Raw genomic sequence first — 63812 nt, forward strand, 5'->3', positions numbered from 1 at the left:
GAGAGAGAAAACCTGCACAGTTACTGCTTTGCTGTTTGAATTTGTGTATCGCTGGACATTGGAGTGCATCTGGGAAAATTAACAAATAATGAAATTCACAACTGATCTTGGAGGAACTGTTGGGCAAAGTTCACAGCACAGAATCAGATAAGTTAATCGTTGTTTTAAGTGTAGCCTAGACAGAATCTGCAGTAGTCAGTAGAATAGGTTCTTTCTTGATTATATGTTTTTGGAGATATATCTCTTGATTAAACTTAAAATATAAGCCATAGCTATTAATTTAACCTGGGGCACTGTTTGTAGAGGAATAAGACGGTGTTATTTTCTGGGTTTGGAGATTGTGAAGGAGCAAAAATGGCCTTTGCAGTGATATGTACTTCTTGTCAGATGTGGGAGTTTAAAGAAAATTTGAGGGTTACTGCGGATTATATCTCCCATTAATGCTGCTGGCTGCGAATCTTATCAGATCGAATGGATCAGTTGGAGAGACAGTTAGAAGCGATGAGGAATTTGCAACAGCAACAGTATGTGATGGATGGCAGTTATAGGAAGGGGGGAAAGTCTCAGATACAGTCACATAGATGGGTTAACTCTAGGAAAGGTAAGAGAGGTAGGCAGCTAGTGCAGGACTCTTTTGTGGATATACCCATTTCAAACAGGTATGCTGTTTTGGAAAATGTAGGGGGTTATGGTTCTCAGGGGAACGTAGCACAAATAGCCAAGTTTCTGGTATTGAGACTGGCTCTAATGCAATGAGGGGTACATCGGCTTCCAAGAGATCACTTGTGTTAGGGGATTCTGTAGTCAGAGGTACAGACAGACGTTTCTGTGGCCAGCAGAGAAAAAGCAGAATGGTGTGTTGTTTCCCTGGTGCCAGGATCAAGGATGTCTCAGAGAGGGTGCAGAATGTTCTTACGGGGGAAGAGGGGCCAGCAGGAGGTCATTGTCCACATTGAAACCAACGACATTGGAAGGGAAAAGGTTGAGACTCTGAAGGGAGATTGCAGAGAGTTAGGCAGAAATTTAAAAAGGAGGTCCTTAAGGGTAGAAATATCTGGATTACTCCCAGTGCTACAAGCTAGTGAGGGTAGGAATAGGAGGATAGAGCAGATGAATGCATGGCTGAGGAGCTGGTGTATGGGAGAAGGATTCACATTTTTGGATCATTGGAATCTCTTCTGGGGTAGAAATGACCTGTACAAGAAGGACGGATTGCACCTAAATTGGAAGGGGACTAATATACTGGCAGGGAGATTTGCTAGAACTGCTTGGGAGGATTTAAACTAGTAAGGTGGGGGGGTGGGACCCAGGGAGATAGTGAGGAAAGAGATCAATCTGAGACTGGTACAGTTGAGAACACAAGCGAGTCAAACAGTCAGGGCAGGCAGGGACGAGGAAGGACTAATAAATTAAACTGCATTTATTTCAATGCAAGGGGCCTAACAGGGAAGGCAGATGAACTCAGGGCATGGTTAGGAACATGGGACTGGGATATCATAGCAATTACAGAAACATGGCTCAGGGATGGCAGGACTGGCAGCTTAATGTTCCAGGATACAAATGCTACAGGAAGGATAGAAAGGGAGGCAAGAGAGGAGGGGGAGTGGCATTTTTGGTAAGCTGTGCTGAGGGAGGATATTCCTGGAAATGCATCCAGGGAAGTTATTTGGTTGGAATTGAGAAATAAGAAAGGGATGATCACCTTATTGGGTTTGTACTATAGACACCCCCTAATAGTCAGAGGGAAATTGAGAAACAAACATGTAAGGAGATCTCAGCTATTTGTAAGAATAATAGGGTGGTTATGGTAGGAGATTTTAACTTTCCAAACATAGACTGGGACTGCCATAGTGTTAAAGGTTTAGATGGAGAGGGATTTGTTAAGTGTGTACAAGACAATTTTCTGATTCAGTATGTGAATGTACCGACTAGAGAAGGTGCAAAACCTGACCTACTCTTGGGAAATAAGACAGGGCAGGTGACTGAGATGTGAATGGGGGAGCACTTTGGGGCCAGCGATCATAATTCTATTAGATTTGAAATAATGATGGAAAAGGATATACCAGATCTAAAAGTTAAAGTTCTAAAGCCAATTTTGATGGTATAAGGCAAGAACTTGCTAAAGCTCATTGGGGGCAAATGTTCACAGGTAAAGGGACGGCTGGAAAATGGGAAGCCTTCAGAAATGAGATAATGAGAATCCAGAGAAAGTATATTCCTGTCAGGGTGAAAGGGAAGGCTGGTAGGTATAGGGAATGCTGGATGACTAAAGAAATTGAGAGTTTGGTTAAGAAAAAGAAGGAAGCATATGTCAGGTACAGACAGGATAGATCGAGTGAATCCTTAGAAGAGTATAAAGAAAGTAGGAGTATACTTAAGAGGGAAATCAGGAGGGCAAAAAGGGGACATGAGATAGCTTTGGCAAATAGAATTAAGGAGAATCCAAAGAGTTTTTACAAATACATTAAGGACAAAAGGGTAACTAGGGAGAGAATAAGGCCCCTCAAAGATCAGCAAGGCAGACTTTGTGTGGAGCCGCAAAAAATGGGGGAGATACTAAATGAGTATTTTGCATCAGTATTTACTGTGGAAAAGGATGTGGAAGATATAAACTGTAGGGAAATACATGGTGACATCTTGCAAAATGTCCATATTTTTGAGGAGGAAGTGCTGGATGTCTTGAAACGGTTAAAGGTGGATAAATCCCCAGGACCTGATCAGGTGTACCCGAGAACTCTGTGGGAAGCTAGGGAAGTGATTGCTGAGCCCTTTGCTGAGATATTTGCATCATCGATAGTCACAAGTGAGGTGCTGGAAGATTGGAGGTTGGCAAATGTGGTGCCACTGTTTAAGGAGGGTGGTAAGGACAATCCAGGGAACTATAGGCCAGTGAGCTTGACCTCAGTGGTGGGCAAGTTGTTGGAGGGAATCCTGAGGGACAGGATATACATGTATTTGGAAAAGCAAGGACTGATTAGGGATAGTCAACATGGTTTTGTGCATAGGAAAGCATGTCTCACAAACTTGATTGAGTTTTTTGAAGAAGTAACAAAGAGGATTGATGAGGGCAGAGTGGTAGATGTGATCTATATGGACTTCAGTAAGGTGTTCGACAAGGTTTCCCATGGGAGACTGGTTAGCAAGGTTAGATCTCACGGAATACAGGGAGAACTAGCCATTTGGATACAGAACTGGCTCAAAGGTAGAAGACAGAGGGTGGTGGTGGAGGGTTGTTTTTCAGACTGGAGGCCTGTGACCAGTGGAGTGCCACAAGGATCAATGCTGGGTCTTCTACTTTTTGTCATTTTCATAAATGATTTTGATGTGAGCATAAAAGGTACAGTTAGTAAGTTTGCAGATGACACCAAAATTAGAGGTGTAGTGGACAGCGAAGAGGGTTACCTCAGATTACAACAGGATCTGTACCAGATGGGACAATGGGCTGAGAAGTGACAGATGGAGTTTAACTCAGATAAATGCGAGGTGCTGCATTTTGGGAAAGCAGATCTTCGCAGGACTTATACACTTAATGGTAAGGTCCAAGGGATTGTTGCTGAACAAAGAGACCTTGGAGTGCAGGTTCATAGCTCCTTGAAAGTGGAGTCGCAGATAGATACGATAGTGAAGAAGGCGTTTGGTATGCTTTCCTTTATTGGTCAGAGTATTGAGTACAGGAGTTGGGAGGTCATGTGGCGGCTATACAGGACATTGGCTAGGCCACTGTTGGAATATTACGTGCAATTCTGGTCTCCTTCCTATCGGAAAGACGTTGTGAAACTCGAAAGATTTCAGAAAAGATTTACAAGGCTGTTGCCAAGGTTGGAGGATTTGAGCTATAGGGAGAGGCTGAACAGGCTGGGGCTATTTTCCCTGGAGTGTCAAAGGCTGAGGGGTGACCTTATAGAGGTTAACAAAATTATGAGAGGCATGGATAGGGTAAATAGACAAAGTCTTTTCCCTGGAGTGGTGGAGTCCAGAACTAGAGGGCATAGTTTTAGGATGAGAGGGGAAAGATATAAAAGGGACTTAAAGGGCAACTTTTTAATGCAGAGGGTGGTACGTGTATGGAATGAGCTGCCAGAGGATGTGGTGGAGGCTGGTACAATTGCAACATTTAAGAGGCATTTAGATGGGTATATGAATCGGAAGGGTTTGGAGGGATATGGGCCGGGTGCTGGCAGGTGGGACTAGATTGGGTTGGGATATCTGGTCGGCATGGATGAGTTGGCCCGAAGGATCTGTTTCCATGCTGTACATCTCTATAACATACTCGGACAACTTTCCACATTGTTGGATAGATGCCAAGGTTGTAACTGTACTGGAAAAGCTTGGCTCGGGGAGTGGCAAATTCGAGAGCACAGATCCTCGGTACAATTTCCAGGAAGATGTCAGGGCTGAATACTGGTATCTGTCATCCTGGGGACCAGTGGTAGAGGCCTAGATGAATCATCTACTTGGCATTTCTGGCTCAAGGTTGTTGAGAACGTTTCAACTTTATCTTCTGCACTGATGTGCTGGGCTTCCCCATCAATGAGGATGAGTACATTTGTGAAGCCTCCTCCAGTGAGCTGTTTAATTCTCCCCCACAACTGTTCACAACTCAGTGTAGTCAGACTATAGAGCTTGGATCTGACCCATTGATTGTGGGATCACTTTGCTCTATTACTTGCTGCTTAGGTTGTTTGGTTACAAGTAGTCCTGTTTTGCAGTTTCACCAGGTTAAACCTTACTGTAAGGTATGCCTGGTGCTGTTCCTGGCATGCCCTACAGCACTCTCCATTTCTCTAAGTGACCTTTCAAGTGTTAATTCCATGGTCTGGTGCTTCAGTATAAAAGTGTTTACAGGAAGTGCTGGCCAAGAAATTTCAGACATGCAGTCCCTAACTTTCTGTTCATTTAAATTAATGAAGCAATTAAATCACACCATTTCCTGAAAATTCCAATGTACCCTAGGTTCACTCAGCTTCAAAATTAGCCATTACAAGTATTCACAGGGCTTTGAAAGCCAGCCTGCCCACTCAGCTATCAAAAGTCAATTAGCAGCCATAGGGACAGAAGGTAGTGAGGTCAGAACTTCAGAACAGAAGGTGGTATTAACTCACTAAAAACCATTGTGCCAAAAATGATGTTAGTTTGTGTTCATGTATGATTCAATGGTGCTTTTCCTACCTTTGCTCCATTAATTCGCTGCTATCCAATGTTGTATCAGTTTCCTGAATTACTAACATTCTTACAGGTTTATGGACCTATTCATTCATGAATGTTGGCTGTTTCATTAATTCACTGGTGCCTGTTTCCCTAATCAATTATTAATTTGCCAGTTTTGTCCCCTGATTCATTAATTCACGGAATTTACTTTATTATCAAGTTATTCATTTTATTCATTAATTCATTTTCTCCTGTACTTGTAATCCAGGAAGGTGCTGATTCACATATTCCCAAGAACCCACAGCTGTATTAATTCAGTAATGCACTATTACCTAATTTATTAATTTTTGGGTTGCCTATGTTCAATAACATACGGATTTGTAGGTCACTGTTGCTCTAACAATAAGAGATGGTATAGTGATGGTAATGTCAGGCTCAAATCCCATCTTGAAGAAAATGGGTCCTGCAGATGCCGGAGATCAGAGTCGAGTAAGTGATGCTGGAAAAGCGCAGCAGGTCAGGCAGCATCTGAGGAGCAGGAGATTCGACGTTTCGGGTATAAGTTCTTCATCAGGAAATTGATTCTCCTGCTCCTCAAATACTGCTGACATGATGTGCTTTTCCAGCATCACACTCTCAACTCAAATCCCATCTTGGTTGAATTTAAATTCAGTTAATAAATCTGGAATGTTAAATGATTTGGAGGTGCCGGTGTTGAACTGGGGTGAACAAAGTTAAAAATCACACAACACCAGGTTATAGTCCAACAGGTTTACTTGGAAGCACTAGCTTTCGGAGCACTGTTCCTTCATCAGGTGGTTGTGGAGTATAAGATCATAAGACACAGAATTTATAGCAAAGTTTTACAGTGTGATGTAGCTGAAATGATATATTGAAAAAGACCGGGATTGTTTGTAAGTCTCTCATCTTTTAGAATGAACATGCTGGTTTCAGTTCTTCCATATATAAACCCCAGAACTTTTTTTAAAGTTACATTCACAAGTGAACTTTAACAGTAGGTCCCATGTCAGCTCAGATAATGCATTGAACTTGTGAGGTGCCCTGTGTGAGGCTGTCTGTGCCCCAATGTTCAGATTGATTCTAATCTAGAAAATGAATTTACAGACTCTTACATGGATTTATGTAGTTTTTGAACAAAATAAAATGTAATTCTGCAAATAAACTCACACACACCCACACATGCACCCTCTCACAGAGTTATACCCCTTTACACTCACACACATACACATACTTTCTTGCAGACACTCATACCCCCCCCCCTTCACACACACACCCACATGCATACACACACATATAAGTTTGTGGGATGAATATGTACTTGTAGAATTACATTTTATTTTGTTCTTAAAAGTGCATGAATCTATGTAAGATTCTGTAAATCCCTTGATTAGAAATAGAATCAGCCTGAACATTGGGCCACTGACATACTCACAACAGGGCACCTTACACCTACAATGCATTTTCTGGGCCACATGGCACCCATTGTTAAAGTTCACTTGCGAATTTTGCTTTTAAAAAAAGTTTTGGGATTTACATATGAAAGAACGGAAACCAACATGGTCATTCTAACTGATGAGAGATTTAACAAACAATCCAAGTCTTTTTCAACATATAATTTCAGTTGCATCACACTGTAAACCTTTGCTATAAATTCTGTGTTTTATAATCTTATATTCCACAACCACCTAATGAAGGAGCAGTGCTCCGAAAGCTAGTGCTTCCAAATAAACCTACTGGACTATAGCCTGGTGTTGTGTGATTTTTAACTTTGGATTATTAAAGTTAGTCTCAGTAATGGTGACCATAATAAAATAAGCAGTCAGGTTCATCAATATCTTTTAGAGGAAGGGCATCTGCTGTCCTTAGCTGTTCTGGCCTACAGGTGACTCAACAGGAAGGATGTGGGGGGTTTAGAGAGGGTGCAGAAGAAGTTTACCAGAATGTTGCTTGGATTAGAGAGTATGAGCTATAAGGAGAGACTAGAAGAGCCTAGGCTGTTTTCTTGGAGTGGTGGAGGCTGAGGGAAGACTTGATAAAATTATGAGATACATAGATAGAGTTGACAGTCACAATCTTTTTTGCAGAGTTGTAATGTTGTTTTCTCCAGTTTCCTCATTTCCCCTCCCCCCACCTTGTCTCAGTCAAATCCCTCGAACTCAGCACCGCCTTCCTACCCTGCAATCTTCTTCCCGACCTCTCCGCCCGCACCCCACTCCGGCCTATCACCCTCACCTTGACCTCCCTCCACCTATCGCATTTCCAACGCCCCTCCCCCAAGTCCCTCCTCCCTACCTTTTATCTTAGCCTGCTGGACACACTTTCCTCATTCCTGAAGAAGGGCTTATGCCCGAAACGTCGATTCTCCTGTTCCTTGGATGCTGCCTGACCTGCTGCGCTTTTCCAGCAACACATTTTCAGCTCTGATCTCCAGCATCTGCAGTCCTCACTTTCTCCCTGCAGAGTTGTAATGTCTAGTCAGAGGGGGCGTGCATTTAAGATGGGGGAATGTTCAAATAAGATGTGAGGAGCAAGTGTTTTACACAAACAGTGGAATCTGGAACACGCTGGGCAGGGTGGTGGGGCAGATACGATAAGAATGTTTGGTCTTTTGGTCATGAATATGCAAGGAATTAAGGGATACTGACCAAGGATAGGCAGAAGGGATTAGTTTAATTTGGCATCACGTTCAGCATAACATCATGGCCCAAAGGATTTGTTCCTGTGCTGTACTGTTCAATGTTCTGTAACTCCCAGCAATGTGGGTGACTCCTACCTGGTCCCTGAAATGGCTAACCAAGCCTCCTCGATTACCAAAACAAACTGGAAACGATAAATTACAAACATGTTTTTGATTGTAAACAAACACAAGACAATCTTGCTGCCTTTTGGAGGAACAACACTCTATCTTCCACCTGGGCACCCTAAAGCCCTGAGGACTCAACATTGAGTGCTTCAATTTCAAACAACCTCTCACTCCATCCCCCAACTCCCTTCCCAGCCCCTCTCCCTCCCTTCCACTGCTCCCTGCCACCAATCGGATTCATCCCTCCCATTGACCAACCAGGCCATACCCTCTACTTGATTCCACCTATCCCCACTTCACCACCCTACCCCCCAGTCTCCTCCTTTATCTGAAGCTCTCCCCAGACCCACCACCAGTCCTGAAAGAAGGGTTACACCCGAAACATCGACTTCTGCACTTCTTGATGCTGTGTTCTTCCAGCCTCCTGCCTGTCCACTCAGCTCCAGGGCAGTTAGGGATGGGCAATAATTGCTGGCCTTGACAATTATGGCCACATTCTTTGAGAGAAATAAAAATAAAATGACTAGTGCCTTATTTGCTGTGCTACAAAGTTCAATAATTATTTTCCTTCTTGTCAGTGAGATTATTATGTGTCATTTTTGCTTTTGGCAGCAAGATTGTCTTGTGTTTGTTTACAATCAAGAACATGTTTGTAATGTATCGTTTCCAGTTTGTTCCATTGCAATGTATTTTCTATGGAGCAGAATTTCCTTCCACTGTTTGAATGAACAAGTAAAGTTCCATAAAAAATTAATTTTCTTGAGAATAATGTACTATTATTAATCAATCATTGAAATAGACTCACTAAATGCCCATAAATTACAGTCTCCAGATTAATTGTGTGGTGCTGGATAATCTTTGCATCAGTGTTCACTAAGGAATGGGAGATGATGAATACTGAGATTAGAGATAGAAGTTTGTTTACTCTGGATCACATTGACATAAGGAGGGAAGATGTGTTGGGTAGGCTAAAGGATATTAAGGTGGACAAATCCCCAGGACAGGATGGGATCTATCCCAGGTTGCTGAGGGAGCTGAGTGAAGAAATAGCTAGGACCCTGACAGATACCTTTGTAGCATCCTTAAACACAGGTGAGATGCCGGAGGACTGGAGTGTTGCTCATGTTGTCCCACTGTACAAGAAGGATAGTAGGGATATTCCGAGTAACTACAGACCAGTGAACCTGACATTTGTGGTGGGAAAGTTCTGGAGAAGGTACTGAGGGATAAAATCTACTTATATTTGGAAAAGAATGGGCTTATCAGTGATAGGCAACATGGCTTTGTGCAGGGCAGATCGTGCCTTACCAACTTAATAGAGTTCTTTGAGGAAGTGACCAAGTTGATAGATGAAGGAAGGGTTGTAGATGTCATATACATGGATTTTAGTAAGGCGTTTGATAAGGTTCCCCATGCAGAAAGTGAAGTCACATGGTGTGCAGGGCATTCTAGCTAAGTGGGTAAAGAACTGGTTGAGCCACAGGAGACAGAGAGTAGTAGTTGAAGGGAGTTTCTTTAAATAGAGAAAGATGACCAGTGGTGTTCCACAGGACTCAGTGCTGGGGCCACTTTTGTTTGTAATATACATAAATGATCTGGAAGAGGGCATTATTGGGCTGATGAGTAAATTTGCAGATGAGAGGTGAGAGGTGAAAAGTTTAAGGAGGATACATACAGCAAGTACTTTACACAGAGGGTGGTAGGTGCCCGGAACGTGTTGCCAGCAGAGGTAGTGGAGGCAGGCACGGTGGATTCACTTAGGTTGCGTCTGGACAGATGCATGAGTAGGTGGGGAGCAGAGGGATACAGATGCTTAGGAATTGGGCGATAGGTTTAGGCAGTGGATTTGGATCGGCTCAGGCTTTGAGGGCCAAAGGGCCTGCTCCTGGGCTGTAAATTTTCTTTGTTCTTTGCTCTTTGTTTTAATCCTAAAATTGAGATGCCAGAGGCAGACTTTGTGTCATTCATTTAGCTTGATTTTTTTTTATTATAAAAAACCATGTGTGATCAGCAGCAAATGTACAAGCTACTGCCAGAGATGTTTCCACAGGAAAAAATTACAAAATAATTTGTACATTTCATTTCCATGGTAAAGAATACAAAGAATATTTACAAACATTATTTACATTACTTATATAACAACTTCAGGTCAATGTCATGCTTAAAGTCCTTTTGTAGATAAAATGTTTCTTGGTTCATGAACAGAATAAAAGAAATGAAGGAATTTGAGAACCCCAAAGCTGAATTAGTTTTGGCACTTCTCCCCCTCCCAGTTACAATGTCCTCCTCTCCAGTCCTCAGCCACAAACACATTGTGAGGAATTCTGAGAGGAATTGGTCTAAGATGCCAGGACCTCATTAAATCAGTTCTTGCAATGAGCAAACCCTGTAGAGATTTTGGGGAAAGAATGGTTGCTGAATCTGGCCTGATAAGAGGGAAGAACATGCTTTCTTTCTGGTCGAAGTTACTATACAGTAAACATGTTATCTCCCTTCCACTCATACTGAAGGTGAGCTGAAACTGATTACAACACTCCCATTACCAGCCAGAATGAGATTAACACAATCAGCACAGCCCAGAAAGTGAAGTGGGGGGAACAATTCCAATCAATTTAAGACCCCCTGCTGGTTACATCACACTTACTCCTGAACAGGATGTTCTACACCACAGTTGTGATAACATCAGTGAACAATTAAAAGTACAATCAGTCAGTCAGTTTATTGGCAGCTGATTAGCACTAAATGACACAGATATGATGTAAGAATCATGTTATCAGCTCAAACATAAATTCTTTATATAAAACACAAATAAATAATGGTTTCAATCCCCTTTCAGTGCTCCATAAATTTGTAGCAACAAAAATTCAAAACTCAATATTCATTGGAGTTGTACACCATTATAAGGAGAAAGTGAGGTCTGCAGATGCTGGAGATCAAAGTTGAAACTTTATTGCTGGAACAGCACAGCAGGTCAGGCAGCATCCAGGGAACAGGAGATTCGACGTTTCGGGCACAGGTCCTTCTTCAGGAAACCATTATAAACCTATTGTTTTGTATTCACTCATGGGATGTGGGCATCTCTGGCTAGGCCATCATTCATTGCCCATCTTCAATTGCCCAGAGGGCAGGTAAGAGTCAACCACATTGCTGTGGGTCTGGAGTAACATGGAGGCCAGACCAGGTCAGAATGATAGATTATCTTCCCTAAAGAACATCAGCGAATCCAGTTGGGTTTTTCTGACAATCAATAATGGTTTCATGTCCATCATTAGACCCTTAATTCTGGATTCTTTATGGAATTCAAATTCCACCATCTGTTGTGGCAGGATTTGAACCCAGGTCCCCAGAACATTAGCTGGGTTTCTGGATTAATAATCATTAAATGATTAAATAATTAAAATAGTGCAAAATTATAGCCAATCCAGGCAGCTCTCACATTCATTTCTATCCATACATTCAACATCATACCCTCTGAGTATATAGATTAGATTAGAATCCCTACAGTGTGGAAACAGGCCCTTCGGCCCACCAAGTCCACACCGACCCTCCGAAGAGCAACCCACCCAGCCCCATTCTCCTACATTCACCCCTGACTAATGCACCTAACACTACAGGCAATTTAGCAATGACCAATTCATCTAACCTGCACATCTTTGGACTTTGGGAGGAAACCGGAGCACCCAGAGGAAACCCGCACAGTCACAGGGAGAATGTGCAAACTCCACACAGACAGTCGCCCAAGGCTGGAATTGAACGCGGGTCCCTGGCGCTGTGATGCGGCAGTGCTAACCACTGAGCCACCATGTCGCCCCGTGTAATTAATATAGAGTAAATCTGGGCACATTCCCTTTTCTCTTCAATAGGAGGCTGGTGTTACCAGACTCTGCTGGACTATAGTCAAAGCTGGGGTAGCTGGGACTCTGCTAGTGAATGGGATACCAGTTTCCAGATCAGAGTAGAGAATAATAAATAGTTTCAGAAGCATGCCTACAGACTGTCCCTGCAGTTTACCAAAAAGAAACTGCACAAACATTGACCAAGTTAGCATGTTCTAATATTGCCTTCTCTGTCTGATAATGCCCTTTGAAATGCCATGGATTGTTAGTTAGCTATGTTAAAGGTGGACATAAAGTGCATGGAACTTGTCTCCAATCACCTTTACACATCCAATGGAGCCAATTTCATTCTGAGTCCATCAATATGTACTTTGCCAGGAGCAGGGTCTTGGTGGGTCAGAGTACCAAAGTCCAACTTAAGGTGAGTACGTTTACTGGAGCTGGGACTGAGCATCCTACTCTCTCTCTATGTCACATCCCAGGATACCCCTCAGTCACCCCTATCAGTTCATACATTCTGATACCTGCCTCACTGCTGGGCAAAACAGCTCCTCCAAAACCAGATTGAAAAAATAAAAGGTTGAGGAAGACAGATGTCTGTAAAATGGTGAGATAAATCAGTCAGAATTGAGATTCAGTAGAAAGTCAGACTTTGTCACCCCCGATGGATAAAGGAAGTGGGGGGCCCGACTGTTGAGTTTTGGAGAGCTCTCCAGTTTTGAGGAACATTCTGGTTGAGTGACCAGTCTCCAGTTTTGGGGAAGCCGCTCAATCCTGCTGATAGACAATCTTGATGGAGGTGTCCTGCTCACTGAGGGAGGCCAGTGTGTCCTTGCAGTCTCCGAGCCTGGCCCCTCGGTACAGACACGCGTTCACTCCTATTAACCAGGCAATGATCCTCTCGGTGGTGAACTCCTCTTCATCCGCACTGCTGCAGCTATCACAATCTTCCTCACTCAGCTCCTCACTCTTCGCCTTGTTACCGCCTGCCGGCTGCAGCTTCTCCGGGCACCGGGCGGCCACTCGGCCCGTTCCGCTCGGTGCTAGCCCATCGCCCTGGCTGTTGCGCCGGATTTTGCGGCCGTTCTCGGGCAGCAGCGGCAGGTTCTCCTTCCCGGGACCGGGCCCGGGGCCGGGGCAGGGCAGCGAGTGTCTCCGTCTCCCCGGGGCCAGAGCCGGGGCTGGGGCCGGGAGCCGGTTCGGGGCGATCGGCGGAAGCTGGGCGCAACTGGCCTGCGGCAGGCGGCGGTTTTCCGGCGCTGCTACACTCCTCCTCCGCCGGTCCAGGGCTGGGGCTGCAGCGGGAGCCGGAGCCGGAGCCGGGCTCTGCACCCAGTTCTCCGGCCCCGGTCCCGGTCCCGGTCCCGGGCGGCTCCAGTTCCCCCAGGCCAGCTTCCTCGGGGGGCTCCACGGTGCCATGGCTCAGGGCAACGGTGCTCACTGCCCGCCTCTCCCTGTCTCCCTCTCCCTGTCTGTCTGTCTGTCTGTCTGTCTCTCCCTGTCTGTCCCTCTCCCTGTCTGTCCCTCTCCCTGTCTGTCCCTCTCCCTGTCTCCCTCTCCCTGTCTGTCTGTCTGTCTCTCCCTGTCTGTCCCTCTCCCTGTCTCTCCCTCTCCCTGTCTGTCTGTCTGTCTCTCCCTGTCTGTCTCTCCCTGTCTCTCCCTCTCCCTGTCTGTCCCTCTCTCTGTCTGTCCCTGTCTCTCCCTCTCCCTGTCTGTCTCTCTCCCTGTCTCCCTCTCCCTGTCTGTCCCTCTCCCTGTCTGTCCCTCTCCCTGTCTCCCTCTCCCTGTCTCTCCCTGTCTGTCTCTCTCCCTGTCTCCCTCTCCCTGTCTGTCCCTCTCCCTGTCTCTCTCTCTCCCTGTCTCCCTCTCCCTGTCTGTCCCTCTCCCTGTCTCTCCCTCTCCCTGTCTCTCCCTCTCCCTGTCTCTCCCTCTCCCTGTCTCTCCCTCTCCCTGTCTCCCTCTCCCTGTCTGTCCCTGTCTCTCCCTCTCCCTGTCTCACTCTCACCGACCTTCGCTCTCTGTGTCTCTTTCTCCCTGTCCCTGTCTCTCTCACTGTATGTCTCTGTCTCTCTCTCTGCCTTTCCCTCTCACTGTCTCAGTCTCCTCTCTCTCTCTCTGTCTTTCTTTCCCCTCTCTCTATCCCACTGACTTTCTCTCTCTGTGCAATGTTGATGCCAGCCCTCAGTCCCCATTCTATTCAGCTCAGCTCTCAGCCAACCAGTGCCCTGTCCCTGCCCACAACACTCTCCCTCCCTCGCTGCTGCTTCCAATTTAGCCCAGCCCAGCCTCCACACTGGGAGCTTTGTAACACCCCTCTCTTGGGAAATAATAATCAAACAGCTCGTTGGATGCTGCCTGAATTGCTGTGCTCTTCCAGCACCACTGATCCAGAATCCGCTCCCTGCCAATACCCATTCAACCACACCCACCCCCACTCACAATGCTCTGGCAAACCCACAGGGAATGCAAACAGGGCATGTGGGAACAAACAGCCCTGAAACAACAAAGTGTGGAGGTGCCAATGTTGGACTGGGGTGGACAAAGTCAAACACCACACGATCTCTCCCTGAGCGAGGGCTCCGAAAGCTTGAGATTTGAAATAAACCCCCTGTTGAGACTGTAACCCAGTGTCGTGTGATTGTTGTTTTTATTTGACCTACAGGACATTGTCCCCAGAAATACCTCTGCAAAAGGAGAGAAACACAGCAGAAATCACATGCTTTTAGATTAGATTAGATTCCCTACAGTGTGGAAACATGCCCTTTGGCCCAACAAGTCCACACCGAGCAACCCACCCAGACCCATTCTCCTACATGTACCCCTTCACCTAACACTGCGGGCAATTTAGCATGGCCAATTCACCTAACCTGCGCATTTTGTTTTGGACTGTGTGAGGAAACTGGAGCACACGGAGGAAACCCACACAGACACAGGGAGAATGTGCAAACTCCACACAGACAGTTGTCTGAGGCAGGAATTGAACCCAGGTCTCTGGCGCTGTGAGACAGCAGTGTTAACCACTGTGCCACTCCAAATCAACAAAATCCACTTGTAAATCAACAAAAATGAAAAAAACAACATGCTACAGAAGTTTAAGGTGGGGACTGAGTGGTTTAAAGGGAAACTGATGACTTCTTTCACCCAGAAGATGTTGAAGTGTGCGCTGGCTGAGAAGGTGATGAAGGCAGGTTCTCACTCAACAGTTAAGAAGCATCTGGCTGAGCACTTAAAATGCCAGGGCGTATTAAATGGGATTAATGTAGTTTGGTGTTCGTTGGTCAGCGTAGATATGGTGGGCCGAAGGGCCTGTTTCTATGCTGTATGACTCTAAGAGGAATCTTATTACAGCAGGAAAAGAATCTGATGGCCCTATTAGCCTTAACTCATCTGCCCCTCCCCTGAAATGCTGTTTTAAAACTCTGTCTAGAATCTTCTTTAAATTTTTGACTGAAGTTTCATCCATTTTGCTGATGCCTTGTTAAAGGCATTGACCATGATTTGCTGTGGCAATTTCCTTTCCAGGTAGTTTGCAGTGCCAGGTATTGACATTTGCATCTGCACTCATCCACAAACTCCATCAACAAACACATCGACCTGGACCCAATATACCAACCACGACAGCGGACAGCTGAAACTGACAACCGGAAGCGGCAGGGACAGGCCACTATAAATGCCGGAGGAAACACCACAAAAGCGCTTCACAGGAGGCTCCCAAGCACTGAGGATGTCACCTAGACAGGGGACGAAACGTTTGCAACAAAAACTTCCAGCTCGGCGAACAGAACCACAGCAGAAAATAACAATGGTCTGCTGAGTTTGGAAACTTGCTTTTGAATGTGAAAAAGGCTGAGTCCAAACAAACCAACAATGCAGAAAGAATGTTACAAAACTTCATGTTTAGTATTTCTTGAAGGATGTAAGTTTTGAAGGACTGTGGAAAGATGGATTTATTTCAAGTTTTGTGCAAATGCCTGGAATGATTTCTTTGAGTAGAGTTCAGAGTGAAATGCATTTGATTTTCTGAAGGAGTGATTGAAGCAACAACTCAGTACAATGTTTCTTGAGCAAGCTGGATCTGTCAAAGCTCCAGAGAAAACCATACTTGATCAGTAACTTGACCACATGTGCCAGACTTCAGGGCGGCACAGTGGCACAGTGGTTAGCACTGCTGCCTCACAGCGTCAGAGACCCAGGTTCAATTCCTGCCTCAGGCGACTGACTGTTTGGAGTTTGCACATTCTCCCCATGTCTGTGTGGATTTTCTCTAGGTGCTCCAGTTTCCTCCCACAGTCCAAAAAAAATGTGCTGGTTAGGTGAATTGGCCAAGCTAAATTGCCCGTGGTGTTAGGTGAAGGGGTAAATGTAGGGGAATGGGTCAGTGTGGACTTGTTGGGCTGAAGGGCTTGTTTCCACACTGTAAGTAATCTAATCAATAGACTTTGAAACATCCTACCTGCTCTTCAGAATAACCAGCTGACCAAAGTATTTATTTTTCCAGAAAGCCAATTGCTTCAGAAAAATCCCATAACCTCCCTATTTGTCTCACGTGAGTATGTGTGGATATGTTGGTTATTTATAGAGATACAATTAGAACATTTAAAAGGCATCTGGATGGGTATATGAAGAGGAAGGGTTTGAAGGATATGGGCCAAATGCTGGCAAGTAGGACTAGATTAATTTAGGATATGTGGTTGGCATGGATGAGTTGGATCGAAGGGTCTGTTTCCATGCTGTACAGTTCTATGACTCTAAGTGGGGGTTTTGTTTGATTTGAATTCATTACATTTAATAGAAATCTGACTTTCTTTTTAAAGTAAAATAAAGAACTGCAATGCTGGAGATCTGAAACAAAAACAGAAATTGCTAGAGAAACTCAATTCGGGTGAAGAGTCACTGAATATGAAGCATTAATTCTGTTCTTTTCCCTGTCTCTCTTTCCAGAGATGCTGCCAGACCTGCTGAGTTTCTCTAGCAATCTCTGGGGTTTTTTTCATTTTAAAAGTAAGGGGTGATTATAAGTGTAAAATGTCTATGTTGGGTGAAGTTTAGTGGATAGAATTTGAAGATAGCTTTTGAATATTGCATCAGACTTTCCTTGAATTGGAAGATGTAACAGTCAATTATTTCACAGGTAAATATTTGACTAAAGATAAAGTGAGACAAGAATGAGATGCTTCATACAATTATCCAACATTTAGAATTGGAAAAAGGGAAACTGAAATTGCGGTATCATAGTTGGAATTAGCTAATATACAGCTAGAAATGAAAAAGAAAACTTAATTTGGAGACAAAAAGGAAAATTAAAAGTCTTGAGTTAGACACTAACAGAAAGTGAGGAGAGAGAAAGATAAAGGGACATAGACTTAAGAATACTTGAAGTGGAAAGAAAGGAGATAAAAAGGACAATGGAAACTAAGGGAAAAAAAAGAAAATGAATTTTAAAAAGCCTGAATTTCAAAAACATGGGGAACATAGACGTTATGAGTTGGCCAAAGTAAAGAAAGACGATAGTGGTAATCTCTCAGAGAATTATTTTGATTCTGATGAAGGAATAAGTTTAACTTAGAATCTTCATGTAGTGTCTACATTTACTCTGGAGGTTAAAAGGACATAGAACATTACAGCACAGTACAGACCCTTCGGCCCTCGATGTTGCGCCGACCTGTGAAACCAATCTGAAGCTCACCTAACCTACACTATTCCATTATCATCCATATGTTTGTCCAATGACCATTCAAGTGCTCTTAAAGTTGGCAAGCCTACGACTGTTGCAGGCAGGGCATCCCAAGCCCTTACTACTCTCTGAGTAAAGAACCTACCTCTGACATCTGTCCTATATCTAACTCCCCTCAATTTAAAGCTATGTCCTCACATGCTAGCCATCACCATCCAAGGAAGAAGGCTCTCACTATCTGCCCTATGTAAGTCTGTGATCATTTTATATGTCTGTATTAAGTCACCTCTCAACCTTTTTCCTTCTAATGAAAACAGCCTCAAGTCCATCAGCCTTTCATCATAAGACCTTCCCTCCATACCAGGCAACATCCTGGTAAATCTCCTCTGCACCCTTTCCAAAGAATCCACATCCTTCCTATAATGTGATGACCAGAACTGTACGCAATACTAAAAATTCTGCCGCACCAGAGTTTTGTACACCTGCAATATGACCTCATGGCTCCGAAACTCAATCCCTCCACCAACAAAAGCAAACACACTGTATACCTTCTTAATAATCCTATCAACCTGGGTGACAACTTTCAGGGTTCTATATCCACCGAAATCTCTCTGTTCATCCATACTACCAAGAATCTTACCATTAGCTCAGTACTCTGTATTCCTGTTACTCCTTCCAAAGTGAATCACCTCACACTTTTCGGATTAAACTCCATTTGCCACCTCTCAGGCCAACTCTGCAGATTATTTATGTCCCTCTGTAACCTGCAACATCCTTCGGCACTATCCACAACTCCACCAACCTTAGTGTCATCTGTAAACTTACTAACCCATTCTTCTATGCCCTCATCCAGGTCATTTATAAAAATGACAAACAGCAGTGGCCTCAAAACAGATCCTTGTGGTACACCACTAACAACTGAACTCCAGGATGAATATATCCCATCAACCATCATCCTCTATCTTCTTTCAGCTAGCCAATTTCTGATCCAAACCACTAAATCACCCTCAATCCCATGCCTCTGTATTTTCTGCAATAGCCTACCATGGGGAACCTTATCAAACACTTTACTGAAATCCATATACACAACATCAACCACCTGTTTAGTCACCTTTTCAAAGAACTCAGTAAGGTTTGTGAAGCACGACCTACCCTTCACAAAACCATGTTGACTATCCCTAATCAAATCATTCCTTTTTAGATGATTATAAATCCTATCTCTTATAACTTTTTCCAGCACTTTATCCACAACCGAAGTAAGGCCCACTGGTCTAGAATTACCAGGATTGTCCCTACTCCCCTATTTGAATAAGGGGACAACATTTGCAACCTCCAGTCTTCTGGCACTATTCTTGTAGACAATGACGATATAAAGATCAAAGCCAAAAGGTCTGCAATCTCCTTCCCAGAGAATACTAGCATAAATTTCATCCAGCCCGGGGGAATTATCTATTTTCACACTCTCCAGAATTGCCAACACTACCTCCTTGTGAACCACAAACCCATCTAGTCTAATAGCCAATATCTCAATATTTCCTTGGCAATATTTTTCCAGTGTGAATACTGATGGAAATTAATCATTTAGCACCTCTCTTATTTCCTTGGACTCCATGCACAACTTCCCACTACTGTCTTTGATTGGCTCTAATCTTACTCTAGTCATTATGTTATTCCTGATATACCTAGAGAAAGCCTTAGGGTTTTCCTTGATCCTATCCACCAATGACTTATCATATCCCCTCCTGGCTCTTCTTAGCTCTCTCTTTAGATTCCTCCTGGCTAATTTGTAATTCTCAAGCGCCCTAACGGAGCCTTCATGTCTCACCCCCACATAAGCCTCCTCCTTCTTTTCTTGACAAGAGATTTAACTTCTTTAGTAAACCAGGGTTCCCTTGCTCAACAACTTCCTCCCTGTCTGACAGGTACATACTTATTAAGGACCCACAGTAGCAGTTCCTTGAATCAGCTCCACATTTCAATTGTGCCCATCCCTTGCAGTTTCCTTCCCCATCCTATGCATCCTAAATCTTGCCCAATCACATCATAATTGCCTTTCCCCCAGCTATATTTCTTGCCATGCGGTATATGCCTATTCATCTCCATCGCGAAAGTAAACATAACCAAATTGTGGTCACTATCACCAAAGTGCTCATCTACCTCCAAATCTAACACCTGGCCGGGTTCATTTCCCAGTACCAAACTCAATGTGGCCTCCCCCCTTGTTGGCCTGTCGACATACTGTATCAGGAAACCATCCTGCACACATTGGACAAAAATGGACCCATCTAGGGTACTCGAACTACAGTGTTTCCAGTCAATATTTGGAAAGTTAAAGCCCCCATAACAACCACCCTGTTACTTTTGCTCCTATCCAGAATCATCTTTGTAAGCCTTTTCTCTAATCACTGGAATTTTTGAGGCCTATAGAAAACTCCCAACTGAGTGACCTCTCCTTTCCTGTTTCTAACCTCAGTCCACACTACTTCAGTAGATGTATCGTCATCAAATGTCCTTTCTGCCACCGTAATATTGTCCTTGACGAACAATGCCGCACCTTGCCCTCTTACTACCTTCCCTGTTCTTACTGAGACATCTAAACCCTGGATCCTGCAACAACCATTCCTGTCCCTGCTCTACCCATGACTCCGAAATGGCCACAATATCAAACTCCCAGGCACCAACCCATGCTGCAAATTTGCCTACCTTATTCAGAATGCTCCTGGCATTGAAGTAGATACATTTCAAAACACCTGCCTGCCTGCCAGTACACTCCTGCGACCTTGAAACTTTATTTATGACCTCACTACTCTCAACCTCCTGTACACTGGAGCTACAATTTAGTTCCCATGGTAGTTTAACCTCTATGAAAAGGTAGCTCGACAGATGAAGTGACCAAAAAACATTTGGACCTTAATGTTGCAGAGTGTTTGTCAGAAGAAAAGGCTGCAGACTACAAACCTGTCAAAGAGGCAATACTGGCTGCTATGAGCTAGCGCCTGATTAGATTAGATTAGATTACTTACAGTGTGGAAACAGGCCCTTCGGCCCAACAAGTCCACACCGACCCGCCGAAGCGCAACCCACCCATACCCCTACATTTACCCCTTTACCTAACACTACGGGCAATTTAGCATGGCCAATTCACCTGACCCGCACATCTTTGGACTGTGGGAGGAAACCGGAGCACCCGGAGGAAACCCACGCAGACACGGGGAGAATGTGCAAACTCCACACAGTCAGTCGCCTGAGGCGGGAATTGAACCCGGGTCTCTGGCGCTGTGAGGCAGCAGTGCAAACCACTGTGCCACCGTGCCGCCCACAATTGCAACATTTGATCAGCCTGTAGCTGATTAACTGAAATTTGGGACTACAAGAAACCAAACATATCAGACATTTATAGACTTTGCTACAGAAGAAAAAGTGCTGTGGGTTTGGTGGTCTAGACCACTAATGCTACAAAACATTTTGGAGAATATAGGGGAAATTATGATCATGAAAGTATTCAGAAACAGCATTCTTGCAAATTTAAAAACTTATTTATCTGTGTGTCAAGTATTCAAGATCAGAGAAGTAGCAGTTATAGCGTCATAGAGTCATAGACATGTACAGCATGGAAACAGACCCTTCGGTTCAACTCGTCCATGCCGACCAGATATCCCAACCCAATCTAATCCCACCTGCCAGCACCCGGCCCATATCCCTCCAAACCCTTCCTATTCATATACCCATCCAAATGCCTCTTAAATGTTGCAATTGTACCAGCCTCCACCACATCCTCTGGCAGCTCATTCCATAACCGTACCACCCTCTGTGTGAAAAAGTTGCCCCGTAGGTCTCTTTTATATCTTTCCCCTCTCACCCTAAATGTATGCCCTCTAGTTCTGGACTCCCTAACCCTAGGGAAAAGACTTTACCTATTTATCCTATCCATGCCTCTCATAATTTTGTAAACCTGTATAAGGTCACCCCTCAGCCTCCGATGCTCCAGGGAAAACAGCCGCAGCCTGTTCAGCCTCTCCCTATAGCTCAAATCCTCCAACCCTGACAACATCCTTATAAATCTTTTCTGAACCCTTTCAGGTTTCACAACATCTCTCCGATAGGAAGGAGACCAGAATTGCACGCAATATTCCAACAGTGGCCTAACCAATATCCTGTACAGCCGCAACATGACCTTCCAACTCCTGTACTCAATACTCTGACCAATAAAGGAAAGCATACCAAATGCCTTCTTCACTATCCTATCTACCTGCGACTCCACTTTCAGGGAGCTATGAACCTGCACTCCAAGGTTTGGCAGATATATACGATACTTCACACAAACTGTTACACATTGAGAGATGGTCATATGGAAATCCCCAAGGAAATTGGAGGGATAGAAAATCTGCAGATTAGATTCCCTACAATATGGAAACAGGCCATCTGGCTCAATAAGTCCACATCAACCCTGTGAAGAGTAACCCACCCAGACTCCTTCCCCTGCCCTATAGTTACCCCTGACTAATTAACTTGACACGATGGGCAATTTAGCATGGCCAATCCACCAAAACTGCACATCTTTGGACTGTGGGAGGAAACCAGAGCAGTTGGAGGAAACCCATGCAGACACGGGGAGAATGTGCAAACTCCACATAGATAGTCGTCCAAGGTGGGAAACGAACCTGTGTTCATGATGCTGTGACGCAGCTAACCACTGAGCCACTGTGCTCAGGAGATGTTATGTTTTTTATATATATGTGTATTTACATATATAATTTATATTAATATTATTTTTGAGTTTGCATGTTGAACTAGTGGCATGTGTGCTTTGGTCTATGTCAGTGAGGAGGTTTAATGATTAGCTTACAAGCCTTTCTGAAGCCATGGTTATTTTCAGCTAGTATGAGACAGAGAGCCCTCCTTTAGTGATAATGGGAGCTTTAATGGACAGCCGTAAACATTGAAAAGCACTAGTTCCACCATCTCAGTTCTAAAGGGTTGTCACTTCACTCTGAGGCTGTGCCCTGGGTCCTAGTCTCTTCTACTAGTGGACACATCTTCTCCACATCCACTCGATCCAGGTCTCTCAGTATTCTGTAAGTTTCAACCAGATTCCCCCTCATCATTCTTAACTACATTGAGTATGGACCCAAAGTCCTCAACCACTCCTCATATGACAAGCCCTTCATCCCTGCCATAATCCTTGTGATGATTTGGAGATGCCGGTGTTGGACTGGGGTGTACAAAGTTAAAAATCACACAACACCAGGTTATAGTCCAACAGGTTTAATTGGAAGATTTTCAATCACCTGATGAAGGAGTGTCGCTCCGAAAGCTAGTGTGCTTCCAATTAAACCTTTTGGACTATAACCTGGTGTTGTGTGATTTTTAACATAATTCTTGTGAATCTCCTTTGGACTCCTCCAACACCAGCACATCCTTCCTTAGATACAGGACCCAAAACTGCTCCCAATATTCCAAATGCAATCTGACCACAGCTTCATACAGCCTTAGCAGTACATCTCTGCTCTTGTATGCTAACCCTTTTGAAATTAATGATAATATTGTGTTTGCCTTCCTCCCAGCCAACTGTACTTGCGCGATAACCTTATGAGAATCTTGAACTAAGACTCCCAAATCTCTTTGTTCTTCAGATTTCCGAAGCCTTTCCCCATTTTGAAAATAGTCGATACCTCTATTCTTCCAGTAAAGTGCATAATCTCACATTTTCCCACATTGTATTCCAACTGCCACTTCTTTGCTCACTCTCCAATCTGCTGACTGATAAAAACTATTCATGCTGTACCTCTTTGTCTCACAGTGGTTAGCACAGCTGCTTCACACGCCCGGGATCCAGGTTCAGTTCTGCCCTTGGGTGTCTGTCTGTGTAGAGTTTGCATATTCTCCCCTTGTCTGTGTGGGTTTCCTCCGGGTGCTCCAGTTTCCTCCCACAGTCCAAAGATATGCAGGTTAGGTGGATCAGCCATGCTACATTGTCCATAATGTCCAGGGATGTGCAGGCTGGGTGGATTAGCCCGGGGAAATGCAGGGTTACAGGGATAGGATAAGAGGGTGGATCTGGGTGGGATGCTCCTCGGAAGGTAGGTATGAACTCAATGGACCAAATAGCTCTGCTTCCACACTGTAGGGATTCTATGATGATTCTAATGACATATTCAACTCAGCTACTGCTTATCCTCTATCTCAGTGATCCAGAGCTCCCAGTCAACAAGAAAATAGGAATTCAGTAACAAATCCCTGTAACAAATGCTCTCCGTGGAATGGTAGGTTATGAGCTACCTTGGCAAAAGTGGGCCTTGCTGAACAGGTTCAGGATAATTCAGGGCTTCTGTGCCCTGGCATCTCAGTACTGTACATTACTGAGGAGATCCCCTATAGACTGGAACTGCCGAGAGGTGTGAGGGAGGAGTGAAGGACTGCTGGGAAGGTGAGTAAAAAACAAAATTTTTTGAACAGAGCGGCAAGGAGAGAGGGCGGAGAGAAATGAGGGCTCCCGGGAAGATTTAACTGGGTGAGTGATCTCAGGTTTGCTACCGATGCCACGAGATAGTGAGGTGAGGAACAGTCAGTGAATGCAGCTTAACACGTGGCTGCGAGGCTGGTGTAGGAGGGAGGGCTTCAGATACTGAGACCATTGGGATACCTTCTGGGGAAGGTGGGACCTGTACGTGAAAGGACGGGTTGCACCTGAACTGGAGGGGCACAAATGTCCTGGGTGGGAGATTCGCTTGTGTGATTCGGAAGGGTTTAAACTAGTTTGGCAAGGGGGTGGGAACCAGAGCTACACATCTGAGAGGGGATCAGTTACAGATGGGGCAGTGACAGGATGCAATGAATCTATTAGGAATGTTTCTCATGCAATTAAACCAAGGATTAAAGTGTGTCAGCTTTAATGCAAGGAGTGTCAGAAATAAGAGTGATGAACTTAGAGCATGGATCAGTACTTGGGACTATGATGTTGTGGCCATAACGGAGACGTGGGTTTCACAGGGGCAGGAATGGTTGCTAGATGTTCCAGGGTTTAGAACATTTAAAAAGAACTGGGAGGGGGGGGAAAGGGAGGAGGTGTAACATTGCTAATTAGAGAGTGCATCACAGCTACAGAAACGAAGGTTGTTGAGGAAGGTTTGTCTACTGAGTTAGTATGGGAGCAAGCCACCGCATTGGGGTTTTCTACAGACCCCTTATAGCAGTAGAGAGATTGTCGGGCTGATAAGCCAGCAGATTTTGGAAAAATGCAAATGTGGCAGGGTTGTTGTTATGGGTGACTTAAAGTTTTCCAATATTGACTGGAATCTCCTTAGTGCAGATGGTTTGGATGGAGCTGTTTTTGTCAGGTGTGTTCAGGAGGGATTCCTTATTCAGTATGTAGACAGGCCGACGAGGGGAGAGGCCATTTTGGATGTGGTGCTCAGCAATGAGCCAGGACAGGTGTCAGATCTCGTGGTGGGAGAACACTTTGGTGACAGTGATCACAACTGCCTCACATTTACCATAGCCTTGGAGAGGAAAAGGAGCAGTTACCGAGGGAAGATATTTAATTGGGGCAAAGGAAATTATGACACCATCAGACAAGAGTTGGGGAGCAATTGTTCCACAAAAAGGGCAGAGCAGACATGTGGAGACTGTTTAAGGAGCAGTTGTTGCGAGTGATGCACAAATTTGTTCCTCTGAGACAGGTAAGAAGGGGTAAAACTAAGGAACCTTGGATGACGAGAACAGAGGAGCTTCTCGTCAAAAGGAAGAAGGCAGCTTACGGAAGGTGGAGGAAGCAAGGATCTAGCGCAGCTTTAGAGGATTACAGGCTTGCTAGAAAGGAGCTCAGAAATGGACTGAGGAGAGACAGGAGGGGGCATGGAAAAGGCTTGGCAAGAAGGATTAGGGAGAACCCAAAGGCATTTTACTCATACGTGAGGAATAAGAGAATGATCAGGGAGAAGGTAGGGCCGATCAGGGATAGCAGGGGGAACTTGTGCCTGGAGTCTGAGCAGATAGGGGAAGCCCTAAATGAGTTTTTTTGCTTCAGTTTTCACCAACTAAAGGGACCTTGTTGTGAATAAGAACTTTGAGGAGCTGGGATATGGGCTTGAACAGATCAAGGTTGTTGAAGTTGATCTGCTGTAAATTTTGATGAACATTAAGATTGATTGGTCCCCAGGGCCAGACCAGAGTTATCCTAGGTTGGTCCGGGAAGTGAGAAAGGAGGGTGCTAAGCCGCTGATGAAGATCTTTGCTTCCTCACTCTCCACAGGAGTCGTACTGGAGGATTGGAAAGAAGCAAATGTTGTTCCTCTTTTCAAGAAAGGTAATAGGGAAATCCCTGGCAATTACAGACCAGTCAGTCTTACATCTGTGATCAGCAAGGTTTTGGAAAGAATTCTGAGGGATAGGATTTATGACTATTTGAAAAAGCATAGCGTGATTAAATACAGTTAGCATGGCTTTGTGAGGGGCAGGTCATGCCTAACTAAACTTATTGAGTTCTTTGGGGAGGTGACGTGACAGATTGACGAAGGTTGAGCAGTAGATGTAGTGTATATGGACTTCAGCAAGGCATTTGATAAGGTTCTCCATGGTAGGCACATTCATAAAGTCAGGAGATATGGGATACAGGGAGTTTTGGCTATCTGGATTCAGAATTGGCTGGCTGACCGAAGGCAGAGAGTGGTTGTAGATGGAAAGTATTTTGCCTAGAGGTCAGTGTTGAGTGGTGTCCCACAGGGCTCTGTTCTTGGGCCTCTGCTTTTTGTAGTTTTTATAAATGACTTGGATGAGGAGGTTGAGGGGTAGGTTAGTAAGTTTGCAGATGACACAAAGGTTGGATACATTGATAGTATTGAAGGCCACTGCAGGCTGCAGCGCGACATAGACAGGATGCAGAGCTGGGCTGAGAAATGGCAGATGGAGTTCAACCTGGATAAATGTGAAGTGATGCATTTTGGAAGGTCAAACTTGAATGCTGAATATAGGATTAAAGACAGGATTCTTGGCAGTGTGGAGGAACAGCGGGATCTTGGTGTTCAAGTACATAGATCCCTCAAAGTTGCCACCCAAGTGGATAAGGTTGTTAAGAAAGAATATGGTGTTTTGGCTTTCATTAACAGGGGAATCAAGTTTAAGAGCTGTGAAGTTTAGCTACAGCTCTGCAAGTTTCTGGTGAGACCACACTCGGAATATTGAGTCCAGTCTGGTCGCCCTACTATCAGAAAGGTACAGAGGCTTTGGAGAGGATGCAAAGAAGGTTTACCAGGATGCTGCCTGGACTGGAGGGCTTGCCTTATGAAGAAAGGTTGACTAAACTTGGACTTTTCTCTCTGGAGAGAAGGAGGAAGAGAGGAGACCTAATCGAGGTGTACAAGGTAATGAGGGGCATGGATAGAGTCAATAGCCAGAGACTTTTCCCCAGGGCAGGATTGACTGGCACGAGGGGTCATAGTTTTAAGATATTAGGAGAAAGGTATAAAGGAGACGTCAGAGGTAGGTTCTTTAAGCAGAGAGTTTGTGGGCGGCACGGTGGCACAGTGGTTAGCACTGCTGCCTCGCAGCGCCAGAGACCCGGGTTCAATTCCCGCCTCAGGCGACTGACTGTGTGGAGTTTGCACATTCTCCCCGTGTCTGTGTGGGTTTCCTCCGGGTGCTCCGGTTTCCTCCCACAGTCCAAAGATGTGCAGGTCAGGTGAATTGGCCATGTTAAATTGTCCGTAGTGTTAGGTAAGGGGTAAATGTAGGGGTATGGGTGGGTTGCGCTTCGGCGGGTCAGTGTGGACTTGTTGGGCCGAAGGGCCTGTTTCCACACTGTAAAGTAATCTAATCTAATCTAAATCTAAAGTAATCTAATCTAAAGTAAAGTAATCTAAAGAGTTGTAAGTGCATGGAATGTGTTGCCAGTGGTGGTGGTGGAAGCAGAGTCATTAGGGACATTTAAGCACCTGCTGGATATGTACATGGACAGCAGTGAAATGAGGGGTACGTAAGTTAGGTTATTTAATTTTACATTAGGATTAATCCTTGGCACAACATCGCGGGCCTAAGGGCCTGTTCTGTGCTGTACTTTTCTATGTTCTATGTTCTATGTTCTGTGGTAGAATCATTAGCATAAACTCAGCAAATTGGGAATCGATCACTTCCTTTCTCCAAACAAAATGAACAGAGTTCAGAGTTCAACACATGTGGCCCTATCTCTAACTAATCTGTGTTGAATGAAGCGATCAGGTAGCCAAGACAACTGGTACATGAGATTTTCCTCACGTACAGGTGAACAGAAACCAGGAATCTGTTCAATGTGACAGAGAAGAGGGCACACTGAAGAAGACGATGAGAACTGGATTTGTGTGCTGAGCTGTTCAAGCTTGACCCAGGAAGTAAAGCCTGTTTCCATCTGTTAATTACTGCCTGAGGTCATTCATTACTGTATTTAAGAAACATTCCTGGTCTGGTAGTGAGTCCCATCTTCAAAATTATTTGACAGATTCAGCCATAAGTAAAGGCAGGCATTCCTGACAAGCTAAATCCCTGACAATGTGTAGAAATATTTCCCAAGTTCAGTCCTGAAACATTTGGTTCCAGCATCTAAACTGTGCTCCCTGGTGGCAGAATCTGCAAATCACAGTCTGGGCAGAATGGAAGGCGAACATTTGTCCTCCAGCACTATCTCTATCCAAAATACCCTGTTCAAGTGTTGCAAGAATATCATATCCCTTCAAACTGTTTGTGAGTAACCTTAGGGTCACATCACTCTGGGGTCTGAGTCGGTAGTTTTTCCTGTTTTGGCATCCCTACTCTGGGAAAAAGACTCGCGTTCATGTCTTGTTTATCACATTCACCTAGCAGGAGAAAATGAGGACTGCAGATGCTGGAGAGTCAGAGTCGAAAAGTGTGGCGCTGGAAAAGCACAGCAGTTCAGGCATCATCTGAGGAGCAGGAGAGTCGGTGTTTCGGGCCGGAGCCCTTCATTACTATTCCTGATGAAAGGCTTTTTCCCAAAACGTCGGCTCTCCTGCTCCTCGGTTACTGTCTGACCTGCTGTGCTTTTCCAGCGCCACACCTCTCGACACATTTACCATACAGCCAATGATGTAGTTTTGAGGAGTGGTCACTGTTATCAAGTAGGAAGCAGGGCAGCTGACTTTGTACACTGCAAACTCGCACAACTAGCCATGTCATAATGGCTCGGTAATCTGCTTTTCGGTTGGTGACTGATTGATCTGGTAGCCAGGGAATGCTCCCTTGCAGCTTTTTGTCATTGTAGTGCCATGAGATCTTTTACATCTGCCAGATCAGGGGAGCCTTGGTTTAATGTCTCACTGGAGAGATGTCAGCTCTGACAGTGCAGTATAGTTCTGGAGTGGCTGCCTGTACTTTCCATGATGTAGTCCTGGAGTGGGGCTTGAACCAAGGAACTCGAGATTGTGAAAGCCATGGCTGATACAGAAGCAGAGTGAAATTTACTATCAAACATTGGAACTAGCCAAAGCTGCTGAAAGACCTTGAATTGAAAGAATATTTTTCTGTGATCACATGGGAACTCAGGGCACAATGTGTGTAATCTGATTGCACGGTTCTTCCCTGTTGTATAAATATTGGGAATCAATCACCTCGATGATTGGTTCTACATTGAGCACAGAGTAAGTTAACAATGAGGGGAGGCGATGGTCAATGGTATTATTGCTAAGCTTTTAAACCAGAGACCCAGGTAATGTTCTGGGACCTGGGTTTAAATCCTGCCATGGCAGAGGGTGGAATTTGGATACAACAATAATCTGGAAGTAAGAGTCTGATGATGATCATCATGAATCCACTCCCATTTGTCAGGAAAAACTCATTGGTTCACTAATGTCCTTTTGGGAAAGAAATCTGTCATCTTACCTGGTCTGACCTACTTGTGACTCCAGACCCACAGCAATGCTGTTTGGGCAATTAGAGATGGAAAATAAATGCTGGCTTAGCCAGTGACACCCTCATTCTGTGCATGAATATAACAAAAATGATCCTGCTGCCATAGGGAATTGACTTTGTCAGTGTGCAATTAGATCAGCTAGGATTTTCCTCAAATATTCTGTAAATAAATCAAAATACAGGAAGTCCCTGGGTTACGAACGCCTGATTTACGAATGTCCCATACTTGCAAACTGACTTCTCAATTTTAGAACATAGAACATAGAACAATACAGCACAGAACAGGCCCTTCGGCCCACGATGTTGTGCCGGACATTTGTCCTAGCTTAAGCACCCATCCATGTACCTATCCAATTGCCACTTAAAGGTCACCAAAGATTCTGACTCTACCACTCTCACAGGCAGCGCATTCCATGCCCCCACCACTCTCTGGGTAAAGAACCCACTCCTGACATCTCCCCTATACCTTCCACCCTTCACCTTAAATTTATGTCCCCTTGTAACACTCTGTTGTACCCGGGGAAAAAGTTTCTGACTGTCTACTCTATCTATTCCTCTGATCATCTTATAAACCTCTATCAAGTCACCCCTCATCCTTCGCCGTTCCAATGAGAAAAGGCCTAGCACTCTCAACCTATCCTCGTACGACCTATTCTCCATTCCAGGCAATATCCTGGTAAATCTCCTCTGCACCCTCTCCAAAGCTTCCATATCTTTCCTAAAATGAGGTGACCAGAACTGCACACAATACTCCAAATGTGGCCTAACTAAAGTCCTGTACAGTTGCAACATCACTTCACGACTCTTGAATTCAATCCCTCTGCTAATGAACGCTAATACACCATAGGCCTTCTTACAAGCTCTATCCACCTGAGTGGCAACTTTCAAAGACCTATGAACATAGACCCCAAGATCCCTCTGTTCCTCCACCTCACTAAGAACCCTACCGTTAACTCTGTATTCCGCATTCTTATTTGTCTTTCCAAAATGGACAACCTCACACTTGGCAGGGTTGAACTCCATCTGCCACTCCTCAGCCCAGCTCTGCATCATATCCAAGTTCCTTTGCAGCTGACAAGAGCCGTTCTCACTATCCACAACTCCACCAATCTTCGTATCATCTGCAAATTTACTGATCCACCCTTCGACTCCCTCATCCAAGTCATTAATAAAAATTACGAACAGCAGAGGACCCAGAACTGATCCCTGCGGAACTCCACTTGTAACTGGGCTCCAGGCTGAATATTTACCATCTACCACCACTCTCTGACTTCGACCGGTTAGCCAGTTTTCTATCCAATTGGCCAAATTTCCCTCTATCCCATGCCTCCTGACTTTCCGCATAAGCCTACCATGGGGAACCTTATCAAATGCCTTACTAAAATCCATGTATACTACATCCACTGCTCTACCCTCATCCACATGCTTGGTCACCTCCTCAAAGAATTCAATCAGACTTGTAAGGCAAGACCTACCCTTCACAAATCCATGCTGGCTGTCCCTAATCAAGCAGTGCCTTTCCAGATACTCATAAATCCTATCCCTCAGTACCCTTTCCATTAAAAATTATTTTTAAAAATCTGAGTTAACTACAATGTTTCGTCCTAATGAACAGACGGACTAATTAACCTGTATGTATTCCGACTTATGCACAAATTTGGCTTACGCACAGTGGGAAAATGCAACTTGTTCATAACCTGGGGACTTTTTGTAATGTTGAAGATTCTTTCTGAAATAAAATAATTATTTTTTCATACACTAAATAAATTGTGGAAATACTCCAAAAATTAGTCCTGGTAGCTGCTGGTCTGGAATGGACATTATTGAACGTTGTAGGACAAATTCCACAAAATAAATTTTACTAATTAAGATATAATGTTTGTTTAGAAGGTTGGGGTGATTTGTGCTATGAATCAGATATGAACACATCCAATAGATTTTCTGATAATTATGCAAAACAGATCAGAAAATTAGTGAAGATGTGACGTCCAGTCAGCACCTGTTTTAGTTCTCCCGTTATTGCCAGTTACATTAATTACATCAATATTAACCTCTTTATTGTTAAATTTAAATATTCATCCAACTTCCTCAGTTGGTCAGAAAATCTTGTGCTGGGTGTTGTGACATAATGAGTTATTTGGTGCCCCCACGTTTTACTGTAACAGGTCAGCATGCTTCATCGGTAGCCAACACCCAATTGCTCAGCATTCTTACCTCCACAGTCACAGGCTGTGGTTCACTTCTCCGGCAGTGACTCTGTAAACAGGACCGAAATCAGGAGACACACTGATATGGAGTCGTGCGACTTTCTGCAGTGACCTCTGCTGTAAGTAATGATTGGCATTGCCAATAGGTTTATCAATGCTGTCAGATGTTCCTCCTCTGCCTCCTGCCTGACAAACTGCTGTCCAAAATAGGCAGCAGGAGAACCAGTCTTACCCTACTCCATTCTGCTCCACCTGTATTTTGGGCATCAAAAAGGCTAATGGTGTGTTCCATATTCCATTACTTCCTCACATTAGGCTCCTGGCTCCAAGTGTATCCATTGACACAGAATCGGTCCATGGACATTTGTTACACAGATAATCTTTGCAAGGGCTGAAATATACACTGAATGTACTAATGGCGTTGAGTCCACTTATCCCAAAATATGGTAATTTACCTTTAATGGCTGTATCCCTTTAAACATATCAAACAGCTCTTCTAAGGAGTTGTAAAAGCACCCAAGGTGAAACTCAGCAAGTTTTGGGATCCTGTTCATACTCTGCAGCATCTGATTCTGTCCGATCAGGTGAGGTCAACTTGCTATCACTGTCACACTGCTCAACAAACACTTGCTGGATGTCCAATTGGAAAATACCCCACTCTGATTCCCATATTGGGAAGATTCTCGTATTTAAATTGTAGTGTTGAATGTAGCCACACAGGTGACAGAATATCCCAAGCACCCCACCTCAGTTTTGACTCTTTCCTGGACCAGCTTAATTCCCAGCTTTGGCCACCACCTCCTTCCCTCCACGTTGAGAATGAATTTAACACCTGGTCCATATTATCATCTGAACAAACCACATAATTAGCACAACAAAGTATTTTGATCAACACCAGTACTCCCCAAGGAAATGAATCAACATTGTCACACTCCCCACTACAGCCCACTCTGAGTAGGAGAATTGGCCCTGAAACATTGACCATCTCCCTTCACTGAGGATTGTAAAGGAGGATTATTAGGAATTGCTAACACTGCATGATAGTGACGTTTTAATCAATACTTCAACAAAGGGTCAAAAATATACAGGCAAATGAATAATCTGGAATGAACAAGTGGAGAATTGTTTACTGCCAAGACTTACAACCTCAGCTTTATTCACAAAAACACAACACCTGAGACCTTCCAGTCTGTCAAAGGGCCATTTTAAATTGGTGAGATATGTGCTGTGAGAGTCTCATTAAAACTCATTGCACTTGGTGTGAGTAGTTATTCTATCTGGGTATGACACAAATATATCTGATGTATAACTTCCTTCTGATCCCAAAAGCATTTTGGAGAATTTGGCACAACATATTTTGGGAGCACGAAGTTGGAACCTGACTCTGGTTGAGATTCCTTACAGCTTGCAGATTCCGGAGAAAATCAGGTCTCAAATCTTAGATCCATCACTATATGTGTACCCATGTGTGTACTCAATGTGAATCTGGAGATATTGCATCTATGTTCGCCGACTCACTCACGCCGACATGACAGAGACAAGTGTAGATTGGACGATCATAAGAACTTGGAGGATATTACAGACTGACATGAACGAATTTTGTAGGAGAGTGTCATCAGGGAGTGATGGGGGATGAGTCAGGGGAAAGCTGCAGAAACATCAAAGAATTTGCTTCCCAAAACGTAAGGATATTGAGACCTGTTTGACCCCAGGATTGAAACCATGGCTTTGTCTGGTGCATGTGCCTCAATAACACATTCAAGCACTTAAAATGGAATACTGAATCAATTCATCGAAGAGCAGCATGGGTGGAGACAGGTACAGAATTGACAGTTCAGGTGAGGGAGTGTTAGCCAGTTCTGATGAAGGGTCATCAGTCCAAAATATTAACCCTGCGTTTCATTCCACAGATGCTGCCAGATCTCCTGAGCACTTCCAGCATTTTCTGCTTTCATTTTAAATTTCCAGCATCCCCAGTTCTGAAGAAGGATCACTGATACAGTAATCTTGTGTTTCTCACCACAGATGCTGCCAGACCTACTGCATTTCTTCAGCAATTTCTGTTTCTGTCTGCAGTATTTGTTTTGATAAAAAGGCATGATACGTTGGACAAAAAGGAGATTCATTTGAATGTTTTGAAAAAAGAAAGATAATTGGAATTAGTCTGTGTGCTGTGGGTTTGATATGGCTGTGATGTAATATGGCATTGTCAATGAACTGTTGATAGCATAGCCTACCGTGCACTTGTCTTCCTCAATACACCCCTATGGGAACAACTTGTTCCTTTTGGGAAAAAAACAAATTACATCAGAATTTAATTTCATGTCCAACATTCAATAATAGCATACTCCAGTAATTTATGTACTAGATGATTTTCAGATTGATTCTCTCATTATACAGTGTTCAAACAGGGAGCTACTTTGGGGATCACACCTGAAGGAGCATCAAACCATGTCTCAGATGGAATAGAAGAAATTATTTAGGTTTCTATTTGCACTTGTGGACATAGTAGCCTGTCACATAACCAATGATGAAGATGATCCAAAACACAGCAATTCCTCCAAGTACTTTCATCACAATGCCTAGTTTTCCGGTGCATAATTTATCATAAATCCTGAAATGAGAAACAAACAAACAAACATATGCTGAATATTTAATCAGGTCAGTGTTACAAGTAACAGCTAGACTGTTGAAGTAATGGTTATCTGCACACAAGGACACAGTAACACAATCTTGCTTCATGATAACTCCTAATTGGCTAGCAGTTCTGGGAGCTCTTATAAAAAAACTTCCTTTCATTCAGCTTGTGTATTTCGACACAGACATATATACCAAGCCTCAGTATCAGAACATCACGGGGAAGATTATTAATTGCCAAATCCATCCATTCTCATTGCTTGTCTGCAAGTTCCCTTCATCACACTCCAAAATCACAGAGGTAACTCAATCAGGACCTAATGTTACGTTGGCAAATACATTTATAAACAGCTGTCATGTTAAAGCAGAATGCTGGATTTCAGCAACTGTGAATTGAGTACAAACATATCAACATGCCAATAAGCAGCAATAGGAGGACATTTGGCTCTTTCAGTCTACTCCCCCATTCAATAAGATGGTACTGATCTGACTTGAACTTCACCTCTACATTCCTGCATACCACTGCTGGTGAATTGAAGTTCATTAGAACTCAGTATTGTTTTAGATTTCTTGCAGATGCAGGTTTTTTGATTTGATCCAAAGTGCTAATAAATTTTTCAGTATTATGTTATAATTTTGATTCATTGGAATAATCAAAATTTAGCTCATGGCTAATAGTTATCTAAAGATCCTTTAATCCTTTCTTTTATTTATTTTAACTTTGAGATTTATTACTTTCCTATGTCCAAACTGCCCTTACTTTTGAACTTTAAATACTAAATTGCTTTGGAAGAGTTTTTTTTGGTTTTAACTCAGCCAATGAAAAAATGAATCGGGAAGATATTGATAATCTGCATTCTCAGCAAAAAGTGTAATACCTTCCCTCTCCCAGCCTCGGCAGCCCTTTCTGGTGAAGAATCCCACAGTTTCATTTTCTCTGGGAGAAAACATTCTTCTTCAGCTCTGTCTTAAATATATCAGCCATGATTGAATGGTGGAGCAGATATGATGTACTGAATAGGTAAAAACAATGACTGCAGATGCTGGAAACCAGATTCTGGATCAGTGGTGCTGGAAGAGCACAGCAGTTCAGGCAGCATCCGCCGAGCAGCAAAATCGACGTTTCGGGCAAAAGCAGCTTTTATTCCTGATGAAGGGCTTTTGCACGAAACGTCGATTTTGCTGCTCGTCGGATGCTGCCTGAATTGCTGTGCTCTTCCAGCACCACTGATCCAGAATGATGTGCTGAATAGTCTAATTCTGCTCCGATATCTTATGATCCGTGGTCTTAATATTTTAATGAACCAATAAATTAAAAAAGACAATGGAACAGGTGCCTCCTTTTTCTGAAATACCTTCTGGCCCTGGACTCAACCCTGAAACAACTACTCCACATCTACTCTGTCGAGTTCTCTAAGAATCTTGTGCATTTCTTGTGAAGATGGTTTCCATTCAGAGGCTGAGCTGACAGAATCCATCATTCAGACCCACAATGGGCTGAAGGCATGGGAAGGACAGGAGGTTGCTGCATCATTAAGACAACAGCCAGAGTTTCAGAGGCCACCACTAGTTTCCTGTGTGTCAGCTGACAACGCTACAATCAATAATTCTGCTGGATTTACAAGATTTCAAGAGTAATAATATAGACCAATAGAAATTTAGAAACTATGTCCAGCATCAATGGGTTTAGAAGGAACAAGAGAGAGTGAATAAACTCACTTCCAACTTGAACCTGCCATCCCTTATTACTGACAGTGCCAGTCTGAAAGAAGATTGGAAATGGATAGGCTGGAAAGGTCCCAGTGAGGTGGCCCAGGCTGGGTCTGGGACAATGCTTGAATTGCTTTGATGCTCCTGGACTTTGAAAGGAACCCTGATCCAATTTATTACTCAATATCTTCAGCTGGATGACCCAGGGATGCCAACTGTGCTCAGCATCAAAACTCAGCAATACCTCAAGTCCAGCCAAAACCATCAAGGTTAGAGGACATTGGTTTCCACCTAATTGTTTCCTAGCAACACTTAGAGCTTCCAAGAGAGATGAAAAAACAGAAAAATGAACAGATTTTAAAAATTAAGCAAATGTAAAACATGTACACACCATTTTAAATTTATTGGTTCATTAAAATATTAAGACCATAGATCATAAGATATCGGAGCAGAATTAGACTATTCAGCACATCATGTCTGCTCCACCATTCAATCATGACTGATATGTTTCTCACTCCCATTCTCCTGTCTTCTACCTGTAAAGCTTGAGCCCCCTACCATTTAACACTGTCTTAGAGACATTCAATGACTTGGTCTCCACAGCCCTCTTTGGCAATGACTTCAACAGATTAAGCACCCTCTGCTGAAGACATTCCTCTTCATCTCAGTTCTAAAGAGTCATCCCTTCACTCTGAGGCTGTGCCCTCAGGTCCTAGTCTCTTTGACAAGTGGAAATTTTTCCTCTATGTCCACTTTATCCAAGCCTCTCAGTGTCTCATAAGTTTCAGTCGGATCCCCATCTTCCTTTGTAACTCCTTTGAATACAGATCCAAAGTCCTCAACTGCTCCTCGCATGACAAGCTTTTCATCCCCGGAATCGTTCTCATAAACTTCATGTGGGTACCTCCAACACCAGCACATCCTTCCTCAGATATGGGGCCTGAAACTGCTCACAATATTCCAAATGCAGTCTGACCAGAGCTGTGTACAACCTCAACAGTACATCTCTGCTCTTCTATTCTAGCCATGTTAAATAAATGCTAACATTGCATTTGCCTTCCTATTGGATAACTGCATTTTGGAAAGGCAAATCAGGGCAGGACTTATACACTTAATGGTAAGGTCCTGGGGTGTTTTGCCAAACAAAGAGACCTTGGAGTACAGGTTCATAGTTCCTTGAAAGTGGAATCCCAGGTAGCTAGGATATTGAAGAAGGTGTTTGGTATGCTTGCCTTTATTGATCATGCATTGGGTATAAGAGTTGGGAGGTCATGCTGCAGCTGTGCAGGACATTGTTAGGCCACTTTTGGAATATTGTGTGCAATTCTGGTCTCCCTGCTATATAAAGGATGTTGTGAAACTTAAGAGGGTTCAGAAAAGACTTACAAGGATGTTGCCAGAGTTGGAGGATTTGAGCCACAGAGAGAGACTGAACAAGCTGGGGCTGTTTTTCCTGGAGCACCGGAGGCTGAGGGGTGACCTTATTGAGGATTATAAAATCTTGAGGTGTATGGATGGGGTAAGTAGCCAATGTCTTTTCCCCGTTCTGGAGGAGTCCGGAACTAGAAGGCATTGGTTTAAATTGAGAGAGGAAAGATTTAGAAGGGACTTAAGGGGCAACTTTTTCATACAGAGGATGATGCATGTATGGAATGATCTGCCAGAAGGAGTGGTGGAGGCTGGTACTATTATGACATTTAAAAGGCATCTGGATGGGTATATGAATAGGAAGGGTCTAGATGGATATGGGCCAAATGCTGGCAAATGGGACTAGATTAATTTAGGATCTGATCAGCATGGATGAGTTGGACTGGGGATCTGTTTCGGTACTGTATACCTCTATGACTGTATGAACCTGCATGTTAACCTTAACAGAATCCTGAATTAAGTCTCCTAAGCCACTTTGTGCTTCAGATTTCCAAAGCCTTTCCCCATTTAGAAAATAGTTTATGCCTCTATTCTTCCTACCAGAATGTATAACCTCACACTTTCCTACATTGTCTTCCATCTACGACTTCTTTGCCCACTCTCTGAGCCGGTCCAAGTTCTTCTGCAGCCTCCCTATTTCCTCAACACTTACCTGCCCCTCCACATTTCCCTCCCCTCCCCTATCAGCGTTCTGAAAAGACCACTCCCTCGGTGACTCCCTCGTCAGGTCCACACTCCCCACCAACCCAACCTCCACTCCCGGCACCACCCCGTGGCTCAACACTTCAACTCCCCCTCCCACTCCACCAAGGATATGCAGGTCCTTGGACTCCTCCATCGCCAGACCATAGCAACACCACGGTTGGAGGAAGAGCGCCTCATCTTCCGCCTAGGAACCCTCCAACCACAAGGGATGAACTCAGATTTCTTCAGTTTCCTCATTTCCCCTCCCCCCACCTTGTCTCAGTCAAATCCCTCAAACTCAGCACCACCTTCCTAACCTGCAATCTTCTTCCTGACCTCTCCGCCCCCCACCCCACTCCGGCCTATCACCCTCACCTTGACCTTCTTCCACCTATCGCATTTCCAACGCCCCTCCCCCAAGTCCCTCCTCCCTACCTTTTATCTTAGCCTGCTGGACACACTTTCCTCATTCCTGAAGAAGGGCTTATGCCCGAAACGTCGATTCTCCTGTTCCTTGCTTGCTGCCTGACCTGCTGCGCTTTTCCAGCAACACATTTTCAGCTCTGATCTCCAGCATCTGCAGTCCTCACTTTCTCCTCAATTTCTTTAGTCATCCAGCATTCCCTATACCTACCAGCCTTCCCTTTTACCCTAACTGGAATATGCTTGCACAATAAGAATCAGAGAGTTATAGAATCATACAGGACAGAACTGGCCCTTTGGCTCATTAGGTTTGCACTGACCCATCCACAGTAATCCCACTTTGCTGCACTGGGTCCTAAACTCTAGTCTCTCTCAGTTTGTAGGTTTGTACCTACTGCTGAACCCCACTGGCGCTGTATTGAACAGTTACTTCCTCTCCACCCTTCTGTGCCCTCAAACATTTATACACCTCAAATAGATTCCCCTTAACCTTCTCGAAAGAAAACAACTTGAGCTTATTTAGCCTCTCTTCAAAGCTAAACTGCCCCATTCCAGGGCAATATCCTGCTGAATCTCCTCTGTACCCCCTCCAGTACAATCACATCCATTATGTCGTGTGCAAACCAGAACATGCACACAGCACTCCAGCTGTGGCCTGAGCAATGTTCTGTACAGGTCCAGCAAAACTTCCCTGCGCTTCTAATTCATGATTAAGGCAAGAGTCCCTATTGTGCCTTCTTAACCACCTTATTAACCTGTCCTGTTCCAGGGATCTGTGGATGAGCCCAAGATCCCTCTGTTTCCTGGAGCTTCCTGGTGTCCTAACGTTTATGGAGTATTCCCTTCTCTTGTTACTTCTTCCAAAGTGTATTGCCTCACACTTTTATAGTGCATCGTTTCAATTTAGTAATGTTACTGATTAAAAGAACAAACTTAGATTAGTGCTAGGGTCCTCAACTTAAACTTTCAACTGAAATTTCGGACAGATGCGGATACTTGGAGGAACGTGAATTGTATTACATGTCCATAAACTGATACCTTCTGAGCGCAATATGGGCTATGGAATAATCTTTGAAAGCAGCCATACCTTTTACAGCCTGAAGCTTCTATTGCAGAAATGCTGATGGTGACCTGGTCCTGGGCATTGTCATTCCATCGACTGTACTGCACATCTGTCTCATGAGTGATCATTGTTAAATTCAATCTCTGGTGCTAAAAATTAGCTGGATCTGTAGTAACACAAAACTCATGCCTTTAATATTCTTGTAGTTTATCTAAGTAGAGAAATTGTTTTTTTAAATGATCATTCTTTCTTGTTGGATAATAATGGCAGAAAAACACCTTTCAGCCCGCTCACCTAGAGGCTGTACTGTTATTCAGTCGGATCACGATAGCTGTATTAAAATTTTATCTGTACCATGATGCTACAAAAACCTTTAGCATTAACTTGGTTCAACTTCCCTTGAATCCTTATGATTAAAGTAATTCTCCAGCTCAAATGTAAATGCTTCTAATATAATATGCTGGATTTGTTTAATTTATGGCTGTTAAGTACAAAATCTAGGCAGATAGGGGAGGGCGTTGTATTGATGAAATTGCAATCTTTTAGCTAACTCATGGTTTTGATGTTTGCTGAGCAGGATGGAAAAGATCCATTGAGACAAAAGGAAGAATAAGGAAATTTTCCAGATGGCTGAGCTAATGCTTACCCATTAACCAACAGCATCAGAATATATTAACTGGATTTTTATTCCTTTGCAGTTTATTGGAATTTGCTGATAACAAATTCCTTCCTATGTTGGAGCAAATTACTGTAGATGCTGGAATCTATACTGAAAACAACAAATGCTGGAGATCACAGCAGGTCAGGCAGCATCTATGGAGAGAGAGCAAGCTAATGTTTTGAGTCTAGAAGACTTTGTCAGAGCTAAAGTGAAGTGTGGAGGGGGCAGCATTTATGCAATGGTGTTGTGGGGGTGTGCCGGGGAGGTGGTGAAGTGCTGGGAGAGAAAAGGATAGAGTAGATTAAGTGATCAGAATGAGAGAATGGCAGAACAATGGTCCAACTGCCAGAATAGAAAAAACAGGCAGCCCCACTGAAGTGGATTGGCTGTGGGAAAGGATAGATTTACGGGGTTAGGGTGAGGGGTGTGGGTCTGAGTGGGATGCTCTTTAGAGGGTTGATGTGGACTTGATGGGCTGAATGGCCTGCTTCCACAATGTAGAGGTTCCATGATTCCATATGAATTCAGTCTAGGGCTTCCTTTTAAGGCCACAAGACAGTTATTGCCAGTTATGAGCTGATGTGTTCCTATTAAGGCTGCAGAACATGCCTGGCAATCCATTGTCTTTGCAGTAAGAAGTTCCTGTTCTTAGGAACTGAGGAATAAAGAGCTGCGTATTTCATTTTTGGTGAAAGTGAGGACTGCAGATGCTGGAGATCAGAGTCAAGATTAGAGTGGTGCTGGAAAAGCACCGCAGGTCAGGCAGTTTCCGAGGAGTAGGAAAATCGATGTTTCAGGTAAAAGCCCTTCATCAGCCCTTTATCCCTGATGAAGGGCTCCTGCCCGAATCATCGATTCTCCTGCTCCTTGGACGCTGCCTGACTTGCTGTGCTTTTCCAGCACCACTCTAATCTTTATTATTTCATTTTTGGACCTGGGAAAGATGTCAGGGTCTTTGAGGTATTGGTGTGCTCTGCGTTTTGGTGGGATATTGGCGTGGACACCACTGTAAGGACTCTGATGGGATTGTGCTGTTCACCCAGACCATGTGAAGGACCTCTCACCACCATTTGAGAGCAGTCAGCATCCTTCAATGTGGATAACCTTGCATGCAGCTTCTCAAAACTTGCAGAGGGGAGAATTCTCCTAATTTTCACTTCAATTAGCTCATATATTGTGGTGCACTGCTGCTGAGCAAAGACAGGAGAGAAATCTTACAGACAGTTCAAGTAGATACTATCAAAAGAAAGAAAAAAAACTCTCATGGCAATTATATAGCACAGATCAGCCACATCTCAGATAATCCAAAAATGTTTCACCAATGAATGAATTATTTCTAAACTGTAGTTAAGGCAAACATGTTAGTCAGATTTCATCTGGCAGGTTAATACAAGCAGCAATAGATAACAGACCAGATACATTTTTCTTTATCAGTGCCTTTTGTGTGATATTGGCCCAGAAACAGGAAACTTCCCCTGGTTTTCCTCAAGTCTGTCATAGTCCCCTATCTGGAAATTCAACCTTGTTAGCACTGAAGCTGTTCATTGACTATACCATGTGTCACGAATGCTTGAAGGCTCCCAGTTCTCAAGTGACAAACAGGGTAGTATAATCCTGGATTGTCTTCACTCCTGGGATCTGATGTGCTTTCCTGTTTTGCTCTGCTCTCCCTCCGGACTCTCAGGTACCTGACCTCAGCTCATCAGTTCCCTGGTGCTGTGTGACCTGCACTGTCATGCGTGAAACCAAATTTGAACGTTTTCAGATTCACGAGTGAATGATTTTGAAACCTGAGTCTAGAATCTTGAAGCATTTCCATACAAGAGACCTTTTGAAACATGATTGTTTTCCAACCAAGGTAGATGACAAAGGCATTGCTGGTTAAAATATTCATTACACTTGGCAACTTTGTTTCCTCCAGTTCTTCAGAATCTTTGACTTTCTGATGATATTTAGAATACAGTTGGTGGACAATGAGCTCAGCATTCTCTCATGGAATAAAGAAATAACTTGCATTTATATAACACCTTTCGTAATCTCAAGAAGGCTCAAAACATTTTATACCATTTTATTTATTCATGGTACATGGGTGTCACTAGCTAAGCCAGCATTTATTGTTGATCCTTGATTATCAGAGTGCAGTTAAGCATCAACCACATTGCTGTTGGACTGGAGTCACATCTAGGCCAGACCAGGTAAGGACAATGCACTCCCTTCTCTAAACAACGTTAGCTAACAAGGTATTTTCAGCAATCAACAACGGTTTCATAGTTGTCATTAAACTCTTAGCGTCAGACTTTTATTGAATTTAAATGCCACCATCTCTTATGGTGGGAATTGAACCCAGTTTTCCGGGACATTACCTGGGATATATTCGGGGAAATCTAAGATGGAGGATGGGAAACAATTGTGGCTGGAAGAGCTGTTCTTTTTTTGAGATCTTTTGGGTGTTGGAGGTGATTTCCTTGAATTCCAGGAGCTGCAATTATTGTTTTATATGCTGTTGCATGTTTTGAAACTTTGAGGAAAAAAAATCAGAACAACAGAACTTTATTTTGTAAATATTTTTATTGAGTAAAAGAATTTGAATATTTTACAAAATTAGAAAATTACTACAAAAAAGCATAACAATCTTATAATATAACATCAACAATGGCGACAGTAACAGTGAACAAACTACTACTCTACTCCACAAACAATTTAGAAGAAAAAAAGAGAAAAAAACCTACGCAAACTACAATTCAATTAATAACTAAACTTAAAAAAAGAAACTAAATGAAACCAAATTAACTTAAATTAAGTTACTACACTCAGCGCAATCCCACCAAAGCTCCCCACCACTGGGAGCATCAGTTGGCGTACCCGTTTTTGTTTGGAACTCTTCCTCCCAGGGGCCCCCGGGCTGCCAGACACAGCCATCATAGTTATACAAAGGCCCTGACCAATATGGCCGACAAGTCCACGTCTATATGGTTCGAAAAGGACTACCACATCCTACAAAGCAGTTCCGTTTTCTAGTGCCCCATACTTGTAAGAAAGTCCAGGGGGATATGCTCCATAACTAATCTACTCCACCCTGAGATCCTGGGGGATCTTCTGACACCCATCTCATCAGGACGTTCTTCCTTGCACAAAGTGAAAGAATATTAAACAGTTTCTTCCCACATGCATCCAAAGAAGGGAGGTTTGGCAAACCCAAGAGTAGGGACACCGGATCTACCTTGACCTCAGTTCCCAAGACCCCTTCCAAAACACTTGCTCTAAAGCTCCAATACCTACAAAGCTTGTGGCATGACCACAAGAGTACCAACATCTGTTTTACATTTGGGCCATATTGGGGACGCTCCTGTCATAAATTTTGTAAGCTGCTTCGGTGCCAAATGAGCCCTGTGGAGTGCCTTCAGATGCATAGCCTGCATCCTATTGCAAATCGAAATCTTTCTTACGTTCTCCCAAATATCTTCCCACGCCTCTGACGAGATCTCCACCCCCAATTCCTGTGTCCAGATTCCACACAGCCACTCAACGTTCTTCAAAACATTACCTCCTGATAAATGGTAGAGGGTGCTGACTGAGAGGGTACCCATGGACCAAAGTACTCTCCTCTCCACTTCCAACTTAGTGTAGTCCTTTTCTGTATAAAGTCGCTAATCTGAAAATAACGAAAGAGGTCCATCCTAGATAGTTTATACTTCTGGCTCAACTGCTCGAATGCCGTCATGACGTCCCCATCAAATAAATCTCCCAAACAGGAGACTCCTCTAGTCTCCCAGAGCCTAAAGCTGGAATCCATCGATCCCGGACGGAATCCTAACATTCCTTCCATGGGAGTAAAAGGAGAAGTTTTTTGTAAATTGCCCTCACCTTGTCGCATTGTTCTCTATGCTTTAACCATGTTAAGGACTCTGCAATGCTCCATACCAGTCCTCATCTTGTCCATAAGCAACAAATTAATGAGGAGGCATCCTGCCTGGGAGGCCGCAATGTCCAGCCAGGTTGACCACGGGTCCTGGCAAGTCCAATCAGCCACATTGGAAATTGGGAACTTAATTGATATTTCTTAAAATCTGGATAATCCACACCCCCAATCCCCTGCGGAAGCTGCAATTTGGAGAGCTTAATAACATTCTTCATAATGACTTCATAACATTGATTTTATACCCTGAGAACAAACCAAATAGATTAATCCCTTGTATTAAATGGGACACAGATATTGTCGGGTTAGTTAGAAAGAGAAGAATGTCATTTGCATAAAAGGTGATCTTATGCCCTCCTGATCCTACCTCCAGGGCAGTAATATTGGGGTCCTTCTGGATGGGCTTTGCCAACGGCTCAATCCCCAATGTAAATAGTAACAGTGAATGGGAGCACCCTTGTCAACTGCCTCTGCCAATACTAAAATTGTCCGACCTTATACCATTCGTGAGAACCGCTGCTTTAGGGTCACTATAGAACACTGCCACCTGCCTGGCAAAGACCCCTTCAAAGCCAAACTGTTCCAGGACGTAGAAGAGGTACAGCCACTCCACCCGGTCAAATGCTTTCTCTGCATCTAGGGAGACTACCAAGCCTGGAATCGACCCTTGCTGGCACACCTGTACCATATTTAGTACTCTTCTAATATTAGAGGACCTGTGACCCCTAATAAAACCTGTCTGGTCCTTCCTTCTGGAGCTTCTCCAACCTCAACGCCAGCATTTTCAACAAAATTTTAAAGTCCATGTTTAATAATGATATGGGCCTATACGAAGTGCAATCCTCTGGGGCTTTCCCTCTCTTGAGAATAAGAGAAATATTTGCTTCTCTCAGAGAGGATGGGAGGCAGTCCTGATATGAATAATTGTACATATCCAGCATTGGCCCGGCCAGCATTTTATAAACTCCTTGTAAAACTCACTCTGAAATCCATCTGGGCCAGGCGCCTTACCGCTCTGGAGCTGCCTCACCGCCTCCTGTGTCTCTTGGACTGTCAGAGGGGCATTCAAAAGAGATGCCTGCTCTGAAGTTACACCTGGGAGGTCCAAGGTCTTAAAAAAGGGCTCCATCTTCGCCAATTTGTCCTCACAGCCCTCCGACCAGTACAACCCAGAGTAGAACTTCCTGAATACCGTTAATCTTTTAGGAATTGTGAGTGAGAGGACTAGCACTCTCTCTGATGGATGTGATAGATTGGGGGGGCATTCTTCTTTCTGGCCCAGTACACCAGATACCTACCTACCCGGCTTATCACCATACTCACCATACTATGTTTCACAAAGGAAATCTCCCTCTTTGCTGTCTAGGTGAGTGCAGAATTCAGAGCAGCCCAGAGGGCTGTAATCCCCTGCAACTTGGTTACAGATGGTCTGTCAAAGTATGCTAACTCAGCTGCTTTCAGCTGACCCTTGAGCATACGCTGCTGCTCTCCCGACAGGTTACTGGCCGTACCTCGATTAATGTCCCAAAAAATTTTAAAGTCCTGCGAAAAATACTCAGTAAACTTGCTATCTTTCAGGAGAAAGGATCAATGTGCCAATGCCTCGAGCCTGTCCCATCACCATCGGCCTTAACTTCCGTGTACACTGTTGCATGATCAGAAATGGCTATGTTCCCAACTCTGCAGGACAGCATCGAATTCAGAAAGGCCAATGGGGCAAAAAACCATGTCAATCCTAGTTTAACACTTATGTGGCTTAGAGAAAAAGGTGAAGTCAGTACCCTCAGGGTGAAGACATCTCCACACATCCACCAACCACAGCTCCCTATTCGGATCCACCAGCTGCCTGGATTGTGGGGATATACCCGCGAGACCCCATGGCATCCTGTCCACCTCGGGGTCTATAAGTCAGTTAAAGTCTGTCCCTATAATTGTATGACGTGCCTCAAGGGCCATCAACCTGGAAAGTGCATCCATTAAAAATTTGAGGGGATGTGCTGGTGGGCTGTATGCATTCAAGATCCCATACTCTTCTCCTTGTATTAAAGCTTTAAGGACCATAATTTGTCCTTAATTTGGTCTAACAGTTGTAATGGGAAATTCTTCTGGATGAGTATAGCTACTCCTCTACTTTTCGAATTAAAGGATGGGGTAAAGACCCATCTGAACCGTCCCTGCTGCAACTTTAAGTGCTCCCTATCAGTTAGATGTGTTTCTTGCAGCAAGGCTACATTGGACCTTTCTTTTCTAAGACTTGAAAGGAACTTTTTTCTCTTAATCAGTGAATGACTCCCCTTAACATTCCAGGTGCACCAGGTAAATGGTTAGCCATAGCCATCTGAAACAGTCTGTGACCCCCCGGGAGGAAGAACCCCACTCATAGCACACCAAGTGAAAGCAGTAAACAGCTCATATAAACTTGAAAATCCAACTACAAAAACTACCAAATCAAAACTTCTAATAACTACTTCTAGAATGAACCAACATATAACACAAATAAGAGGAGACTTTCCCCCTTTCCCACAAGGGGGCGCCCATACTACCCACTAACCCCTCGATGGCTCCATCTTGCTGAAGCCGTGCCCCAAACCCAGGCAAAACAAAGTAAAGTTACATGTATCTTACAACAAGAAAATTGAAAGTGGGTACTCAACCCGTCCCTTCCATCCTTTGATCCTAGGCAATCCTGGTTAAAAATAAACCCTCCCCTGCCTCCCCAAGCCACTCCCCGCCATCCCATACAAACAGAGAGAAATGAAAAAGGAATGATAGAGAAACAAAGGATAATGGGAGGGGAGAAAGAAGGGAGGAGAGAGAAAGAGAAAAAAGGGACCCCACATATTAAAAAAAACAAATCAGGGAAACCAGGCAAACTACAGAGAAAGGAGAAAGTGAGGGCTGCAGATGCTGGAGATCAGAGCTGAAAATGTGTTGCTGGAAAAGCGCAGCAGGTCAGGCAGCATCCAAGGAACAGGAGAATCGACGTTTCGGGCATAAGTCTTTCTTCAGGAAGAAGAGCTTCCTGAAGAAGGGCTTATGCCCGAAACGTCGATTCTCCTGTTCCTTGGATGCTGCCTGACTTGCTGCGCTTTTCCAGCAACACATTTTCAGCAAACTACAGAGAAAGCATACATATTATTTGAGACAGTCAGTCTATTTTAAAATTTCTAGGAAGTCCTTTGCCTTTTCTGGTGAGTCAAAATTAAACACGGACCCTCTGTGGCTGAAACGTAATATTGCCGGATAACTTACAGAATACTGAATATCTAAGTCTCTCAGCCTCCTTTTTAACCTCATCAAAGGCCTCCCTCTTGCTGATCACGGCTGCAGAAAAATCTTGGAAAAACAAAGTTCTTGATCCTTTGTATACCAGAGCCTGAAGATCCTTCCCCAGTGCTCTAGAAGCTTCCAGCACCAATTGTTTGTCTCTGTAATGCTGGAGTCGCACTAGGACGGGGCGGGGGTGCTGGTCTGATCCGGGCCTGTGCACTGCGATCCGATGGGCCCGCTCAACCCACACTCGGCCCGCCCCGAATTCCAGACTCAGAAACTGCAGGAGCCATTGCTCTACGAAGCTGATCAGCTGGCCTTCCTCTTCCCGTTCCGGCAACCTGACCAAGCGGATGTTCTTCCAATGATCTTGATTTTCGAGTCATCGACCTGCTCGACTAAGGCCGGTACCTGCTGTTCCAGGGCCTGGACTTGACCCCCAAGGATTCTGCCGCAGTTTCGGAAGCTATGGTCCGCTGTTCCACTTCCATGACGCACTGCCTGAGACAATAGATCTCTTGGTCGTGCTCCTACAGCATGGTCGATATCGGTTCCAGCCTGGTCCGGGTCTCCTCCATCGCTGAATTGATCTTCTCTTGGAGTTTCTGAGACAAAGCTCTGCCCCACAGGTCATTCCCCTGGGGCGATCGCAGAGGCTGATGCTGCAGCTGCAGGCATGTCCGTTACTGCAGGGGAGTGCCCTCTTTAGAGTCATAGAGTCATAGAGATGTACAGCATGGAAACAGATCCTCCAACCCTGGCAACATCCTTGTAAATCTTTTCTGAACCCTTTCAAGTTTCACAACATCTTTCCGATAGGAAGGAGACCAGAATTGCTTGGTGCAATCTTCGCTGTTATTTTGCCTTAGTCATTTTTCTTAATCAATTAAAGTGACATACAGCAATTCTGAGGATCCAAAACTACTGATTTTTACCACAATGGGTGAGAAAAGTAGAGTGAATGCACCACTTTGCCTGAGGTCTTAGTGCAGAGCTCAGCAGGGCAGACCTACTGCATCACTGCCATCTTGGATCTCTTTTAAAAGGAGAAAGACAGAGAAAAGGCAGCACATTGTCAGTGAAGAAGAGAGAGAAAGACACCTACGCTGCTAATTGACATAGCAGTGAATCTGCGCAGTTACTGCCTTTGCTGTTTGAATTCATGCATCTCTGGACTCTGGAGTACACCTAAGAAAAATTAAAAAAACAGCAGAATTCACAGCTGACCTTGGAGAAACCTGTGTGGGAGAGCTCACAGCACAGGAACAGATGAGTGCATAGTTTTTAACATATAACCTTGCTGTAAGTCTACAATAGTGAGTAGAGTGGGTTCTTTCTTGATTGTATGTTTTATTGAGACATGTCTCTGGATTAAATTTTAAGCACTAAGTTAGCCTGGAGCACTGTTTTTTAGAGCAAAAAGATGGTGGTATTTTCTGGGTCTGTAGATTGTGAAGGAGCAAAAATGGCCTTTAATAGAGTGATATGCTCCTCCTGTTGGATGTGGGAGATTAGGTTTTAGGGAAAATTTACATGTTACTAATGATTATGACTGCAGGAAGTGTCTTTGGTTACGAATCCTATCATATCGCATGGATCTGTTGGAGCGACAATTAGAGGCAATGAGGAATTTATAAGAGCTGGGGGTGTGATGGAGTGAAATTATAGGAAGGAAGAAAAGCCACAGATACAGTCAGGTAGATGGGTTAACTCCAGGAAAGGTAGGAGGGGTAGGCAGGTCATGCAGGAGTCTCCTGTGGTTATCCCCATTTCAGACAAGGATGCTGTTTTGGGAAATGGAGGGAGTTATGGACTCTCGGGGAATGTAGCATGAACAGCCATGTTTCTGGTATCAAGACTGACTCTAATGTAATGAGGGGTATGTCGAGTTCCAAGTGATTGATTATGTTAGGGGACCCCCTAGTCCGAGGCACAGACAGACGTTTCTGCAGCCGGCAGTGAAAATTCAGAATGGAGTGTTGCCTCCCTGATGCCAGGATCAAGGATGTCTCAGGGAGCTTGCAGAATGTTCTCAAAGAGGAGAGGGACATATTGGATCTAAAGGGATAATATAGAGAGTTAGGCAGGAAGTCCTCAAGGGTAGTAATATCTGTATTACTCCCGGTGCTACAAGCTAGTGAGGGAAGGAATAGGAAGATAGAGCAGATGAGTGCGTAGCCCAGGAGTGGTACATGGGAGAAGGCCCGAAACATTGACTCTCCTGCTTCTCGGATGATGCCTGACCTGCTGTGCTTTTCCAGGAACCACATTCTTGACTCTGATCTCCAGCATCTGCAGTCCTCACGTTCTACTGCGCAGGGGAGAAGGGTTCACATTTTTGGATCATTGGAATCTCTTCTGGGGTAGAAGTGACCGTACAAGAAGGACGGATTGCACCTAAATTGAAAGGGGACTAATATACTGGCAGGGAAATTTGCTAGAGCTGCTCAGGAGGATTTAAATTAGTAAGGTGGGGGGAATGGGACCCATGGAGATAGTGAGGAAAGATTTCAGTCTGAGGCTGGTACAGTTGAGAACAAAGGCAATTCAAACAGTCAGGGCAGGTAGGGACAAAGCAGAGAACAAGGTGGGACTGATAAATTAAACTGCATTTACTTTAATGCAAGAGGCCTAACAGGGAAGGCAGGTGAACTCAGGGCATAGTTAGGAACATGGGACTGGGATATCATAGCAATTACAAAAACATGGCTCAGGGATGGGCAGGACTGGCAGCTTAATGTTCCAGGATACAAATGCTACAGGAAGGATAGAAAGGGAGGCAAGAGAGGAGGGGAGTGGCGTTTTTGATAAGGGATAGCATTACAGCTGTGCTGAGGGAGGATGCTCCTGGAAATACATCCAGGGAAGTTATTTGAGTGGAACTGAGAAATGAGAACTGATTCTTTACTCAGAGTAGAAAGTGTATGGAATGCTTTGCCTGCAACGGTACTAGATTCACCAAGTTTAAGTGCGTTTAAGTCGTCATTGGACAGGCATATGGACGTACATGGAATAGTGTAGGTGGGATAGGCTTCAGATTAGTATGACAGGGCGGCGCAACATCGAGGGCCGAAGGGCCTGTACTGCGCTGTAATGTTCTATGTTCTATGTTCTATAACTGATCATCTTATTGAGGTTGTATTATAGACCCTCTAAAAGTCAGAGGGAAATTGAGAAACAAATTTGTAAGGAGATTTCAGTTATCTATAAGAATAATAGGGTGGTTATGGTAGGGGATTTTAACTTTCCAAACATTGACTGGGACTGCCATAAGGGTTTAGATGGAGATGAATTTGTTAAGTGTGTACAAGAAAATTTTCTGATTCAGTATGTGGATGTACCTACTAGAGAAGGTGCAAAACTTGTCCTACTCTTGGAAAATAAGGCAGGGCAGGTGACTGAGGTATCAGTGGGAGAGGACTATGGGGCCAGTGACCATAATTCTATTAGTTTTAAAATAGGGATGGAAAAGGATAGACTGGATCTAAAAGTTGAAGTTCTACATTGGAGGAAGGGTAATTTTGACGGTATTAGGCAAGAACATTTAAAAGCTGATTGGGTGTAGATGTTCGCAGGTAAAGGGATGGCTGAAAAATGGGAATCCTTCAAAAACGAGATAACGAGAGTCCAGAGACAGTGTATTCTTGTCAGGATGAAAGGAAAGGCTGATAGGTGTAGGGAATGGCAGATGACTAGAGAAATTGAGGGTTTTGTTAAGAAAAAGAAGGAAGCATATGTCAAGGAAAGACAGGAGAGATCGAGAGAATCCTTAGAAGAGTATAAAGGAGGTAGGAGTAGGGAAATCAGGAGGGCAAAAAAGGGGACATGAGATAGCTTTGGCAAATAGAATTAAGGAGAATCCAAAGGATTTTTACAAATATATTAAGGACAAAAAGGTAACTAGGGAGAGAATAAGGCCCTTCAAAGATCAGCAAGGCGGCCTTTGTGTGAAGCCACAGAAGTTGAGGGAGATACTAAATGAGTATTTTGCATCAGTATTTACTGTGGAGAAAGACATGGAAGATATAGAATGGTGACATCTTGAAAAATGTCCATATTACACAAGAGGAGGCGCTGGATATCTTGAAACACATAAAAGTGGATAAATCCCCACGACCTGATCAGGTGTATCAAAGAACTCTGTGGGAAGCTATGGAAGTGATTGCAGGGTCCCTTGCTTAGATATTTGTATCATCGATAGTCATAAGTGAGGTGCCAGAAGACTGGAGGTTGGCTAATGTAGTGGCTCTGTTTATGAAAGGTGATAAGGACAAGCAAGTGAACTATAGACAAGTGAGCCTGACCTCAGTGGTGGGCAGTTTGTGGGAGGGAATCCTGAGCGACAGGATGTACATGTATTTGGAAAGGTTAAGGACTGATTAGGGATAATCAGCATGGCTTTGTGTGTGGGAAATCATGTCTCACAAACTTGATTGAGTTTTTTGAAAAAGTAACAAAGAGGATTGTTGAGGGCAGAGAGGTAGATGTGATCTATATGGACTTAAGTAAGGTGTTCGACAAGGTTCCCCATGGGAGACTGATTAGCAAGGTTAGATCTCACGGAATACAGGGAGAACTAGCCATTTGGATACGGAACTGGCTCAAAGGTAGAAGACAGGGTGGTGGTGGAAGGTTGCTTTTCAGACTGGAGGCCTGTGACCAGTGGAGTGCCACAAGGATCGGTGCTGGGTCCACTACTTTTTGTCATTTATATAAATGATTTTGATGTGAACATTGGAGGTATAGTTAGTAAATTTGCAGATGACACCAAAATTGGAGGTGTAGTGGACACCAAAGAAGGTTACCTCAGAGTACAACAGGATCTTGATCAGATGGGCCAATGGGCTGAGGAGCGGCAGATGGAGTTTAATTCAGATAAATGCGAGGTGCTGCATTTTGGAAAAGCAAATCAGAGCAGGACTTATACACTTAATGGTAAGATCCTAGGGAGTGTTGCTGAACAGAACCTTGGAGAGCAGGTTCATAGCTCCTTGAAAGTAGAGTCATAGGTAGATAGGATAGTGAAGAAGGCATTTGGTATGCTTTCCTTTATTGATCAGCGTATTGAGTACAGGAGTTGGGTGGTCATGTTGCAGCTGTACAGGATATTGCTGAGGCCACTTTTACAATATTGAGTGCAATTCTGGTCTCCTTCCCATATGAAACTTGAAAGGGTTCAGAAAAGATTTACAAGGATGTTGCCAGGGTTGGAGGATTTGAGCTATAGGGAGAGGTTGAACAGGCTGGGGCTGTTTTCCCTGGAGCATCAGAGACTGAGGGGTGACCTTATGGAGGTTTATAAAATCACGAGGGACATGGATAGGATCAATTGATAAGGTCTTTTCCTTGGGGTCGGGGAATCCAGAACTAGAGGGCATAGGTTTAGGGTGAGAGGGGAAAGGGATCTAAGGGCAACTTTTTCATGCAGAGGGTAGTACGTGTATGGAATGATCTGCCAGAGGAAGTGGTGGGGGCTGGTACAATTGCAACATTTAAAAGGCATTTGGATGGGTATATGAATAGGAAGGGTTTGGAGGGATAAGGGCCAGGTGCTGGCAGGTGGGACTAGATTGGGTTGAGATATCTGGTCAGCATGGGCGGGTTGGACCTGAAGACTCTGTTTCCGTGCTGTATATCTCTGTGACTCTTTGACTCTAATAGTGTAGTGAAAATAGTGTATGCAATGTTGTACTGTGGGAAATGGGGAAACCATGCCATCTGTTGGTGATATTGATCTCACAATCCTTCAGCAATGTACTCATAAACCAGAACCAGTTTCCTGATATTGCGCTGTTCAATCTTAATTTCCTGATATTCCTGTTATTAATCAATTGGATGCTTACCTTTCCATTGAGCTAGTTAACTTTGTAGTCCAGTGACAAATTATGAAGTATAATCCTTGGTACCCAAACCAATATACAACTTCTATTGTGATATTAACTATCAAAATTGCTGATGCAGTCATGGTAATTTCTTTTTCTACCTAGATTAATAGCTGGATGAATGTAATCTCAGATGAATGCAAAACAATTTACGCTCCAGTTCCCTGACTGGGATGAGTAATGAAATGCCAGCAAAAAGGAATTCCTTTATCAACAGATGTTTTATTTTGGTTTTTTGCTCTTCATGCCACATTTGATGCGACATTTGGCACAAATAGAGAAATTGTCTGAAACAGGATATATCCAAGAGTGAAGTCATTATTCCTCCTTGTCAGTCTCACAGATAAGTTTGGACACATGGTGCATTAACTCATGCTGATTTTAGTAGGACCATTGATCCTATGAGTAACGACATTGAGGGGCTTGTGTGTTGGGAATTTGGTAGTGTCCCTACCTCCAGAGTATGTCTGAACATGATTTGGAGTGCTGGTGTTGGACTGGGGTGGTCAAAGTTAAAAATCACACAACACCAGGTTATAGTCCAACAGATTTAGAGTCATAGAGTCATAGAGATGCACAGCATGGAAACAGACCCTTCGGTCCAACCCTTCCATGCCGACCAGATATCCCAACCCAATCTAGTCCCACCTACCAGCACCCGGTCCATATCCCTACAAACCCTTCCTATTCATATACCCATCCAGATGCCTTTCAAATGTTGCAATTGTACCAGCTTCCACCACTTCCTCTGGCAGCTCATTTCATACACGTATCACCCTCTGCGTGATATCTTTCCCCTCTCACTCTAAACCTATGCCCTCTAGTTCTGGACTCCCTGACCCTAGGGAAAAGACTTTGCCTATTTACCCGATCCATGCCTCTCATAATTTTGTAAACCTCTATAAGGTCACTCCTCAGCCTCTGACGCTCCAGGGAAAACAGCCCTAACCTGTTCAACCTCTCCCTATAGCTCAAATCCTCTCCCTAAAGCTCAAATGAGCAGCACTTCAAAAGCTAGTGCTTCCAAATAAACCTGTTGGACTATAACCTGGTGTTGTGTGATTTTTAACTATGTCTGAACAGGTTGACTGAAATAACTATAAGTAACATTGTTAAAGATTGTGACTTAAAATGAGTTTCAATTCAAGATCGATACAGAATTGGCTGGTCGAGAAAGACAGCGAGTGGTAGTAGAAGGAAAATATTCTGTCTGGAAGTCTGTGGTGAGAGGTGTTCCACAGGGCTCTGTCCTTGGGCCTCTACTGTTTGTAATTTTTATTAATGACTTGGATGAGGGGATTGAAGGATGGGTCAGCAAGTTTGCAGACGACACAAAGGTTGGAGGTGTCTTTGACAGTATAGAGGGCTGTTGTAGGCTGCAGCGGGACATTGACAGGATGCAGAGATGGGCTGAGAGGTGGCAGATGGAGTTCAACCTGGATAAATGCGAGGTGATGCATTTTGGAAGGTCGAATTTGAAAGCTGAGTACAGGATTAAAGACAGGATTCTTGGCAGTGTGGAGGAATAGAGGGATCTTGGTGTGCAGGTACATCGATCCCTTAAAATTGCCACCCAAGTGGACAGGGTTGTTAAGAAAGCATATGGTGTTTTGGCTTTCATTAACAGGGGAATTGAGTTTAAGAGTCGTGAGATCTTGTTGCAGCTCTATAAAACTTTGGTTAAACTGCACTTGGAATACCATGGTCGCCCTATTATAGGAAAGATGTGGATGCTTTGGAGAGGGTTCAGAGGAGGTTTACCAGGATGCTGCCTGGAATGGAGGGCTTATCTTACAAAGAGAGGTTGACTGAGCTCGGATTTTTTCATTGGAAAAAAGAAGGAAGAGGGGGACCTAATTGAGGTGTACAAGATAATGAGAGGCCTAAATAGAGTTGATAGCCAGAGACTTTTCCCAGGGCAGAAATTGTTAACACAAGGGGTCATAGTTTTAAGCTATTTGGCGGAAAGTATAGGGTGGATGTCAGAGGCAGGTTCTTTACGCAGAGAGTTGTGGGAGCGTGGAATGCGGTGCCAGCAGCAGTTGTGGAAGCAAGGTCATTGGGGACATTTAAGAGACTGCTGGACATGCATATGGTCACAGAAATTTGAGGGTGCATACATGAGGATCAATGGTCGGCACAGCATCATGGGCTGAAGGGCCTGTTCTGTACTGTACTGTTCTATGTTGTATGTTCTAAGATTAGAGTGCCCTTTATCAGCCCTTCCTGATGAAGGGCTTTTGACCGAAACATCGATTCTCCTGCTCCTCGGATGCTGCCTGACCTGCCAGAACACTGCAAGCCAGGCAGTATCGGGAGGTGCAGAAGTCAACGTTTCAGGTATTAACCCCTCCTGATGCTGCCTGGCTTGCTGTGTTCTTCCAGCCCCCTGCTTGTCTACAGTGTGGTTTAACCAGACAAAATGTACAATATAAAATGTTTATGACAAATATACAGCACTCGGTAAAGATAAAATTACATTGAGTTGCTGGCACTGAAAGTGCCCAGTGTTTATTCTGCAGCTTCTTGATCCAGCAGCCCCTCCTTCCTTGTGCATCAAGTCCATGACTGTAGGGACGTTGTTACACACAGCTGCTAACTGGTCATGAGGCACTCCCACTCCCCGTGCCGGTCATGGGCTCGATATGATCACAGCTGGAAACAAAAAGTGCTGGATGATCACAGCGGGCCAGGCAGCATCCGTGGAGAGAAGGTATTTAACCTGCACATTTTTGGATTGCAGGAGGAGACCAGAGGACCTGGAGGAAACCCATTCAAACACGGGAAGAATGTGCAAACTCCACACAGTCAGTCACTTGGGGGTGGAATTGAACCTGTGCCCCGAACCACTGAGCCACCATGCCATCCTAACTCAGAACCTCTTTCAGACTCATCTCTTGCAGGGGGGAAAACACAACAGACACCTGTTTCATTGCTGATGCGAACTGGAGGTGACCCTTTGCACAAGGTACAATCCCCAGTGCCACTGTTTCCTGCCTCAATTTTCAAAGGAACTGAGGAGTGGGCCATTCAGCCCATTGAGTCTGTTGCACCATTCAATAAGATCGTGGCTAATGTGGTGTGGTCTCAGCTCCACTTTTCTGTCCACTCACTTTGGCTCTCTTTTTGCCAAAAATCTTACTTAGTCCTAAATAAGTTCAATGACCCATCCTCCACTGCTCTCTGAGGGAAAGAATTCCACATTCTAAAAGCGTCTCTAAAAAAAAGGGAAAATCCTCCTCATCTCTGTCTTAAAAGTGAGGTTTCTTATTCCTAAATAATGTCCCCTGGTGTTAGTCTCTTTCACCAGAGGAAACATGGGGTCTTAGTCTGCCCGTTATGGAGAGTGATGTATAACATGCTGTAGATACTGTATCCACTGGAAGCTATCACAATGACCTTTGAAAACTGACTGTCTCAAACCTAGGCTTTTTTCTGAATTCCCGAGACCACAGTGAAGAAATTATAAAGGGATTTGGTCACCCTGAGCCAGCTAATGGATGAATGGGATAGTGACTGATTGCTGGCTGTCAGATTCTGTACAGTGTGTATAATCTGTCTAACTCTGATGGATTGCCTTCTCTCTAGCATTGTTTGGTGACCAAGCCCATGTTATGTGTTGGTTTCTATTGCTGTCTGCCGCAAGGCGTAAGGTGTTGTTGGGTCACTGATTCTCAGGGGTTAATGATATTGGCTCAGAGTGAGAGTTACGTCATGAAACAGATTGAGAATGTGTTGTACAGATCAGGCTGTGCTGGAACATGGTGTTGCTGCAGAATAAGGCTGCAATGTTCCTTTTGTGCTGTGATTTGCTGTGTGTAACTGGACTTAGCAGATTTTTATTCCTGAACATATGCATGTATGTCTATATGTGGAAGTCCATGCATCTGTGTCTGTGTGTGAGTGCATGGGTGTCTGTTTGTCTATGTGTGTCATTATGTTTGTGTGTTGTGTGTGTGAGTGCATGAGTGTCTGTGTGTGAGTGCATGTGTGTTTTTGTGTCTATGTGTGTCATTATGTTTGTGTGTGAGTGCATGAGTGTCTGTGTGTCTATGTGTGTTATTTATGTGTGTGTGTGTATGTGTGTCCGTGTGTGTGTGTGAGAGGGTGAGTAAGAGACAGAGACTGGGAGACTCTGTTCAGGGTCAACAGCATTTTAACCAATTACTGGGTGACAAGGGGTGGGAAAAGTTATTCCAATATCAGAATTACAGGCTGAGAATAGAACAAGATCAAAAAACCGCGGATTCAGAAAATCTCAGAATCGAAACAGAAGGTGGTGAAAATCCTCAGCCAGATTAGCAGCATCTGCAGAGGGAGGACCAGAGTTAATGCTGCAAATGTGTGACCTTTCATCAGAACTCAGAACAATCCATCACCGAATGATCCACCGCAGAATTATAAACCGATATATTGGCAAGAGAAAGCAAAATACGGATAGTGTGAGAATTGCTCCATTGAATTTAGACTGAATGGGAAAATGAATTGATAATAAAGCAATGGGCTATGGGTTCCAGGTCACTTCACGGTCAGAAATGTATTTAGAATGCAGCCAAAAGGGGTTCAGGCTCAACTTGCAAATCCTTCTGACATCAGCCAATCACAGGCGATGAGAGTGGGAGAGTGTGATGGAAGTGAAAGTGCCGACCATCACTGTCCGAGCTCCATATATACAATCTACACATGAATATGTCCATTACCTGGCAACATGGTTTTCAGGGAAGAGGGGTTGGGGCTGGGGTGAGGATGAGAGACAGACTGGACAGGTGGGGAGGAGGAGTGAGAAGGGGGGAGAGGTGAGAGGTGATGGGGAGGGGTGGGAGTAGGGGAGGGGCTGGAGATGCGGATGGGCTTGGATTGGGGAAGGGAAAGGGAGTAGGGTGGGGGAGGGAGATGGGGTGGGGTAAAGGCAGGGACCGGCTGTCCTCTCTGGACCAGATTGCTGCCCTGAGCATGTGGTTTGATCCCTGTTCGGCCTGGGAGTAAATTCGGGACCCATCTCCTCTCTGTCCCATGGTGCAGGTCATGCCTCAATGGGTCAGACCTGACTTTAGGCCCAGAACCCAAGAAGAATAAAGACATGGATCTAATATTTTAGAAAGAAATCTGTCACTATTTCTTACTTATAGAGCCATTTTCACACAGCTCATTCAGTCTTTACAAACAGGATTGCATGGTGGCTCAGTGGTTAGCACTACTGCCCTCTTACACCACGGACCCAGGTTCCACTCCAGCCTCAGATGACTGTATGGAATGTGCGCATTCTCCCTGTGTCGATGTCCTCACACAGTCCAAACATGTGCAGGGCAGGTGGATTGGTAATGCTAAATTGCCCATGGTGTGCAGGTTATGTAGTTAGCCATAGGAAATGTAGGGGGGTGAGTCTGGATGGGATGCTCTTTGGAGAGTTGTTGGGCCGAATAGCCTGTTTACACACTGTAGGGATTTTATTTTCTGTGAACTCTCTCTGGAACCATCTTTCAGTCACATTCCCCCAGTTTAGCCCTGCTGATGTATTTGTCAAATGTCCATTCGATTGCCTTTGGAAACCAGCAGAGATGGTAATAGTCATTCCTGCCTTTTCTTATTTAACCTCTGCCATTCCTGAATCACCCAGTCACCATTTTGCCATTTTCAGACCTGACAGAGACAAGGAAGGGCTCATCGTCCGGCTGGAGTTTAGTGTTGGGATCAGAGTTTTGGTTGGAAAAACTGGAGCTCTGTGTTTCCACTTTCTGTGGTATTGTAATGTTCCAACAGTACGGAAGGCAACATAACTGAACAGGTCTGGCCTCTGACTGGGTAAGGAGCACTCGGGGGGGGGGAAGAAAACACCCAGGAACCTGTAGCTGCTTTTGGGAGATGGAGAGTGTGTGTGTGTGTGAGAGAGAAAGAGAGACAATGAATGTGAGAGAGTGAGTGTGTGTGAGATTGTGTGTCAGTGTGTGTGTCTGTGTGTGTGTGTGAGAGAGAGTGTGTGTGTCAGTGTGTGTGTCTGTGTGTGTGTGAAAGAGTGAGTGTGTGTCTGTATGTGTGTAACTGTGTGTGTGTGAGAGTGAGTATGTGTGTGTGAGAGAGAGAGAGAGACAATGTGTGTGAGAGTGAGTGTGTGAAAGAGAGAGTGAGTATGTGTATGTGTGAGAGAGAATGTGTCTGCGTGTGTGTTTGAGAGAGTGTGAGTGTGAGAGAGAGTGTGTATGTTTGTGTGTGTATGGGAGAGTGAGTGTGTGTCTGTGTGTGTGTATGTCTGTGTGTCTCTGTGTGTTTGTATGTGTGTGTAGGGAAAGTAGTGCTAGTGTCATATCCTATCTCTGTGGGAGGTTTTTACTTGGAGTCAATGTCTGGGAAAAGAGCTTTTTACGTAATTCATAATTCCAGCACTTTTGAACAAATGAAGTCCTTTACAATTACAGCTACCTGTGCAATGTAGGAAACACCGTGTGGTTTACAAACTCCCTATCCAAGAGAGAGTGCAATAGCCTGTACCACTGGCCCCATTGAATCCAGATCGAAATCAAAGTGTGAATTGTCCTCTGGCCTGATTTAGAGCATTCACCTGTTTTGATGTGATGTTAAGGGAGTGAGTGGCCTTTTCGATTTAACAGTGAGACAGCATTAAGCATTGAGAACTAATAAAACAGGTTTGAGGTACTTTAGGTTTATTAAGCCCCTCTTTAGTTCAGGGTCACTGTAACATGGGTGAGCAGAAAGATTAACTGCAGCACTGATGGTTTTCAAAGAAAGTTATATAACACAATAACTAACAAATCGAAATCCCATATTAAACTGGTGGACCACATGATAGAATAAACATCATAAATTGAATTTTAAATGGACTACCAAATAATTTTGCATCTTTCCTTTTAGTGATAGAAGTCTGTTTCTGCAGTGCTCTCAGTTGTGTCTAATTACTGTACTTAAGCACAAAACTTAGCCATAAGTTGAAATTTCACTAAATATTTTAAGTCAAAATAGAATGGAGAGACTAACTTACCAGGTACAGGGTTCAGTAAACACTGTTTACTGCTAAGGCAACTGGTCTCTGGATTGAAAATCGCTGCAAAGTTTGAAAGCAGTCAGATTTGCCAAAACACTGTTGCTTAACAAACTTCAAATGTCCCTGCACAACAGCTGAAAGTCAGCAAAGTACTCGGGCAATGGAGACGGAATTGTACAATGCAATCTTGGAGGAGTTTACAGATAGCAGCTCCTGGCAGTGAGCTCTGTCATGTGGGGCTGAAAGACACAACACAGCCACTTCTCAAACTTGCCAATCACCTTTCCCACTGACCGTAGTAACAAGGTCTAAAATCTGGAGAATGTAGTTCCTCCACTGCACAATGCAGCTGGAAAGAAAGTCAAACTATAGTGCAGGATTCTGGTCAGGTACTGCACTCTGAATGGCTTGTTCTTTTGCAATGCATTGCACAATTCAGTAAAACTGCTCAACTCAGTCTCTTCTGGGTCACTGATTAACTTCTAAATCATATTTACCATCCCCCACTATCCCTTCAGGGAAGAACAGAATTGGAAAGAACAGTGACCTGGCCTTGTACTGATAACCCAGTGACACGTGAGAAATTAGTAAATATAGGATAGGGATGTGTGGAGTTATCACGCCTAGAAATGAGGTGATCAGGTTCAGCCTTCCCAGAATATGGTGGGGCTGCTGTTTGACCCATTTCCCCATCCTCTGCCTCCTCAGCTGCTCCTCAGTATGTACTTTGTGGAGGATGTAGCAGACAAGCTCAAACTGAGATCCCCCTCCCCAATCTCCATGACAGCAGCTTCAGTACAACCATTGTTTCTGGCCACAATGACCTGCTGAGGGATGGTATGGCGCATGGTGCATGTACAGACATTGGGTTGGAAAGTGGGATCCTATACAAGGTATACATGGACAGCTCTTGGCACCTCTGTTAACTTTGAAAATTTGAGGGAACAGTGAGCTGGTGTAGAACCTCCTGCCAAGAGAATGGACATTCCCCAGCACAATGTGCTGTGTGTTTGGAGAAATGCATTTGTATAGCATAAGTTGTCAGAGTCATGTGACCTCTGCTTTCTGTAAGAAGGCCTGGTGGAAGAGGTCATTACACTTGAATTTGCCTAAATTGTGAGAGCTGTAGAGAAAGCCAGCTGCAAGGAAGAGTAAGTAGTAACCTTCACTATTGGGTCGGCCAGATTGTCTTAGAGTTTTCAAATCCCTGCTTCTGAAGAAAACAAAGATGTCTTGAGAAAGAATAGTCTCCCAAACTTAGTGCCAAATATGAGATGGCAGCAGAATTAAACAGAAAACCTGAACTAACAGCAGTGCTGAGGAAAGAATATCACAAGTTGTGTTGTGCCCTAGGTGTCCCTGAGAGGCAAAGACACCAGTCTGGAGAAATTCTGAAGACCACAGAGATGTATTTTGAACCCTCTGTTATTGATGAATATGTGTTTAACAACAGAGCCCCGCAAAAGGGTGATATTATTGGTGTGTGTGTAACTGAGCTGAGACATGTGGCTGTATTTTATGAATTTAATAACTGAAGGATGATATGAGCAGAGAAACGATTGTTTTAGAAATAAGAGATCCTGTTGTAAGAGCATATCCACCGAAAGAAGAGAAATGACATATGCCGAAGACTCTGAGGTTATTATTATCAGCTAGAGAGTATTCATAGAAGAAAGTTTGAGGCATTTTCACTATACTGAGAGACAGTCCAGGCTTTCACAACAGATAAAAGGAAGGAATATTTCCAGAAGGACCAGCAGAAAGCTGATGACATTGTAGAGAGGATACACGTCCAGCGTAGGAAAAGCAGTGCTCAAACTGCAAAGTGCAGTTATGTTGTAAACATGTGTGTTGTTGGAAAGAAGCAAAGCAAGCCGATAAAGATAGCTGACAGAGAGATGTCAGGCAATGATTTGGATTCATCTTTACATGATAGAACTGTTTGCAGCATCTGGTATCAGGATGATAAAAGGTTTGTGATGACTGCAGACGAAAGCTTCAAGTGAATGCAAAGTGTCAGAAAGACACGGATGTTTTGTGAAACATCATGAGCTTTGCAGTCGTGTGTGGTGGGCCAAGATAATGACCCACTTGAGGGTAAAGTTGAGGCTGCATGATGGACTGATCCTCATTATACTGAGTACTTGTTTGCTTTGTTTCCTTTCAGAAGCAGATACTTGTAACAAAATGATTCTGCTTCTTGCAATGAGAACACTGCTTTTCCCATCCTGGATATGACTTCTCTTTTGAGTGATGTCCTGCCATCTGTGTGCAGTCTGTCTGTCCTTTCAGCCTGGAATATCTGTCAGCATAAAGTAACATCTGGTCTGGTCTGTCATGATATACAACCTCAGTACTTCTGCAAATGTCAACCGTTTTGCCAAGTGTAAGTTTCTCCTCTCTCAGCAGACATGCTCTCATTGCAGGATCTCTTGTGCCTAATAAACCACAGGTGATAATTCAATTACCTTTTAGTTGCACAAAGTCATAGGATTCTGTGATTTGTTAACTCAGTTACATATGGAACAGTATTGGGCCCTAATACTGAACACATGCCATTCATACCTTCACTTGGGGTTCAAAGCCTGGTTTCAAGACTTCAAATTTTTTGCAGTTTTTTTTCAAATTGTTGGAATATACATGGAAAGATAAAGGGTGGAATATACATGGAAACAGTCTCTCCCCAACAATTATTGAAGTGTAACTACCTATAGCTGTTCCTTTTAATTAAAACTGTCACAAATTCATAGCTTCGCCATTACAATTGGATGAACTGCCCAGTCCATTTTATGGCAGCGTTCATTTTGACAGGCACTGCAGTTGTTTGCAGGTTTTGTGTCTTACCTGGTTGTTCAGTGGCAGCCTTCTTCCTTGATCCCTTTTCTCCCGTAGTTTTCCTTGTATTTTAGCTGTGTTCTGCAGCTCATAGTATTTCTGTGTTCCTCTTTTAGTAACTATGTTTCTGTCTAGCTTTTTATCATTCAATGAGCTCATAGAACAACATTCTCACCATCACTTTCTCAGGGCAATTAAGTTTGGGTACCAATTGCTGGCACAGCTAGAGAAGCCCACATCCCCTGAATAATGAAGAAAACGTATCTGACAACCAGCTTTCCCATCTATCAGCTCCATCCTCCTCTCCTACCTATTACTTTCACCCCCACCTTCATCCACATTCCCAGCTACCTTCCCCCTAGCCCCACCCCCTCCCATTTATCTCTCAGCCCCCCCCTTGGCCCACAAGCCTCATTCCTGATGAAGGGCTGATGCCTGAAATGTCGACTCTCCTGCTCCTCGGGTGCTGCCTGACCTGCTGTACTTTTCCAGCACCACACTCTCAAACCAGTTGCAATGGTAAAGATATGATGGCCTATTTCTTGAATGATCTCAGTATTGAGCTAAAAGTTTGAAGGCATTTCACAGTAATCATGGGGCAGTTAAGAACAGACCTTGCAGTACTCTGAGCAAAGACAGCAAATTTGAACTTTCTCCTAGAAGTATGTGACTATTTACACAGAATGAGATTTTCACTGGGTTATCCCACAGAGAATTAACAC

At 44.0% G+C, this 63812-nt stretch overlaps 1 protein-coding gene across 1 annotated transcript; it reads right to left on the minus strand.

Annotated features, from left to right (window-relative positions):
- Positions 1 to 32618: 32618 nt before the first annotated feature.
- smim1 (small integral membrane protein 1) lies at positions 32619 to 60651 on the minus strand. The gene is made up of 3 exons (XM_087980218.1): positions 60253 to 60651; positions 39554 to 39695; positions 32619 to 34198 (listed from the first exon to the last, which is right to left on the minus strand). The coding sequence occupies exons 2-3, from the start codon at positions 39655 to 39657 to the stop codon at positions 34072 to 34074; spliced, it is 231 nt and encodes a 76-aa protein (XP_087836344.1). The 5' UTR covers positions 39658 to 39695; positions 60253 to 60651; the 3' UTR covers positions 32619 to 34071.
- Positions 60652 to 63812: the final 3161 nt, after the last annotated feature.

The sequence above is a fragment of the Chiloscyllium plagiosum genome, unplaced genomic scaffold (genome assembly GCF_037043375.1).
Source record: "Chiloscyllium plagiosum isolate Xiang-an unplaced genomic scaffold, Cpla_swu_hap1 HiC_scaffold_37, whole genome shotgun sequence".
In the NCBI taxonomy this organism is placed as follows: Eukaryota; Metazoa; Chordata; class Chondrichthyes; order Orectolobiformes; family Hemiscylliidae; genus Chiloscyllium; species Chiloscyllium plagiosum.

Excerpts from the sequence above, each read along its gene's own strand:
- smim1 (XM_087980218.1), bottom strand. The coding sequence starts at position 39,657 with ATGATCACTCATGAGACAGATGTGCAGTACAGTCGATGGAATGACAAT. Across the intron at positions 34,199-39,553 it reads GAAGCTTCAGGCTGTAAAAG|GATTTATGATAAATTATGCA; the intron begins GTATGGCTGCTT and ends TTCTCATTTCAG.